General features: G+C 32.2%; 3 protein-coding genes across 4 annotated transcripts; 1 reads left to right on the top strand and 2 right to left on the bottom strand.

The window, feature by feature from the left end:
* Positions 1–4104: 4104 nt before the first annotated feature.
* LOC134686032 (complement C1q subcomponent subunit B-like) lies at positions 4105–7320 on the bottom strand. Its single transcript, XM_063545731.1, has 2 exons — positions 6945–7320; positions 4105–4695 (listed from the first exon to the last, which is right to left on the bottom strand). Exons 1-2 carry the CDS (start codon positions 7276–7278, stop codon positions 4304–4306), a joined length of 726 nt encoding a protein of 241 aa, XP_063401801.1. The 5' UTR covers positions 7279–7320; the 3' UTR covers positions 4105–4303.
* A 6431-nt stretch (positions 7321–13751) lies between these two features.
* On the bottom strand, positions 13752–26085 carry LOC134686034 (carbonic anhydrase 1-like). The gene is made up of 8 exons (XM_063545732.1): positions 25898–26085; positions 24949–24984; positions 23119–23298; positions 22744–22892; positions 21440–21511; positions 19684–19747; positions 17525–17682; positions 13752–14149 (listed from the first exon to the last, which is right to left on the bottom strand). Exons 1-8 carry the CDS (start codon positions 25959–25961, stop codon positions 13862–13864), a joined length of 1011 nt encoding a protein of 336 aa, XP_063401802.1. The 5' UTR covers positions 25962–26085; the 3' UTR covers positions 13752–13861.
* A 7767-nt stretch (positions 26086–33852) lies between these two features.
* On the top strand, positions 33853–47246 carry LOC134686852 (uncharacterized). Of its 2 annotated transcripts, XM_063546665.1 has the most exons (3): positions 33899–33944; positions 45692–45778; positions 46158–47246. In XM_063546665.1, exon 3 carries the CDS (start codon positions 46193–46195, stop codon positions 47222–47224), a length of 1032 nt encoding a protein of 343 aa, XP_063402735.1. In that variant the 5' UTR covers positions 33899–33944; positions 45692–45778; positions 46158–46192; the 3' UTR covers positions 47225–47246. The 2 variants fall into 2 exon arrangements, with proteins under 2 accessions (XP_063402733.1, XP_063402735.1); XM_063546663.1 differs by lacking the exon at positions 45692–45778 and having other exon boundaries at positions 33853–33944.
* The last annotated feature ends 13702 nt before the right edge of the window (positions 47247–60948 follow it).

Here is a 60948-nt window from a genome sequence, read left to right on the forward strand (position 1 = left end):
GTTATACACTTCACAACAGGGCTAACTCCGTGACGCAAATGTTCGTTTTGTACTCTGTCATGGCCGGCAGCTTTTCTTTATTTTAACTGACCTATCAATTTAGAAACTTCTTGTTCAGTGACCAATCCACCAGGTAAGTATCCACCTTCAACACCACAGGTTTTAATAATATCTTTGTTTACGCTCTCAATCGAACACTTAAATTCATTGTCAAAATTATCACTGTCTTTTGGTTGGTACAGCTCATGAAAATACTCAGCAAAACAGTTTGCTACAGACTCCGGAGAACTGTACACTTTATTTTCATAAACAATCTCGGGGTATATCGTGGAGGAACGACCTTTATAACGTTGTATTTGTTTCCAACACAATCGTATATCGCACTCTGTGGTTTCATTTAGATAATCATAACACTTTTGCATATACTGTTCATTGGCCGCTTGCTGTACACGTCTAATTTTTGATATTGATTGATCTGTGCGTCAGTTACCTTATGCCAAGCTGGTAATTTGTCGCTAGAGTTAATAACACGATGTGGGGTTGAGTCCGTCTCAAACTCAATCACTACTGGCAAATGATCAGATGTGCTACTTATTGCCCCTTCGTCAAGGATTTCATAGTACCTTAGTTTTCTATACATAATTTCATTACACAAGATATAATCTAACATTGTTTTTTTTAGTTACATACGTATACTTCGGCCCTTTAATTTGTATGTTACCACCAGCATGCAACAAATGATGCCTAGATACAAAATTTAATAACTCTTTAGATTTATAAATATTTGAGATAGATCTGTCTTTATGTAAGCAGCTAGCATTTAAATCACCTACACTTATACAATTACCATAAACGCTAAAGTATGCATTTTAATGTGCGTATTGTTATGCGTTTACTTTTCTACATTGGTTAGAGGTATAGGGGGGGTTGAGATCTCACAAACATGCTTAACCCCGCCGCATTTTTGCGCCTGTCCCAAGTCAGGAGCCTCTGGCCTTTGTTAGTCATGTATTATTTTAATTTTAGTTTCTTGTGTACAATTTGGAAATTAGTATGGCGTTCATTATCACTGAACTAGTATATATTTGTTTAGGGGCCAGCTGAAGGACGCCTCCGGGTGCGGGAATTTCTCTCTACATTGAAGACCTGTTGGTGACCTTCTGCTGTTGTTTTTTTATTTGGTCGGGTTGTTGTCTCATTGACACATTTGTTGTGAAGAGGTTTTTGATATTGTTGTTGGAAACTGAACATGGTGGTTACTTATTACGATGTTGGTATAAGGGTTGTCTTTGTTGTTTCTTAATTGATTACATGGTGTTGTTTTGCCTCCTCTCGTTTTCTGAGTTCTTCTACGGTTCTTGTAGGTAGATGGATGTTTTGGCATCTGGGGACTACATATCGTTGTTGTGGACAGCTTGGCAGCGAGAGTGGGACTCGCGCCTTCTTACCCCTTTTAATGAAATAAATAAGACAACTCAATTTGCTGGTTGGAACAAGGATTATAATGTAATGTGTATAATGTAATGTTTCTTTTCTTGTTGATCGTAAAATATTACAGTGCATAAATCATACAGATTAATAGTAGATAACATTATCAATTGACAATAACAAATATATTTCTATTTCAAATATTGCTCGAATTAAACTTATTATATTTATTGAATTATTTCCTATTAATTTGCAATTAATTTATTTTGTTAAATTACTTTAAGTAACATTATATAACTTACCTTTTTAATGAAATAAATAAGACAACTCAATTTGCTGGTAGGAACAAGGATTGTAATGTGTATAATGTGCGGGCAGTAGACTTATATTTGCTTTTATAGTCACTACTCATTACCCGACATTCTTGTTCCCCAGACAAGATTGAGCTTCTTGGAATGTGTTGCCAAAACATTTATTGCTTCATAATATGCAAATTATATTTATTTGTTTTTGAAAAGCATTTGGACTTTTATTTCTTAAACTAAATAAAATAATTTTTTTGGAAGAATTTCAATTTCCGATCTTTATTATAATTGATAATTAAAGATTTATTAAATTTTAATTAATATCTTGTGTACGTCAATCTTCGTATCTAAACTTTTTGATTGGTTATTAATAGTATTCTTGTGTTCCTTAATGTATTACTGAATATTCATGATGCTGTAGTATCTACACATTCTGTGAATATGGTTATAACCTTGGATGTAATATCAATTCGACATACATCTGTCCGTCGACCTAGCAACCTTCTAAACACGTGCCAAATAACTAATAAGGTTCTTGACTTGTACTATTTTTGCTTATCATGCATCTAAGATAATGCTTGTTATTCGCTATCTTTTCTCATGTGTTTTCTTCTTACTTTATTTTCCTATATCAACGAATCATTTGACCTTTATATTATCTTTTACTTGGAACTATCTTAATAACCTATAAACCTATATTTTTGTTTAAATAAGATCTATTTTATTTCAATTTCTAATTATTTCTAAAAGTGTCCTAAATCCTTTCATAACACATTCCCCATTTCCATTCTCAATTTTATATAAACTATCTAGTATACTTAATTCACTCTTGTAATTTTCAATAGAGTCATCAGATGGTAAGTACGCACCAAAGATAAAAAGTGAACCATAAGACTGGTTTTTAAGTTCAATACCACCTATTCTACTGGAGTTAATGTCTCTTATTTCATTTACAGAAAACTGAAGTGAGATTTTGTATAATAGGGCAATACAACCCTTACCATGATAAGCGTTATACCCTATGGGTAATGCATCAGCTTTACTTTACACTTGTACCCTTTTTCTATAGTAGATAAATAATGTAAAGACCTTTCTTTTCATTTATGTTCAGATATAATACAAATATCACAATCAGTGTCCTTTAACAACTTACTAAGACAAATAGTAGAGGACATGATACCCCTGACGTTCCATGCTACTAACTTAATACTAGACATAAAAAAAACAAAATGAGAAATACACACATGAATACTTTAACAGTTGAAATACTAGTTCTATTCATTATTAATTTTTTTAGTTTTCGCCTTGTTTCTGGTCGCTTGGGGCCTCTGAACCTCGTTGATACCACGCCTGGTTACTGAGCCAGCACCTACAACGCACACCAATTGGCCAAACGTTTTCACCTTCAATAAAGAAGCCGGAAGTTTTGAAGAATTGATAGAAATACTCGTTTTTGATTTTGTAACACGTGTTTATTGAAAGCGGGTTTATTTCATTCTGGAATTTTAACAATATGATGCCTTTAAAATTTGTATATAAAATTGATTTTTGGAGAATCAATCCAGTTTAAAACAAGTACAGATATTCCCTTTCCTTAATGTAAGAGAACAAAATATATCAAGAAAAATCTATTTAAGACAGACAGCTAGATACCATAAACATACTATGTATACTCAAGCCAGAGTCTGAGCTTGATTTGCTATATGATATAAAAACTAAACTGACGAAAAAAGGTCATTTATTCAAAATCATAAAATGCAAAAAATACATTTTGCAAATAAAACATTTGACATAAAAATTCATATTTAATATGAAATAATAATACATAATTACTACGAAATTACATCAACTAATATCATGTCAATTGAATAAATGACAAAGAATAGCAAAGGTGGGGAGAAAAACCTGCCCCATAAATAAACATATATACATATCTACTTCAAAAGATAAAATAAAGGGCGGTATGTGGGTGGGAATTTTGAACAAATTGTTTGATAAGAATCACAAATTAACACATCAAATACTGATGATAAAAGGAAGTGACCACAATGCACTTACACGTGAACTCGTGCTGACCCGCAATGCCATTGACCAATAAGAAAGATGATATCCGGTCATGCATTGGACATCAAAGAAATTTCTCTGCACGTGAAAACAAGTTATCTAATTTCAACAATTTATCGTTTAATTAAGTAGGACACTCTGACCCTTTGACCAGACTAGAGACATTATACATTTACAGTAATAATAGCTCACTCTTTTATTTAAGTCGGTTAGTAATAACCAATTAAACAGAATTATCTTCTCTGCTGTCTTAAATTATTTTATTCCGCCTAATTTTCAATTAGCAAATAAAACTGGTTATATCGTGTTGAAACATCTGTTTATTATTGAAATTTTGTCTTATATCTGCCATTCGGATCTCATACTGTAAGTACATTAATTACTATCTTAACATGATGTTATTCTTGTGAATTGTATTTTAATTATATATTCTATGAGTTGTTTTGATAATAAATGAAGATATAATTATAAATGTTCCGGAACATTGTTTTTTACAATTCGGGAAACTAATGGATAAGGAATCCAGAGAAAGCTGAATATCCAGATCCATGAATGTTTTGGGAGCTTTGTCCTGTCATGTGCCGTACAAAAACTGAATCTCCCTGCTTACAAGACATAACTACATCAATTGCTGCAGACACGTAGGAGGAAATTCCAAAATTTCGACCAATCACTTGATCATTTTTCATAATCTCAGCATGTAGCAAACCGCTTTTCGAGAACATAGTACACGAAATATGATAAAGTCCATCTTTTGGAACAGTAAACACTCCGGTGTTCGTATTGTAATTATTTTTAACATCAGTTATTTTTTGGTCAAACTTTATTGTTTGAATGTGACCTAAATCAGTATGAGGCGAAAGAGTTGCATAAAACCCAGGTCTGTGTGCGGAAATTTCTGAAAAGAAAAAAATATACATGATATATGAAGGTTAATTTTGATATTAGCAATGTTAATCAATTTTTAGTTAAGGTGACCAATAGGTCAAAAATACAGTGGGTCATTTCAAAGGACTATCTTAAAATATGTCACAACATCAATCTAGAAGAATTTTCCGTTGATGTTAAATATTTTCTACTCAAAAAACAGTCCTACCGTGAAACCTTGCTTAAATCTTTCCAATCACATTTTACCTAACTGATAGTAAACTTTTGTTTTTCTCGGATTTTTCTGCTTCTTAAACATGAAACTTAAATGTGTTTTAAATTGAATAAATAACAGAATTATATCTTTGACTGATATTCAATAAGGAGATATGTTTTGAGCCGTAACGTTTTAAAAAATTGATATAGGCGTCTATGGCACGCCGTTATTATATTTATTCAATTTCGAGATATCTTATTTAGTTAAATAAGATATCTTATAAACTAATTGAGATATCTTAATAACAAAATGTGATATCTTATATATTAATTGAGATATCTGATTTATTAAATAAGATATCTTATATGTTAAATAATATATCTTATTAAAATGTTTATAAAGATATCTTATTAAATATACAAGATATCTCCATAAGTTAATAAGATATCTTTATTAGTTTATAAGATATCTCTATAAATTAATAAGATATCTTATAAAGTATGTATTTAAAAGATAACTTTATAAAGAAGTAAGATATCTTATATTCTTTATAAGATATATTATTAACTTATGGAGATATCTTATAAACTAAAAGAGATATCTTATAAACTAATAGAGATATCTTATTTACTTTCAAATTAAATAAGATATCTTATAAAAATTAAAGATATCTTAATACTTAATAAGATATCTTGTTAAATAAATAAGATATCTTCAAATTTGAATAAATATAAAAACGGCGTGCCATAGGCGTGGGACATGATATATGAGCCATGCGTATGCCATGTGAAACCCGCAATACAGTAATATGATACGCGAGTGTACTGCCTTTAACAGCACTTACCATTATGGTCTTTGCGTGTGTTCACAAGGTATATCAGCTCACTTTATCTTTCACCGATTGTACTGCAGGATTAAAATGATATTTCAATTCATTAGGAAATATGTCGTCTTTCGGCTTTTAACGATGAGCAAGCCCCATACTTAAGATATCTAATGCACTGGCAAGTCAAAATATGAAACTACTGAAAAAAGAATACTTATGTCCTGATTTATGAGTACCAGGATTATAATTTAGTACGCCAGACACGCGTTTTGTCTACATAAGACTCATCAGTGACGCTCATATCAAAATATTTATAAAGCAAAACCAGTACAAAGTTGAAGAGAATTGAGGATAAAAAATTCCAAAAAGCTGTGCCAAATACGGCTAAGGTAATCTATATATAAAAGAAGATGTGGTATGATTGCAAATGAGACAAAAGAGGAACGAAAGATACCAAAGGGACAGTCAAACTCATTAATCGAAAATAAACTGACAACGCCATGGCTAAAAATGAAACAGACAAACAGACAAACAATAGTACACATGACACATCATAGAAAACTAAACAACAAACAACAAGAACCCCACAAAAAACTAGGGGTAATCTCAGGTGCTCCGGAAGGGTAAGCAGATCCTGCTCAACATGTTGCACCCGTCGTGTTGCTTATGTGATAACAAATCCGGTAAATAGCTCAATTCGGTAGGTCACATTCATGAAAGGGAAGGGGATTGTAGTTACGACGTAAGGAACATATCCGAAAACTGTCCACAAGAGACCAAAATGACACAGATATTAACAACTATAGGTCACCATACGGCCATCAACAATAAGCAAAGTCCATATCGCATAGTCAGCTATAAAAGGCCCCGATGTAAATGTAAAAGAATTCAAACCAGAAACTATGCCTGGGATAAGAAAATCTTCGTTTCTCGAAAAATTCAATGTTTTGTAAGCAGGAAATTTAAAATAATGACCACATTATTGATATTCATGTCAAAACCGAAGGGTTGACTACTGGGCTGGTGATATTCAGGAAATTTTTTACGCATTTATTTAAGGATAAAACGAAATCCCGGACTAAAAAATAATTTAAAACTGCCACATTCTAATAGGACATTTGCGCGTTTTAAGGACATTTGCGCTTCAATTTATAGAATATATGCGCCTTAAAAAGGGACATTTGCTCATACTAGTATCATGGTATAGCTGTAATGGGCTATGAACTGGTATATTTACCTGTTTTAATCTTATTTAGTTCTCCAGGTAATGCATGTAAGTCTTCTCTTATTTGACTTATTTCTTTCTTGTGGGCATTGTCTTTTTTTATCATTTCTGCACGAAGTATATTCATTTGCTCTTTCGTCGTATCTAATTCTCCTTTCACTTGTTTAACTTCCTTTTCCGTTGTATCCAATTCTACTTTCACTTCTGTAAGTTTCTTACTTATTTCATTTCCGTGATGTAGTAACTCGTCTTTTATTTGGACTATGTTTTGATTTACAGTGTGTACATAGAAAGCACCAAGCAAAACAAAAGCAGACAGTATTAAAACAACTAAATAATTCTCCATTACTGTTCGGTTTATAACATACAATGTCCTTATTAGTAACCTTCATGGGTGACTGACATGTTAAAATATTGTTTCAACAAAGAAGTTTAAAGTCCATTAGGTCTGGCTTATGGGGTATTCAGTTCATTATACTTTTAAAAATGTTAACAATTTATACTCTTTTCTTTATTTTCACCATTATTCATTTTTATGTTTGAGCAAACCATTATTTTCTATTCTTTATCTATATTATCCTATTTTTCTATATTCTTTAACTTTAAATTCATTATTTTTTATTCTGTAAGCCACATCCACAAGTTTTCTTGGTATAGTTAATAGTCATCTGGATGAGAAAAGAAAAGCCTATTCATTTCTATCTGATTGATTTTTTTCTTTAAATTTTGTATTAAGGTATTCATTGATTTTGGACAACAAAGAATTTGTAAAAACAAAAATGAGGGTAACCAACTTCGTAATATCACTATAGTAACCCGAGTCAGTTTCGTATTTTTTTCTCCACAAATAAACAATATTTGGCTTGTGGCATACTTATCTGTTCACGTTAAATAAAATATTTGTATCTTAAATTAAAGATTTAAGAATTAATTTTTTTAAATCGTGTTTTGATCCTTAAAAAATATGATTTATCTCATGCTTGAAAAACAAATAATACGCAGGAGTGAAGATTGTGTCTAGTATTATATAACATTTACCAGTGATTTCTTAAAAAAAATCATGAGAAGTTGTTTTGCTTTGTGAATTCTTTCTTTCAAATTTCACCCTATTAGTCGTTGTTAAATTTGCACTTTTCAAAAATTATGCAGAATTTATCTTTGTTTCAAATAAAGAAATACTTGGCATGAGTGAAGTTTTATCCTGTCCAGTACTAGTCTAACGAAAACATTTCACATAACATTTCATTGCATATAAGAAAATAACCATCCTTGGAAGTTAACCAATCAAATGCCTCCCCTTATTTAACCTGTTTACAAGGTCAGCTCAGGTTAACAAAATATTCTATAGAAACACCAAATAAAAAAAAACGGTTCTTCGAAATACCCAAGACATATGTGGATGACACAGAAATGTTTTACTGCAATAAAATGTAATATTAATATATTAAAGGAAATACTTGTTTACGTTCTATTTTCGTTTACAACCGGGTGTGACGTACCATGATTTAGTGGTATTACACCTTCTGTGTATTATGAATATTACAGGCATCAGTCATTCTCTGTTATTTTCAGCTAATCTGAAAAGATTACTAGTCTTTTTTTTGGTTACATAACATGTATATATATATCATCATTGCCAAATTGTAAAGTTACATATGTCGACCAAATAACCGATTAGGATGGATCATCAGAGTAAATGTTCCAAACCATATGAGTATTTGGACCGTATGCGTACTTTCTTCAAAATAAGCAAACGATCGGACTGTATGCGTAAGGTCTGCCAGATGATAAGAAGTTGATCAAGTTTATTAGATACAAATTTGCATTACAAATCAACATAACTTAAATTTCGAATTAATAATAAAAAAAAATCAATTGTAATTGGAATAAGAATTAATGTTTCAACTATTTAAAAATTTCCTGTATATCACGACAGAATACGGAAGATACTGGACAGCAATTATAATAAAAAATCTGTCTAAACTATAATGAGAAAATAAAAAAAAAAAAATAAACATTTGAAAACAGAAGGAATGTCATTCATTGCATGCTGCCGCATTGCAAAGGAACATGCATGAAAAAAACACATGTAAGAAATCTAATGTTCCTTACATGGCATTAAGTGTTACCCGGGGCGAATGTGCCAAAATATGACACAATTAAATGCAGAATTATTTGATTTCAATTGATTTAATGTTAACCTATTCACTTTATTCATCTAATTGTTATACTATTAATTTGTTAAGATAGATGTTTTTTGTGTTCTGTTAAATTGTTCTTTTTAAAATTGTAACACGAAGATGACTGCTGTATCCATATTTTGACTGTTTTATTATTTATTATGTCTGTTTAGTTCACACATCATTGTAAATATAACGGAATTTGACGAGACTGTCATCAAAGTGTGAGGTTTAGCGCTTTAAAACCAGGTTTAATCCACCATTTCCTACATTTGAAAATGCCTGTACCAAGTCAGAAATATGACAGTTCTTGTCCATTCGTTTTTGATGAGTTTTGTCATTTGATTTTGCCAAGAGATAATGGACTTTCTAATTGGATTCTCCTCTGAGTTCGGTATTTTTGTGATTTTACTTTTTTTGTAATACTAAAAGTTTTTTGATAAATTTTTGCCTAAAATAAACCCATATGATCGAAATACATGTATGGTTAAGCTCGAACTAGATATGAGTCGGACTGTACGCGTATGGTCAAAATACTCATATGGTCTCGAACATATATTTCCTCAAATGGATTTGTTATAAATACTTTACTCAAATTAAGATTTTAATATGCTTTTTTTAAATATATAAGAAAAAGTCTATGGGTCACCTGAGGGGCCACCGATTTTTTCAAGCTTAAGTCGTGCAAAATTGACCTAATTTGCATAGATTGTTCATAAAACTAACTCTTTTTTGTGAATAAAACAATTACATAGATATAGGAAGATGTGGTGTGAGTGCCAATGAGACAACTCTCCATCCAAGTAACAATTTAAAAAGTAAACCATTATAGGTTAAAGTACGGCCTTCAACACGGAGTCTTGGCTCACACCGAACAACAACCTATAAAGGGCCCCAAAATTACTAGTGTTAAACCATTCAAACGGGAAAACCAACGGTCTAATCTATATAAACAAAACGAGAAACGAGAAACACGTATATATTACATAAACAAACGACAACTACTGTACATCAGATTCCTGACTTAGGACAGGTGCAAACATTTGCAGCGGGATTAAACGTTTTAATGGATCCAAACCTTCTCCCTTTTTCTGAAACAATAGCATAACATCACAACATAGAAAAACACACGATAAAATATCAATAGACCACTTTCGAGTTCATCCGTCACCGGCAAAAACTCGTCAATTATGCACGCCTTTATGACGTCATTTACCAGATAGAGGGGGTAGCCTGTATCCCTGCACTATTTACGTTCATCAAGCGTCTTAGTGATCGTCTTTGTGCAGGATAAACTAGAAATAATGGTTGCTCTGTAGGTACTTACTGACAATTCCCTAATGACAGCAGTGTTGATTGTCAATTTTGAGAATTCAATTTGCCGAATAATTCGTACAATATAGAATTATAGTTTTCCAACCACTCGCTCAACATTGGAAGGAAGTGACGACGCCCCTAAACGCACAAATGACGGTGATAAAGGCGCGTATAATTGACGAGTTTTTTCCGGTGACGAATGAACTCGAAAGTGGTCTATTGGCAGACTTAACTCAATCAAAAAACGTATGATTACACAATGAACGAATAAATGTGATCCGCGATATCTGAATACAAATGCACAGTTAATTGAATATTAGAGACAAACATTCATGACCAACAAGCTAACAAACAATTTCAAACAAAGTCATGGCCGGACATCACTGAGAAATATTTAACCAATCAAAATTCACTTTAGAAAAAAAACGGTTTTAAAAAAATAATTATAATCTTGAAGTTTATGCAAATGGAGTAAGAATAAGTGAAAAATGGAAGATATTACAAATAATCAAAGCTGGTGTACAGACAAGATTCATATAAATAAAAAATAACAAAAAAGCATTATAAACAGTATCAACAGGTCGAATTAACAAGGAAATATGATATGAGAGTACTCGCAGTTACTGACAGCTAGTTAAAAGCCAAAACCAATTAATAATAAAAAAATGATATTAACATTAACTTGTATGTCGCTATACGTGTTTTCGTGCTATTAGAGATTTACGAAAAATCTTTGTTCCGACTGTTTACACCTTCTTTAATAAGTAAAATATAGGGGATCGTACCAAAATAAAAAATACGAAACATTTAGCATTTCAACATGTACAACCACAGGAAGTAATTTTCTCAATTTAGGATAATTATGATAATCTTTTATTCGTAAGCAATACAATTTATAGAATAAAAATATTACAAATATTCAATTACATTAATGAAATCTATATAATACATTTAAATAATCAGTCAAATAATCATATAAGTAAGTATACCCATTTATGTTCTAAATTCACTCTGTTCAAACGAACATAAAGTATTTATGTGCTAAATCTCTCTAGATTTTTGTAAACCATACATATCTGAGCACATTCAGATATGTACCTTTATACGATAAAGGCATAATAGAAAACTAAATACATATTAAGGTACTGTTAGGCGCAATGACCATCTCAATTTTAATAACTATAGATCCAGAGATCACAATATTTCTAATATCAAACACCATTACTGACAGTTCATGATTTGAATACGGCAACTATGCATCTATGAAAACAAATCCCGGTTTATAATTTAAACATCACACAATCAACAATACCGGTAAAAGACAGCTATCAAACATCTACAAAATATATACAAAACACATTAATTCTTAGCATACAACTTCAATACATTAAAAAACAGATTTCTTAATGAAAATTAAACTTCAATACAAATGAAACGTACGATAATGGTCACTGCCCAAACCTCGATAGTTAAATCTCGTGCAAACTTTCATTATATACTGACCGCCAAAACCGGTTTACAACTATTGTGAACACACAACAGAGTAAATTACATACTACAAAAATCATACGCGAACCGCACATAAATATATAAAACAGAACAGATACAGAGTATGACAAAATATAAGCAAATAGTGGAACTCTAAATTTGCAAAACGTTTTGGTGGACAGATTGAGATTGGGGATGCATTTAATATCAAAAATAAAATATAACGTAAATTTTCGTACTTGAAAATTATTTGAACTTATCTTTGAATATTGAAATTTCCTATGTCAACTAACAAAACAATAAAATAATTTCTGATAGCCTTATCTAATTTAAAAAATGACCGTCACATTTTAAATGCATGTTAAAAAAAGATGGTAGAAATTATCCAATACCAAAACTGCGACTGATTAATCCGACAAATTTTAAAACGTGTCCACCTTTGCATGTGGTTGGTTGACATAAATTTGTCAAACTCTAATTGGTCCATCGAACCAAACTTGATACTGTAAATTCAGAAATTATTGCGAGGTTTTTATTATTGCGAATATTGCGACAGAGTTGTAAACGCAATAGTTAAAACTCGCATTTTGTAATATTTTAACTGAATTAACCATGACTTTTCTCAAAATCGTAAAAATTAAAATCGCATTCAGGTTTAAAATGACAAAATCGCAATAATAAATGCACGCAATAATTTCTGAGTTTACAGTAACCCTTCCTCTATATTTAGTCTGTTAAACAGGAAAATGTTTCTATCAGAAAACTACTTTTTTCTTATTTGTACTCTTTTAAATATAAGTTGTACTACGAAAAATATATTTTGTAACAAGGTACATGTACTACCAGCGCAGTAGTCAGCTCTATATGGCAATTTTTATAAATTTCCTGTTTAAAAAAGTATGTATTTTTGAAATAATAAGTGAAAAGTCGCTAGTAATAAAACTGAAACTTTCTGTAAATCTCTACTTATAGCGTTACATCACGACTACGGAAGTTGTTTACGACCTTGACTGGATATCCAGCCCTTGCACGGTCAGCCCTGGCTTGTGCCTTTTGGGGCATTTTTTAAAATAATTAAATTTCTACTTTAAGGTAATTGACAAATTTGATATATTTTATAATGACTGCGTTACATCAAGAATTCTACTAGGGAATACAGCACCCGTCAATTGTGAAATCTGCTGTCCAGTCTAATATAATGATTATGAATTTCTGTAAGGGGATGGCCATTGGATTTTATGAAGGGACAGGTGGATGTTTTGTGGACATACTTTTCATTTTTCCTGTTAAAACACGAAGGTCGGTTACATCAATTTATTTTGCGCGACATTGTACCGCAAAAAACTATTTTCACTCTTGAACACACTCATTCCTTGCATTAAGTGTGCAAGAATATATTTTTTCCATCCTGTCTGTAGCAAGATATTTTCGTTCGGTTCTTACAAGATTATACTATTTTTTAAGAAATACTCTTTCCCCTTTCCGCTTAACAGAATATCACAAAATTGCTCTCTAAGCTATTGATCGTTTTCCATGAATAATGCTTTTAAAACAACAAAAAAATCCACGAATGTATACACGTATGCCCGACTCGCACCATTATTTTCTATGTTCAGTGGACCATGAAATTGTGGTAAAAACTCTAAATTTTGCATTAAGAGTAGAAAGATCATATCATAAGAAACATGTGTAGTAAGTTTCAAGTTCATTTGACTTCAACTTCATCAAAAACTACCTTGACCAAACACTTTAACCTGAAGTGGGACGAACGAACGAACGGACATACGGACAGACGAACGAACCGAAGGAGGAACGAACAGACCCACAGACCAGAAAACATAATCCCCTTCTTCTATCGTAGGTATGTCATAAAATGATACCGTACCAATCAATTTTTTCAAGACAACTTTCTTCTGTATTTTTTCTGATAATTAATTTGGTTAACTAGTGTTCATCAACATGATTTGGGTAGTAAAAATCAACCCATAAACACACGCTGTTATCGGATCTAGATGTTGACTGGGAATATTTCTTTTGACTCTTTCCTCTGTTATATCCATGGTTGATGCATCTGTCATTAGATTCAAAACGACGGTAATTTTCAGAGTTTTTCCTTCGAGGACAGCTACGGGTTACTTTACGTTGCCACAATGGTTGAACAGGCCTAAATGTATCCACGATATTGTATTCAAACATACGCGGAGTTCCCATCAAGGCCCGGAATGCATTTATCTACAATGAACCATATGTATTGATATGAAATATCAAGTCTGCAATTTTGCTAATATCCGATTTCATTTGTATGATTGCATGTTTATATACTTGACATGGGCCGCTTGACATCTTACTAGTTCAAGTATCAATTAAGATATATCTTCAAGTTATTTATGAGTTTTTAGATTGAGTGTGTAGGGAAAGATAAAATCCTTAGTAAGCCTGCGTGTTAGCTGAACCGTGAAGTAATCATTAGGTTAGGCAAACTACCCTCTTTTAAGAAAAGACCAGTCGTCCGACAAACATCCAATCTATCTGTATGTAAGACTAGACTACTTCGAAAGGAGGTGGTAGTTCTTACCTAATTATGAATTAACGGCTTAGTTAACACGCAACCCAACCAAGGATTCTACTTTTCTTTACACACTCAACGTAATCGGCTGTAATTAGATATCATTAATCGTATCTCTTCCTTTCTATAATAGTGTGGTTGGGATTAAAGAATAGAGAATAGTGACAACAACAAAAGAAAGAAAAAGAGAATAACAAGGTGCTGAAATATATACAGAATAGAGAATAATTTGTAAAACTTAAAAAGATTAGAAAATAATTTGTAAAATTTATAAAGAATAGAGAATAAATTGTGAAAATAAAGAATAAAGAAAAAATGGCTTCAAATTTTAAAGAAATATGTTAAATACATACTTGATTGTCCCACCAAACATGCTTTTAATTATGCATAGACACTTTTTTCAGTTTTAACTGAAAAATGTTAATGTTCAGCAAATTCCGATTATTGTTCTTTATTGATTTTTTTTCACTAGATAGCATTCTATCATATATATATATATTGAGTAAAACGTGGCAGGATTTTGACCATGGGCTAATGAGGGGTCTTATATGACAAATCACATGTTTTTTTATCATATACTTCAGCAGAAGACATACAGACAACACTGGCGGATCTAGAAATTTTCATAAGTGGGGGCCCACTGACTGCCTAAGAGGGGACCCGCTCCAGTGATTCCCTAAATAAGCAACCATTTTTTTTTCCCAAAAAGGGGGGGGGCCTAAATCCGCATCTGGACAAGAGCTGTTTTTTCAAACTTTTTAAAATGGACTTATTGTAATACTTGTTTTGCATTTGTTAATAATATACTTTTCTGTTTCCTAATATTGGATTTTTTTTATAATACTTAGTTATGTGTTTCACTATAAATGTGCCAAAGATCGAGGTGTATTTTCCGACATTTGAGGGATGACGTCGAAATGCTATGCGATAACGTAACTTATCGGTCGTCCCTCTGTCTATATTAATCTGCTCAGTTTTTAATAAATATGCATCGTGTCTTTATACCAGCTTGGATTATTTAGAATTACAACCAATTTTCATTTCTTCGTACTATGAACATCAAAATTATTTCATTTCTCCTTAAACACTGTTCTTTCACCTGTACAGCAAGTTTTATCTGGGCTAAGCATTAATTGTATTGTTTCATTGTTGATATTTACCCCATATGTACCAAGTGTTAGATTAGTTTTATTCATATTAAAGAAATTAAACTAGAGGCTCTAAAGAGCCTGTGTCGCTCACCTTGGTCTATGTGAATAAAAAAAGGACACAGATGGATGAATGACAAATTTGTGTTTTGGTGATAGTGATTTGTTTGTAGATCTTACTTTACTAAACATTATTGCTGCTTACAATTATCTGTATCAATAATGAACTACGTCCAGTTAGTTTCAGTGGAAAATGATAGTAAAAATTTACAAATTTTATGAAAATTGTTAAAAATTGACTATAAAAAAATTGACTATAAAGGACAATCACACCTTAGGAGGTCAATTGACCATTTTGGATAGTTGGTCGGGTCATCCGACAATTTTTTTAAATTAGATATCCAAATGATAATTTTGGCCAAGTTTGGTTAAATTTGGCCCAGTAGTTTCGGAGGAGAAGATTTTTCTAAAAGATTACTAAGATCTATGAAAAATGGTTAAAAATTGACTATAAAGAGCAACAACTCATAAAGGGGTCAACTGACCATTTCGGTCATGTTGACTTATTTGTAAATCTTACTTTGCTGAACATTATTTCTGTTTACAGTTTATCTCTATCTATAATAATATTCAAGATATTAACCAAAAACAGCAAAATTTCCTTAAAATTACCAATTCAGGGGCAGCAACCTAACAACGGGTTGTCTGATTTGTCTGAAAATTTCAGGGCAGATAGATCTTGACCTGAATAACAATGTTACCCTGTCAGATTTACTCTTAATGCTTTGGTTTTTGAGTTATAAGCTAAAACTGCATTTTACCCCTATGTTCTATTTTTAGCCATGGCGGCCGTCTTGGATGGTTTGGCGGGTCGTCGGACACATTTATAAACTATATACCCCAATGATGATTGTGGCCAAGTTTTGTTAAATTTGGCCTAGTAGTTTCGGGCCAGGTGAGCTAAAAAAGGCAGTTGAAGGAAGTCAAATTAGTAGTGATGTGATTGGATGTAAGGGTACAATATAAATATTTTTTTCATTTATCTAGTATGAATAACTGCAGTGTGTATATTTACAATATAAATTTTGAAACTTATTGAAATATTTTCTAGAGAATTATTCGAAAAGACTTGCAAAATTTCATAAATTTGGTGCAAAATGACGGAGGGCATGGATAACATAAACAGGCTCCGTTGAAAGTTGGTCATGATACTATTTGGCTTTAATTTTTAAAACAGAATAATAAAGTACGAACACAACATAGAATCATATTCAAAACAGTGTGGTCCTGGCCATTGATTGACGACCTAAATTATCCCATTGACTGGGACAGATTAGGTGAACGTTTGTCGGTAACAACCACTGCTCACTATGTACTTGTTGAAGACACTGAATCTGTGGGGTCACCAAAGGTTCTCAACACCTAAATAAAGCAATTCGAAAAACGAATCCGGAATAATACAATGTGTTGATTTATATCAATAATATAAATCAAAACATAAAGGTTATTCCTGAATAATTTTTCGAATTCTTTTATTATTCGAGGCGTTAAGAACCTTTGGTGACCCCACAGTTTAAATTCTATAATAAGTAAGAAGTGAGCAATGGTCGTTACAGAAAAAAGTTCACCTAATCTGTCCCAGTCAATGGGATAATTTAGATCGTCAATCAATGGCCAGGAGCACACTGTTTTGAATATGATTCTATAACCATTTTATCCAGGTTTTAATCTTTAAAAGTGGTAAATTTAGAAAATGTTTATATTGTCGCCTATGGCAGAATAAATAGTATCGTTTCCCTGTAAAGGAAGCAATACATATTCTTAAATCTTCTTTTTTATACAGTAATTGATGTAGTCAAATAATTTTTGATACAAAAATGATATTTTATATACCTGGTATTCTGACATAGAAATGCTTTGTTCAAAAATGGTCCATATAATATTCTCAGTACATGGAGGTGTTGTAAAACTTCCACAATATCGGTACCAACAGGTGGTTGATTCCGGGAAGAGATCTATGACTGGAAATTTGTCCAGAACTATTTTACTACCTGTAAAGCAGAATATTTTGCAATTAAAATTGTTAATAACTATTAATCGAATATTTTTAAGGAGTTATGATTAGTTAAAACTTGATCACATTAATTGTACATTTGTTTCTACTCACTTTGCACATCAATAGTTTTTGAATAATTATAATCAAGGAATTGTATATCTAAATATAAAATTCCTTGTTATAATGTAACAGTTATCGCCTTTTGTTGAGATCGATACGAGGTTATATCGACCGCAGACTTTATCCTCACTCAATATGCTTCTCTTAGGTCGATATATAACCTCGTAGCGACCTCATACAAAGGCTATAATTATATACTAGTATATCATAAAATACTCGATAGAACTGAAGGAACTATGTGGACGTTATTTTTGTAATGACTAACTATCGCTGATTATTTTTTCAATACATCATGTCTATAACGGGCTAATGATTCCCTATGGGCATAATGGTAAGGTTGGCTGACTGTTAGCCTTTGCTCAACAACATTGCACTATTAGACAAACTTCTCGTATACAGTTTAATATTATATACAATTTAATTCCTATGGAATGAATTCCATGTTACAGATGTGTTTACATTGAGCGCAATTACGTAGTTTATTTTAAAGAAGAACAACAAAAAAGTCTCCATCCAACCTACTACGTTCGCTTCAGACTGGGTCTGCGACCATTTCCGAGAAAATTATCAACACGCAGTCAGAAATAACATGGTTCAATGGCTTAATTAAAGATTCAAAATTAATGAATTATGCTACTTTCAAAACATGGAAGAATAAATCACCTAAAATGCCACAGTTTATTGATGTTAGAGGCATAACTGTCATAAGTCAATAAATTGAACGAGGAAAATGCGAAAAGAATTTCATAACTTTATAAATCTTAATTTTGTAACGTGTAACCAGGCGTTAATATCCCAAACATCCGTTCCAGTAAATGACTTGGATCCAAGTTGTCCACAAACAATACAATACTAAAAACTACACCTATTTATATTATGCACAATGAATTAAAATATAAACATTGACACTTTGCCGATGTAAAGTAACAACGGACAATTATGTTATATACAACTATAATACAATAAAACAGCCTGTCCTAGAGATTGGCCGATATGTCACTAAAAGACAGTATGGCTGGTTACAGGTACAGTCTGTCTGTATCAGACAGTGTAAGCTGGTACAGCCTGTCCTCCGAATAGGACAAGTCTGTCACTACCAGACAGTGCGGGCTGGTACAGCCTGTCCTCCGAGTGGGAAAGTCTGCATTGTCAATCTGATCAACTTGTACGTTCCCTTTGTACCCAGTGGTGCAAAGTGTCCTCTGAATATTAAAGCCAACCGACAGCCTCGAATGCCGTTTATCATTCTCTTAAATACCCGTGGTGGAATATATTATTTACTAGAAAGGGGTGTTCCCTAAATGTTCTCCGTGTGGAGCATAGAAAGTTCCTTACGATCACCCTAGCTATAACTTTCGACCTGGACATTTATTTCCCGCCAAACGTCTAAATCCACACAACGCTTCTTTCTGCATAACATATGCATTGCTACACTAAGATTCTACTTAACTGTAACATTAAGTTAACGAACAATAAACATTACAATTTGATTAGAATGGTTCAAATTGCAGCAATGATTATTATACAAATATATTGCATGGTACGTCAGCAAGAACCTTATCGGGAAAATCTTATTACATGTACCCTGCAAGTAATTGAATAATATGCTGCTTTGATTAAAGATGAAAACGAGAGCGAGGCTCGGGTGCAGGTAGTGGTATGGCATCCATCAAACATAGACAAAAACTCATGTAAATCTTAGATGCTTTATATATCGCATTCAAATATTAATAGTATAAATATGCCGCGTAAACGTAATTAAAAAAAATTCTGTTTAATTTATTAAACATGGTATTTAATTTTATCAACATCTTTTGCTTTTGTTTTCATTCCTAATATATGCCGAAAAGGGTCAACTTGTCTCTCGTTCACTTACCTGGTGAGGCTATGTATGGGAGCATTGACACTATTTCGTCATAATTAGAATTGTGTTTTCCAGCCTGTAACGACAACCATCTGTCATTGAATTCATAAAATCACTATAAAAAACAATTATTATTAAATGTCAGAGATGTTATTTGTATCACAGGTATGCCTTTCCTTTGTAGAAGTGCTGATGTACCGAGTAGTGAATTTGGAGTTTCGAGAAGACTTTACTTAGAAGACATTTTGGGGAAGACGTTACTTTAGAGAAAATGTAACTTTGGGGATGACGTTACTTATTTGAAAAATCTTGTGTCTAATCCATTTGTCATTTTTGTACAATGACATATATATGATTAAACTAGTGAATTTGAGGGGTTCAAAAACATGGTCAAATCCATAAGGACCAGGACATTAATCACATTCGAAAAGATTCATGTTCTGTACATTGATGAACCCTTTCACTAACATTTTGAAAAGATTTTAGGATTACCTTGTACAAATAAAAATGTCTGCTTCTACTTATAACACAGACATTTACCCAAAGCCGGGCGAAATTTCCCGCAATTAAGTCGCTCGCCTCACTAGCAAACCCTACTTTTTTTCAATTTTTCTTGTCGTGTCTTGTTTCGCATTGCATGTGTATTTTTCTCTTGAGCCAAAAAGTAATTAATAATTCATTCGATAGATAAAGGATAAGAATACCATATTACTGGTTTTATTTCACTTGAATGGGCGGAGTTTACTCGGTTCGTTCACAATAAACCAGTCCATCAATAGATAGGTGTTTTACACGGGGGAGTAACTTCCTATTATTAAGTATACGGGGATGTGCCAAAAATATGGGTCATAATTTTGCGAGATTTTATATAAAAATGACCTTCCTTTTTAATGACATCCTATATTAAAATGCATTTACGTTTGATAACTGTATAATGATTTGGAGTATGATCTACACACCAATCCAACAATCCATGCGTATATATAACAATAAAATATATGTGCACCAAACGATGACAATTCATATATAAAAACTTAAGGGTAGCTGGTATATTTATGAATTATGAGTGATGATGAGTTAGTGCTTATATAAGCATGGGTCATATTTTAAGTATTGTATATAAGTATATAGGTCATTCTTTCTTAAATATTTATATAACTATAGGTACTGAATTTCAGTGAATGTTATATTAAAATGGTACACTCCTACCAAATTAATATCGACTTTACCCCCCCCCCCCCCCCCCCCCCCCCCCCTTGGTGTTTTAGGATAAACTCATCTACATAATAGTTGTTACTGTATCTGTCATTTTGGTCTCTTGCTCTTGTGGACAGTTGTCTCATTGGCAATCATACCACATCTTCTTTTTTATATCATCAATGAAGTGTCCAGTCATTGTTTTCTAAATTCATTTGATGACACTGATAGGTGATTAGAATTATTATCAGTAATAATTATAACAGAAATCATCCTTATCACACATATCGTAAAATATATTGTGCTTGTGTAAATTAAAACGTAAGCTCCGCCCGATCAGTTGAAATAACATTGGTAATACCTTCTTTATAAATGTGGTATTTAAAGGTCATACACGTGTCACCTCTTTATGTTATCTGATTGTTGTTTGTTTTCTGTCTTGTTGGTGTATAGCCCACATGACTGTTTATTCATCTGCCTTAAATTCGTGTACACATAACTTTGTGAATTCTGATATTATTTGTTTAGGTAACCATGGCACCGTAACGAGATGATTAAAAAATGATCTTACATAAATTAGTACTGAAATCACCGCTCGTAATTCTACTGGTCCATTTCCTGTTGTGACAAAATCAAAATGGACCTGAAATAAAACATGTACAATGCATAAATGGTTTTACACTTGTGAGTTTTGGGGTCCTTTATAGCTTGCTGTTCAGTATGAGCCAAGGCTCTGTGTTGAAGACCGTACTTTGACCTATAATGGTTTACCTTTATAAATTGTGACTTGGATCGAGAGGTTTCTTATTGGCACTCATACCGTGTCTTCAAATATCTAAATAGGTTCAAGGTTTTTTTAGGTGGGTGGGCTTATTTGATACGTCGTTTTCTCAATTATTTTCCCTCGTTATATCATATTCTTTACATAATGACATCCTATGATTTTAATATATTCTTTTTGCTCTTTTATTAAATATATATTAAAAATTATATTACATTTTGTCTGAGTTTTTTTCAAAGTTCCTGGTGAGGGTTAAATAAGAAAAGCGCTAAATACGCATGAAATTATAAAGTGTAATTTTCATTTTACTCTATTTTTTCCCCCAACTATTCTCTATTATGTAAACCCATTAAGAACAACTATAAATGTGTATTGAGGTTCATAAATTGATCAGTATATTTATAATATGGTCTGTACTACTAATACAGTGTGTCGTCTAAAATGTACAAGGAGCCTTTCTCAACTTATTTTTATAGTTTTTTATGCTAGTACTGTTACACCACTGTCCCAGGTTAAATGAGGTTAAGTACTCAAAAACATGTTTAACCCTCTATATTCTTTACGTGCCAAGTCAGGAGCCTGTAGTTCACTGGTTGTTGTTGGTTCATGTCTGTCATGTTTGTTTTTCGTAAACTTTTTCGTTAGTCAGTTTTTTCAATTGAATTGTTTAGTATTTTTCATAAATGGGCCTTTTAAAACCAACCATACGGTATGGAATTTTTTTCACTGTTGAAGATCGTACGGATGCTAGATATGAACTTTGGTGGATAGTTGTCTCATTGGCAATCATACCAAATCTCCAAAAAAGGAGAACAATAACCAATAAAAATTAAAATGGAAATGAGGAATGTGTTAAAGCGACATCAACCCGACCGTAGAGCGGACAACAGCCGCAGGCTACCAACGGGTCTTCAATGTAGCGAGAAACTCGCACCCGGAGGCGTCCTTCAGCTGGCCCCTAATATGCATAGTAGTTCAGTGATAAGACGTCATAATTATACACATGAAAATAAATGATTAAAAAGCATACCAGACTAACAAAGGCCAGAGGCTCCTGGCTTGGGAGAGGCGCAAAATTAACCAAGTCTACTTACTTCCATGGCATATTGGTGTCCGTTTATTGTGTGTTCTGAACCCCATTGGCTATTACTCCCCCAATGGAAATGCAATTCGTTAAGTTGGAGGGTTTCCTGGAGACCTCCTCTTTTAACTAATGGCTGGTGATCAGGAAAGTCTATTATTACTGTACAAACGATAGAATACTAGTATACTAAAAACTAAAAAGGTTTAAAAGAAAGAAAATTACAAGACGACACATTAAACAAAGAAAACATTGCTTACAACAAAACTGTTCGTAATTATCATAAGTATAATTCAAATTGGATAATAATTTGATGCATTTAAGATGCAAACTTTTGCGAAGAATATAAGCCTATAAAATAATTTAATTTACTAAAGAATATGTTTACCTGCATGACCATTGTTTCTCATCTCCATTTTTACTCTTTCGGTATTTTCAAGATCCGAGAAGTCAAACGGGACAATTCTGTTGTCTGTTACCACATCATTCGTTTTAATATCGACAGGTGACTGACTTCTACCATGATTGCACATTGCTTTGCCGTCCAAGCAATGCCAAAATGATGGTGCTAAAATATAATAACAATAACATTTGCAAAAAGGTATTTAAGGAAGACTGAATTTTAAATTTTCGGAATTTTCCCCCTTTTTCAGCAATGAGTACTGTGATAAGAACCATTAGCGTAAAGTCAATATTCTCAGCTTTTACTTTTGGATTCGATTATTTTTTTTTATTATTTTTTTATTATTTTTTATTAATTATTGCACATGAAAAAGAAAGGTGTGATTAACAAAAGAAATGGCCACTGAAAAAATTCAAACGACACAAAAAATAAAAATAAAAACAAAACAAAAGTAAGGACCAATGAAAAGGCCATTAAACCACACAAAAACAAACAAAAACAAAAAAGAAATACAGAAGAAGTTTAGACACACTGAATTAAATGGTTAAAACATGGTCTTGTTCAATTAGATACTTGTCTATATTATATACGTCTACGGCCACTGTATGTTAACATGAAACATCGCGTCAGTGCATGCATGGTTGGTTAATCATGTCATTTTGGTATTTGTTGTTTATTTTAATGTAACTGGAATGGCACATTAATGACACTGAGATTGTCGAACATTTGAATACTACTTTATTACAACTCTGTTTTTAGATATTTTAAGGTTATTTATAAATGGGCTATATTTCATTGTTGAAGGCCGTACAGTGACCTATAGTTGTTAATTTCTGTGTCAATCGGTCTCTTGTGGAGAGTTGTCTCATTGGCAATCATACCACAAATTATTTTTTTTATGTATCACTGGTTTTGGTGAAGAAATGCATACAACGTTGGCTCTTTGAACTATAACTGAAAATAAAAATTTAAAAAATCATATGTCTCTTTTTTATCTGAAATTATCCGAATTATTATTTGAAAAGTGAACTTTTGTATAGAAAGGACATGAAGCAAGCGTATTCGTTCTTACTTAGTGTTAAAATTATGAAATGTCCGAATTCAAGTCCATAATTTTTTGTTAAAATATGCTATCTACACTTCCTTTTATTAATGTAAAATGATTATATATTATTTTTTTTAATTTCAAGACTTTAAAAAAATTTAACGCCGATATTATGTGCTTTCTATACAAATGTGCACCTTATGGGAAAGAATTCAATCAGTATCATTCCAGATAATAAAAAAGATAATGCATAAAATATGGGGTTTTTTTCTCTCTCGATTTTCAGCTTAATTTTAACAAGTCAATGTTGTTCTCAAAAATTGACTAAAATCTGTGACATAAAATTGAGAAATAGGGAATGTGTCAAAGAGACAACAACCCGACCATAGAGAAAACACAACAGCAGAAGGTCCCCTGTAGCGAGAAATTCCCGCACAATTTTTGACTTTGAACGATTTCTTTGATGTAAAAACTTTGGTATGTTTTTGATTACTAAGAATATAAGAGGATGTTGATTTGGATTTACAGAATAGAGAATAATGGACAAGGTATATAAAAGAATGGAGAAAAATAGACCAATAAAAACAAAGAAAAGAGAAAAATGTGCGGAAAGTATAAGGAATGGAGAAAAATAGACCAAAAACAAAGAATATATAGAGAATAATGTGCGGAAAGTATAAAGAATAGAAAAAAATGGTCTAAAAATTAAGAAAACAGAAATAAAGGACCCCACCCGGTGATGCAAACACTCATTCATTATATATACTTACGAACACCGCGTTGATAATATCCCCATTTAGCTGAACCTAAAGGAGAAACGTGTGTAAGTGGTTACTTTCTTTCTTTTAACTAAATATAAAGATTATATATATATCATAAAAACTAAAATCTTAATAAAAATGTCCAAATCACATCATGGTTCGGCGATAATTTGTACAAATATTGATATACCTTAAATGGCAGGCAGTCCTCTTTTTACACACTGCTATTGCAAAAAGTAATTGCTTTTAAATGAAATATAAAAAGATTTTAAAACTTTTTAATCTGCAGCGATTTTCCTGACATATGTGACTTGAACGTGCGTTTTGTTACTTCTAATTATGGTGTTGATGATGCTTGGTTGACAATCAGTCCCCAGGATTTCCCCCATATTTTCAGTAAGTCTAAAATATACAGCATGCTTTAAAGCACAAACTCCTAATCATTTCGATACTTTCTTTTTCTATTTGCAAAACCTATTCTAAGACTTAATTTTTTAGAGCTTAATATAAAATCATTATCATTGCCTGAAAATGATAAATACAAACTAAGATGCTTTTGCAGCTCTAACATCAAAGATACAAGTTTGTCTTTTATTCCAGAATTTATCTTAATAAAATTTGTTAGAATAAAACTTATGCTAGACTTTTTCCATAATGAGGATTTAAGGTGGTACCCAACACTTTCACTAAAATTAATTTGGCTCGTTTAATTTTCATAAAATTTTGTCAAAGTATTTTCTTTGACACTTTAACAAAAATATTAAAATTTCAAAATATTTGAACCAACCGTTTTGTCAGAAAAATTACACTGATTATATAGCAATTTGACAAACACCAATTTTGATCATTGAAAAGCTTAATATTCCTTTTACAACACAACATTTCAGCTGATTTTACAGAGTTATCTCCCTGTAGTGTTAGGTACCACCTTAAGGAAATAAAAGTAACCAAGACTCACCCTCTATTGCACGAAACAGCATTAGTTGTATGCAGAATAAAAGAAATGCAGCACTTGAATCCATCTCAGTTTTGAGAGTTTTTTCATGCGTTTTTAATTTTCGGAAATTTTGCTTCTAATTCAATAATGTTATCAATCCTCTATTTGTATATGCCACATGTTGGGTGGCATCCTTGCTAAGTCTCAGTATTATCAGCCAATAAGATGGTGAAGCTAGTCAATATGTACTGTACCTAACATGTGTTTGGGGTCATGTTCAGTAGAGCGAAACAGTTATTGTTTTTTTGGTGAGAAACCATCATAAAAATGTAGTTATTGTTTTATTTTTTATATAAAAAGAATAATATTTATTAATCAAATCAAGGACCCTTCGTGGGAAGCATGTCATGTACACATAAAACAATACATCATAATTTGTAGCAGAAAAACATTTCTATATATTGAAATGAAACATTAAAAATATAAGAAAAAGAAGATGTCACGGTTGTTTGATTGCCAATGAGAAAACTCTCTAACTGAGACCAAATGACACAAACATTAACAACTATATGTCACTGTACGGTCTTCAACAATGACCAAAGCCCATACCGCATAGTCATATTTATAATAAAATGAATAAAAGAATTAAGCAGTATCCTTCAAATTTGCTTAGTGAAATTTAAGTTACTGATTGCTAAGCAAATTTGAAGGTTGCTGCTTAATTCTTTTATTCATTTTATTATAAATATAACCAAATGAGCTTTGTTTGATTTACAATGTTTAAAAAGAGCATTCTGAGATAATTCACAAGGTTTCAATACATTTGTTTCATGTTTTTTTTTCTTAATATTGATATGGTTGCGTTATAACGCAAAGGTTTACGTTTTTTTCGCAAATGTTTGCGTTGTAACGCAACATACTAAGAAATAAAAAAAAAATAGCGAGGCACACATACGTTTTGAAGACTATTTTGATTTGTCATCACTGTCCTTTGTTCTAATGTGGATAGTTGTCACACCTAGTCCCTTTATTTTTATGTCGGGAATACTTTGATATTCGTGTTTAACCCCTCCATGGCATTCCCTTGCAAGCCCCCCTCCACCCAACAGTCTTTGTGAACAATATAGGTCGTTATATATGACTAGTTTTGTATTTACCATTGGAAATTAATATTGTAGAAGATGAATACCATGTTATTCTAGAATGTAATAGATATAGTGATGTAAGAAAACTATACATTAAGAAATGTTATTGGCAATATCCATCCACTTTTAAACTTATACAGTTGTTATCAGTTCACAATGTAAAAGAACTTAATAATTTAGGTAAATTTTTGTTTAATATTGAAACAATTCGTAATATGTAGTTGTATAATTTATTTATCATATGAATTTTTGTCTCATTCTCCGCCATGCATGTATTGTGTATAATTGTTGTATTTATATTTCACTGATGCATTCAAAAAATATTGTAAAATTGTATATTCTATAAGCTGTATTGCTTCTGAATAAAGTATTATTATTAAAATTAACTAAAGTTTATACTGAGAAAGGCATTAATCAAAGATTCAACTTCATATAAAAATTGTTGACAATGCGTTGACAATCATAGTATTTTAATGTACGGGATCTATTTACAACATCGATCTAAATATGGTTAGTAATTATTTACTATAGAAATTAGCCAACTTTTAAAGCAAATCTTTTCGTGCAACGGAAGAAAAAAAAGAAAAGTGTAATTAAAGTATATTGAGAAAAGAGTTTTTTCCGTGTTGTCTGTCCTGGAAACATTTACTATCAGAGTGCGTTTTAATATCATGTATTATTAGATAAATTTCCACCAGTATACATAATAGCGTAGGGTCCAGCATAAGCCCGTCTCCGGGTGCAGACTATCTCACTGCATTGAAAACTCATTGGTGTTCTTTGTTTTCTGCTTTTGAGCGCAGAACTAAAGGACCTTTCCCATTTGCGCATTTTTTGCATATAAATGAGCAAGAGGCACTTGCAGTGGCAGTCAAACGTTGGTTTAAGTACTGGCAAAATATGCGTGTATTTATTTATTGTGACAATGCATCAACTGTTGCCTGCATCAATAAAAGAGGGACGAAAGATACCAAAGGGACAGTCAAACTCATAAATCTAAGATAAACTGACAACGCCATGGCTAAAAATGAAAAAAAGACAAACAGACAATAACAGTACACATGACACAACATAGAAAACAAAAGAATAAACAACACGAACGCCACCAAAAACTAGGGGTGATCTCAGGTGCTCCGGAAGGGAAAGCAGATCCTGCTCCACATGAGACACCCGTCGTGTTGCTTATGTGATAACAAATCTGGTAAATAGTCTAATTCGGTAGGTCACATTCATGAAAGGGAAGGGGATTGTAGTTACGACGTAAGGAACATATTCGATATTACGACGATTACAAGTCACATTCGAGGAAAATTACTATTATTTCGTATGCAGTCGCTGTGGTGTAGTGGTATGTGTTGTGGCTTGATATGCTAAAGGTCTTGATTTCGAATCCCAGCATATACACTGATTTTTTTCTACGTGAATTTTGATAGATAGTCTTTCCCGTATAATTAATTATAAGTTTTATAGTGGATTTGACATTCCCGCCAAAATGTTACATAACAAAGGAAAGCATGCATAACAAAGAAACGCAAACTGGGGTGATCTGGTAGGAGTGATCCGGCTCAGATCCCCCCTGTTAGAACAAAGGAGCTGGGATGTAATAATCAAGAATATATGTAGAATGTATTCATACTGAAGCCGGTTAGTGTCAAATTGGAGTTTATTTTTTAAGTAGTTATAACGACTTAGTAGCTAAATGAGTCTAAAATTGTTTATATTAACATTAAGGTTTATGTCTCAGTTATTATATAGAAAGGTATATACTATGACAATTAGAGCGAGGGGCTTTTATTTCCATAGTATATACTGTGACCTTTCTATACAACTAGAACACACCCGTGATATCGCGGGTCCATGACTGAATTAAAGTATATAACTATGCGCAAGCCTTATTTTAGTATTAGTATTGTCATCTGATAAAGTCATGCCGATTATAAGATACACAGTTTTTCTCTGCTTTCAAATCTTTCTGTTTGAACCCGTCGAACTGGAACTTATCAATTATTGGTAATATTATTATTTGGAAAACAAAAGGTCCTGGAATGGAGTATGTTTTAATCAACAGCATTGTCCTATATTAGTTATAAATAAAGTAGAATTCTTTGATTCCCTGTTTTACGTCATGCCCGCTAACAAATTGAAAACTGTACCTATACACCTTATTTTTATTCCAGATTTTTAGTATTCGTATTGTTATCTTAGAAAGTCTTACTGATTAAATGATTAAATTTAGTAAGTAAGTAAGTAAGTAAATAGTTTATTATAGTGTCACGATCCAATATACATCATCATATACAATATAAAAAATCTTTAAAACAATATTAGATCCCTGCTAAGACATATGAGACACTTTCATCCTTTTCAAACTAAAAAATATATAATAGTATAAAGTAAAAGAAATATTTAAATAATAAAACTTTTCATGATACTAAAAATTCTTTAAAAAAGCTCTTTTAAGTTCATTTATACAATCAATAGTGATTAAAAATTTACAAATTAATCTTCCTAATTTTTAAACATAAGATGTAATGTCTTGGCTAATAAAACCTGAGCATGATCACAGTTCATAATAAAATCAAATTTTTCATCAGAGTTAAAAGCATTAAAAGTGTCATTCAAAACATTCATATTATTAAAACGTTCTTCACTTATATCTGAATAAAAATTACAGTCTATTAAAAAATGTTGTTCTTTCTCTATAAAATTGTAATTGCAAAAAAGACAAAGTCTATCACATAATGGAGTGGTCGGCTTGGTGTAACGTCCGGTCTCAACCGCAAGCGGCAGCGATCCACATCGAAAGTTTGATAAAATACGTCGATGGTTACGAAAGTTGATTGTTTTAACAAATAAACTAGTTTTGCAATTGTGTTTGAACCTTCTGAATGTTCTAAGCTTGTTTCCATTTACAGAATTTGTATCGTCAAAAACATCAAATAACCATTTATCTTGATCTATAGCTGTTAATTTGTCTTGAGCCATTCGTAGCTTTTGTTTGGTTGGTGAGCTCTGGGTTGGTATGTTGAAATTGATTAAAAAGTTCAATTCTGATTTTCTCAGTAAAACCCGGTGGACTTGTTCAACTTAGCACCATAAACAGATTTGTCCACGTCCTCATATGAAATATCAGAGTTTAATGTGTCCGAGTTATTCTCAATATTGTTCACTTGGTCATGCTCTATTTGTTGTTGAATAAATGTTAGAAATCCCTCATCGTATTCCCCGTCGCTAGAGTTAAACAAATGTTCATATTCATTTTTTCCAGGTTTCATAAACAACATTTATATCCTTGCTGATATTGCCATTAGGTAGACGAACTTCCAATGGTATTTTGTAGTGTCAACCCTGTGATTATGACCCGTGTATATAGCATATTAATCCTAAATACACCGTTTGGTGGTGCGCCTGTCAGATGCGGAGCGTACAGAAAGGGTAAAAGGTAACAGGTAAATATACTATTGGTATCGGTATCAGACTCGACCCGGAACTTCTTAATTATTGGCAATGTTAATTACGTGGAAAACAAAAGGGCCTGGAGTGGTGTAATTTTTAATCTACACCTTTGTACAATATAAGTAATATATAAAGTTGAATTCTTTTATTCGTCGTTTTTACATGATGATGGTTGACAAATTGGACCTCGTAATTTTAGTATTATAGATATCAAATTTAGCACTTGAAACATACTCACCCCTCTCGTCCAATGAAAAGTAAGTTTTTCACCCTCTTATTTTCATAGTACATGGTTTTCCATGCACTATGAAATGCTATACATGAATGACTTTTCATTGTCAGTTTATTATGAAAGTGAACTCTTAATGACTGCACTAATGAAGTGTACAATCACCTGAGGCATTTTCCCTTGAAAAAGAGCTTACTGATTAAAGATGAAAGATCAAAGATTAAAACAAATTATTTTGAATTTTGCAAATTTTCATAAATGTTCTAATGGTACACATATATTGAATAAACAAAAACACAATGGGGGTAAGGATGTAAAGTAAAATAATATTTATTTATTATAAACCGGGCATTTGAGGGATATTTTTTTTCTTTCAAGAAAACAATTTCAGGCTGCTGATATATAGAGCAGAGGATTTTTTACGGAGAAACACAAAACATAAAAAGTTATCAATAAAAAAAGCATTTAACGTTGAATAGTCTAAATTTAAATGCTTATACAGAGTTTTATCTTTCTAAAAAAAATCAAATTTCAAAAAGGTGATTTATATAACATTGTGTTGCTATTTAAAATAAAAAATCTCAAGATATATTAGTATTAAATTTAACCTGAAGCAGAAGAAAAACAATTTATCCGTTCGGTCCTCACAAACAACGTCAGTGCTATTTCATTCCATCCATTGAAATGATGATTACCTATGTTTTGGTTCATTATAAAATGTGAACTCTTTTTAATGTTTGAATATTACAATGGGAAAGGCTAATTTTGTAAGGTTACTCGAAATTGTGAATATGTTCTAAATTGGTCAGACAATACTTGGTCATGTTTTATGAAGATTTAAGCCCTCGGCTTCGCCTTGGGCTTAAATCTTCATAAAACATGACCAAGTATTGTTTAACCTATAAATATTTACAACTTGAGTAATCCTGTAATAAGTCTATTGATATGTTTTGGCTGACTGGATGCAGCTCATTTACATAGTTTTGTAAATCTACTCACTATAATATCATTGTAAAAATTGGATTTCAAAAGGCCCTTGACTTTAGAATGTAAAAAAGGTAGCTGGGTCCGTGTAACACTTATCAATTCAAAGTTTTATAAAGTTTTGAAATTTGAGATTTTTGGAATTTTGATCAAAGTTTTAAAATATCAAAATTTCAAATTGTGTAAAAGTTTTGAAATTTTGAAATTTTAACCAAATTATTAAAATATTAAAATTCTAAATATCGTTTATAAATTTGATAAATTTTTTGAAATACTAAACCTAAAGTCCATTTTTGATTATTTCTCTTTTTGAAAGTTTGATGTTTTGAATTTTTGATTAAAATATCAAAAATAGAAAAAGGGCGAAAAGAGGGGGTTTAGTAGCATCTGTAAACACTGATGTAAACTCTGATAAGAATTATTTTTAGTTATAAATAAATAGCATTAAATATATCAAATGATTTTTAATTACAAAATAAATAATGAAAAGAAGTCGTTTTTTTATGAAACTTATTAGATATCACATGGGATAACAGTATCCTGAAATTTACAGGTTGTACGTCTATAAAAAAAAAATTAAACCTATTTAAACCGGAATCGTATAAGTTTATTTAAATCACTTATCTGAGGTTAGCGTTTGAGATGAATAATTCAGAGGTATTTGGTGTTCCCAGAGCCCAACATTTAGAAGTATTAGTGAAAACTTACCAACTCGCAGCAGAGACATATAATACATATATTATATATGTCTCTGCTCGCAGTAAATCGGTAGATCCAGAAAAAGCGCTTCGGTCGCATGCAACTTAAAACATTTTTTTTTTCTTTTTTATCGATTGCATGACGATAATATATTGCCTTTTATGATTTAATTCAGTTCCAAGAAATGGTACGGAAGGAATACTTAATGTATAGCGTCGCAATGAACGTTGCAACACATGCTAGGCCAAACTCCGAAACAGTGGTGACGTTGCTTCGCTAAACAATCAACGTAGCGTAGTAAAGAGGACGTAACCGCTGTTTCGGAGTTTGATGTTAGGCGTGCTTCAGCTGGCCCCTAGACAAAAAAGTGTACTGGTTCAGTGATTATAGACGTAATACTAAACTCCGAAATATAACAAACTAAAATTAAAATCATACAAGACTTAAAAGGACAGAGGCTCCTGGATTGGGACAGTGCGGCGGGGTTTGACATGTTTCGTGAGATTACAACCCACCCCTATACCTCTTACCAATCAAAGAATGAAAAATACACAGTAATACGAACAGTTAAACGCACTTGAATAGGAAATGCAAGTCCTATGTCAGAATAGGAAACAAACAAAAACTAATCAAAATGACAATGATAATAAATTAACAAAGGACTACTATATATAAGGCTAGCAGTTACTGCCATGCGCCAGCTCACGAGCGTAAGCATGACTTCCCTCTGACATCTTTCGTCCCTCTTTTCGATATTGTTTTTTTTTTCAATATTATTTGAAGTTATTTTTATTTTCATAATATCATTAAAGGTACAAAGCTTACTGAACCAGTAAACATAAACTTATTTTGATTTTTTTTTGCTTGTTTCACAGTTATATTTTAGTCCGTTTCAATCACTATGGTAAATCCTTTCATCAATCCGATAAATGGTCTGACTCTCGGACAGTCGTAACTCATTTATAGATTTTATTTTGTTTTGTACCCAATTAAGGTGGTACCCAACACTTTCACTAAAGTTAATTTGGCCCGTTTAATTTTCATAAAATTTTGACAACGTATTTACTTTGACCCTAAAACAAGTATATAAAAATTTAAAAAATTTTGAACCAACCGTTTTGTCAGAAAAATTACACTGGTTATTTAGCAGTTTGACAAACAACAATTTTGATCATTGAGAAGCTAAATATTCCCTTTACAACACAACGTAATTAAAACGTTAAGCTGATTTAACAGAGTTATCTCCCTGTAGTGTTAGGTACCACCTTAATATGTGTAATCCCTGTTTAAGAACATTATTTACGTTCATACATATTAATGACCACAAGAGAATATATTTGAATGGCATTAAAATAATTAGAAAAGGATTGAAATGGATTAAAAGTATTCTTTACTTTTTGTCATTCTTACCTTATGTCCATTAATCTTTTTTTAAATAGCGTAAATACCCTTTTTATCGTAATCAAGGTATATTCGGTTAAGTAGTGGTTTTATAAATAATCGGTTCATGTGAAGTTTCGTTGTTTTTGAAAAACTATTCCACAATAAGGTAACGGTAAGTGTTATATTATTTAATGAATGATAAACATAAATGGATAAAACTGTTCTACTGTGTATTCTTTAACAAAATTTTACTGATTAATTCATTCAAAAATGCTTTCGCTAATGAATATTATCTAGGAGATAAATTTATCCACTTACCTAACAAGTGTAAACCGACATGTTCAAATATATAAAATTTCTCATAGCCCCAGAAGTTTTTACAAGATCCCTAAACAAAAGAATGAGTGATTTATTGTTGTTGTTTGATCTACATCGTATAAGCACACACAAGAAACTGTCATCAAACATCCAGGAAAAAAGGGGCGAAAGATATAAGGGGAACATTCATACTCATAAGTCAAATATAAACTGACAATGCCATGGCTTAAAAGAAAAAGATAAATCCAACAGACAAACAATTGTACAGAAAACATAACATAAGTTTTAACAATACTGATATCAATATTGTTAAAACTTGTGACACAAGAAGAAGGCCATTTGTTGAGCCGAAATATTTGTCATCCCGATTTAATAACAACATTTTCGTTTAATAACACCTTATATCAGTACCGTTGTGCAAATCTTTAGACTGATATATGTTTTTCCTTATCTGCATAGTATCGCCTATTCTAGACTATCCGGTACAAAGTAAATTTGCTGGTTGGTCCTTTTTATAGACTTATATATATATATATATATTGGGCATGTATCATATTTTCCCTCCGGTTTATATGATCCGTTCATCCTATATTAACTCTTCAAAATTCAAGAGTTTATTTAAAAATGATGGTACTTTTTTTCTAAAAATGAGGGTACTTTTTATATGGCCTTTACTTCCAAATACCGTTTCGATCCCTAACATCACTGAAGAGACATTTATTGTCGAAATCCGGATCTGGTGTACTAAAGAAATATTGACATCGTAAGTTTGTGGCACAACATCGTGGCCACAAGTTAACAATTTTTTTTCTGTAACGTCTTAAATTTATATTAAGATCCATTTTGTTACATCTTGTGATCAATTTTATTTGGCAATCGCCAATGGCAGTCAGCAGAGTTAAAGAACATCAGTTGTTCGACCTGTTAGTCAAATGTGTTTTGTTTAAATATATTTTTTCACTTTTTTTGGTCTTTTGGAAAATGTTGTTTGCGCTGTTTTTAGACCCTTCTACAACGAAATTTGTTTGTATCCAACGCAATCATAGGTTTGAACGTAGTTTTCAATTTAGACTCGTTTATATATATATATATATATATACGAGTCTAAATTGAAAACTACGTTCAAACCTATGATTGCGTTGGATAAAAACCGCAATTTTTATACGTGTGCATGTCAAACAAATTTCGTTGTAGAAGGGTCTAAAAACAGCACAAACAACATTTTCCAAAAGACCAAAAGAGTGAAAAAGTATATTTAAACAAAACGCATTTGACTAACAGGTCGAACAACTGATGTTCTTTAACCCTGCTGACTGCCATTGGCGATTGCCAAATAAAATTGATCACAAGATGTTACAAAATGGATCTCAATATAAATTTAATACGTCACGATAAAAAAAAAAATTGTTAACTTGTGGACAGGATGTAGAGCCACAAACTTCGGCGTCAATATTTCTTTAGTACACCATATCCGGATTTCGACAATAAATGTCTCTTCAGTGATGTTAGGGATCGAAACGGTATTTGGAAGGCCATATAAAAAGTACCCTCATTTTTAGAGAAAGTACCCTCATTTTTAGATTAACTCTTGAATTTTAAGAGTCAATATATAGGATGAACGGATCATATAATCTGGAGGGAAAATATGATACATGCCCAAACAAAAAATATAAACGAGTCTAAATTGAAAACTACGTTCAAACCTATGATTGCGTTGGATAAAAACCGCAATTTTTATACGTGTGCATGTCAAACAAATTTCGTTGTAGAAGGGTCTAAAAACAGCACAAACAACATTTTCCAAAAGACCAAAAGAGTGAAAAAGTATATTTAAACAAAACGCATTTGACTAACAGGTCGAACAACTGATGTTCTTTAACCCTGCTGACTGCCATTGGCGATTGCCAAATAAAATTGATCACAAGATGTTACAAAATGGATCTCAATATAAATTTAATACGTCACGATAAAAAAAAAAATTGTTAACTTGTGGACAGGATGTAGAGCCACAAACTTCGGCGTCAATATTTCTTTAGTACACCATATCCGGATTTCGACAATAAATGTCTCTTCAGTGATGTTAGGGATCGAAACGGTATTTGGAAGGCCATATAAAAAGTACCCTCATTTTTAGAGAAAGTACCCTCATTTTTAGATTAACTCTTGAATTTTAAGAGTCAATATATAGGATGAACGGATCATATAATCTGGAGGGAAAATATGATACATGCCCAAACAAAAAATATAAACGAGTCTAAATTGAAAACTACGTTCAAACCTATGATTGCGTTGGATAAAAACCGCAATTTTTATACGTGTGCATGTCAAACAAATTTCGTTGTAGAAGGGTCTAAAAACAGCACAAACAACATTTTCCAAAAGACCAAAAGAGTGAAAAAGTATATTTAAACAAAACGCATTTGACTAACAGGTCGAACAACTGATGTTCTTTAACCCTGCTGACTGCCATTGGCGATTGCCAAATAAAATTGATCACAAGATGTTACAAAATGGATCTCAATATAAATTTAATACGTCACGATAAAAAAAAAATTGTTAACTTGTGGACAGGATGTAGAGCCACAAACTTCGGCGTCAATATTTCTTTAGTACACCATATCCGGATTTCGACAATAAATGTCTCTTCAGTGATGTTAGGGATCGAAACGGTATTTGGAAGGCCATATAAAAAGTACCCTCATTTTTAGAGAAAGTACCCTCATTTTTAGATTAACTCTTGAATTTTAAGAGTCAATATATAGGATGAACGGATCATATAATCTGGAGGGAAAATATGATACATGCCCAAACAAAAAATATAAACGAGTCTAAATTGAAAACTACGTTCAAACCTATGATTGCGTTGGATAAAAACCGCAATTTTTATACGTGTGCATGTCAAACAAATTTCGTTGTAGAAGGGTCTAAAAACAGCACAAACAACATTTTCCAAAAGACCAAAAGAGTGAAAAAGTATATTTAAACAAAACGCATTTGACTAACAGGTCGAACAACTGATGTTCTTTAACCCTGCTGACTGCCATTGGCGATTGCCAAATAAAATTGATCACAAGATGTTACAAAATGGATCTCAATATAAATTTAATACGTCACGATAAAAAAAAAATTGTTAACTTGTGGACAGGATGTAGAGCCACAAACTTCGGCGTCAATATTTCTTTAGTACACCATATCCGGATTTCGACAATAAATGTCTCTTCAGTGATGTTAGGGATCGAAACGGTATTTGGAAGGCCATATAAAAAGTACCCTCATTTTTAGAGAAAGTACCCTCATTTTTAGATTAACTCTTGAATTTTAAGAGTCAATATATAGGATGAACGGATCATATAATCTGGAGGGAAAATATGATACATGCCCAAACAAAAAATATAAACGAGTCTAAATTGAAAACTACGTTCAAACCTATGATTGCGTTGGATAAAAACCGCAATTTTTATACGTGTGCATGTCAAACAAATTTCGTTGTAGAAGGGTCTAAAAACAGCACAAACAACATTTTCCAAAAGACCAAAAGAGTGAAAAAGTATATTTAAACAAAACGCATTTGACTAACAGGTCGAACAACTGATGTTCTTTAACCCTGCTGACTGCCATTGGCGATTGCCAAATAAAATTGATCACAAGATGTTACAAAATGGATCTCAATATAAATTTAATACGTCACGATAAAAAAAAAAATTGTTAACTTGTGGACAGGATGTAGAGCCACAAACTTCGGCGTCAATATTTCTTTAGTACACCATATCCGGATTTCGACAATAAATGTCTCTTCAGTGATGTTAGGGATCGAAACGGTATTTGGAAGGCCATATAAAAAGTACCCTCATTTTTAGAGAAAGTACCCTCATTTTTAGATTAACTCTTGAATTTTAAGAGTCAATATATAGGATGAACGGATCATATAATCTGGAGGGAAAATATGATACATGCCCAAACAAAAAATATAAACGAGTCTAAATTGAAAACTACGTTCAAACCTATGATTGCGTTGGATAAAAACCGCAATTTTTATACGTGTGCATGTCAAACAAATTTCGTTGTAGAAGGGTCTAAAAACAGCACAAACAACATTTTCCAAAAGACCAAAAGAGTGAAAAAGTATATTTAAACAAAACGCATTTGACTAACAGGTCGAACAACTGATGTTCTTTAACCCTGCTGACTGCCATTGGCGATTGCCAAATAAAATTGATCACAAGATGTTACAAAATGGATCTCAATATAAATTTAATACGTCACGATAAAAAAAAAAATTGTTAACTTGTGGACAGGATGTAGAGCCACAAACTTCGGCGTCAATATTTCTTTAGTACACCATATCCGGATTTCGACAATAAATGTCTCTTCAGTGATGTTAGGGATCGAAACGGTATTTGGAAGGCCATATAAAAAGTACCCTCATTTTTAGAGAAAGTACCCTCATTTTTAGATTAACTCTTGAATTTTAAGAGTCAATATATAGGATGAACGGATCATATAATCTGGAGGGAAAATATGATACATGCCCAAACAAAAAATATAAACGAGTCTAAATTGAAAACTACGTTCAAACCTATGATTGCGTTGGATAAAAACCGCAATTTTTATACGTGTGCATGTCAAACAAATTTCGTTGTAGAAGGGTCTAAAAACAGCACAAACAACATTTTCCAAAAGACCAAAAGAGTGAAAAAGTATATTTAAACAAAACGCATTTGACTAACAGGTCGAACAACTGATGTTCTTTAACCCTGCTGACTGCCATTGGCGATTGCCAAATAAAATTGATCACAAGATGTTACAAAATGGATCTCAATATAAATTTAATACGTCACGATAAAAAAAAAAATTGTTAACTTGTGGACAGGATGTAGAGCCACAAACTTCGGCGTCAATATTTCTTTAGTACACCATATCCGGATTTCGACAATAAATGTCTCTTCAGTGATGTTAGGGATCGAAACGGTATTTGGAAGGCCATATAAAAAGTACCCTCATTTTTAGAGAAAGTACCCTCATTTTTAGATTAACTCTTGAATTTTAAGAGTCAATATATAGGATGAACGGATCATATAATCTGGAGGGAAAATATGATACATGCCCAAACAAAAAATATAAACGAGTCTAAATTGAAAACTACGTTCAAACCTATGATTGCGTTGGATAAAAACCGCAATTTTTATACGTGTGCATGTCAAACAAATTTCGTTGTAGAAGGGTCTAAAAACAGCACAAACAACATTTTCCAAAAGACCAAAAGAGTGAAAAAGTATATTTAAACAAAACGCATTTGACTAACAGGTCGAACAACTGATGTTCTTTAACCCTGCTGACTGCCATTGGCGATTGCCAAATAAAATTGATCACAAGATGTTACAAAATGGATCTCAATATAAATTTAATACGTCACGATAAAAAAAAAAATTGTTAACTTGTGGACAGGATGTAGAGCCACAAACTTCGGCGTCAATATTTCTTTAGTACACCATATCCGGATTTCGACAATAAATGTCTCTTCAGTGATGTTAGGGATCGAAACGGTATTTGGAAGGCCATATAAAAAGTACCCTCATTTTTAGAGAAAGTACCCTCATTTTTAGATTAACTCTTGAATTTTAAGAGTCAATATATAGGATGAACGGATCATATAATCTGGAGGGAAAATATGATACATGCCCAAACAAAAAATATAAACGAGTCTAAATTGAAAACTACGTTCAAACCTATGATTGCGTTGGATAAAAACCGCAATTTTTATACGTGTGCATGTCAAACAAATTTCGTTGTAGAAGGGTCTAAAAACAGCACAAACAACATTTTCCAAAAGACCAAAAGAGTGAAAAAGTATATTTAAACAAAACGCATTTGACTAACAGGTCGAACAACTGATGTTCTTTAACCCTGCTGACTGCCATTGGCGATTGCCAAATAAAATTGATCACAAGATGTTACAAAATGGATCTCAATATAAATTTAATACGTCACGATAAAAAAAAAAATTGTTAACTTGTGGACAGGATGTAGAGCCACAAACTTCGGCGTCAATATTTCTTTAGTACACCATATCCGGATTTCGACAATAAATGTCTCTTCAGTGATGTTAGGGATCGAAACGGTATTTGGAAGGCCATATAAAAAGTACCCTCATTTTTAGAGAAAGTACCCTCATTTTTAGATTAACTCTTGAATTTTAAGAGTCAATATATAGGATGAACGGATCATATAATCTGGAGGGAAAATATGATACATGCCCAAACAAAAAATATAAACGAGTCTAAATTGAAAACTACGTTCAAACCTATGATTGCGTTGGATAAAAACCGCAATTTTTATACGTGTGCATGTCAAACAAATTTCGTTGTAGAAGGGTCTAAAAACAGCACAAACAACATTTTCCAAAAGACCAAAAGAGTGAAAAAGTATATTTAAACAAAACGCATTTGACTAACAGGTCGAACAACTGATGTTCTTTAACCCTGCTGACTGCCATTGGCGATTGCCAAATAAAATTGATCACAAGATGTTACAAAATGGATCTCAATATAAATTTAATACGTCACGATAAAAAAAAAAATTGTTAACTTGTGGACAGGATGTAGAGCCACAAACTTCGGCGTCAATATTTCTTTAGTACACCATATCCGGATTTCGACAATAAATGTCTCTTCAGTGATGTTAGGGATCGAAACGGTATTTGGAAGGCCATATAAAAAGTACCCTCATTTTTAGAGAAAGTACCCTCATTTTTAGATTAACTCTTGAATTTTAAGAGTCAATATATAGGATGAACGGATCATATAATCTGGAGGGAAAATATGATACATGCCCAAACAAAAAATATAAACGAGTCTAAATTGAAAACTACGTTCAAACCTATGATTGCGTTGGATAAAAACCGCAATTTTTATACGTGTGCATGTCAAACAAATTTCGTTGTAGAAGGGTCTAAAAACAGCACAAACAACATTTTCCAAAAGACCAAAAGAGTGAAAAAGTATATTTAAACAAAACGCATTTGACTAACAGGTCGAACAACTGATGTTCTTTAACCCTGCTGACTGCCATTGGCGATTGCCAAATAAAATTGATCACAAGATGTTACAAAATGGATCTCAATATAAATTTAATACGTCACGATAAAAAAAAAAATTGTTAACTTGTGGACAGGATGTAGAGCCACAAACTTCGGCGTCAATATTTCTTTAGTACACCATATCCGGATTTCGACAATAAATGTCTCTTCAGTGATGTTAGGGATCGAAACGGTATTTGGAAGGCCATATAAAAAGTACCCTCATTTTTAGAGAAAGTACCCTCATTTTTAGATTAACTCTTGAATTTTAAGAGTCAATATATAGGATGAACGGATCATATAATCTGGAGGGAAAATATGATACATGCCCAAACAAAAAATATAAACGAGTCTAAATTGAAAACTACGTTCAAACCTATGATTGCGTTGGATAAAAACCGCAATTTTTATACGTGTGCATGTCAAACAAATTTCGTTGTAGAAGGGTCTAAAAACAGCACAAACAACATTTTCCAAAAGACCAAAAGAGTGAAAAAGTATATTTAAACAAAACGCATTTGACTAACAGGTCGAACAACTGATGTTCTTTAACCCTGCTGACTGCCATTGGCGATTGCCAAATAAAATTGATCACAAGATGTTACAAAATGGATCTCAATATAAATTTAATACGTCACGATAAAAAAAAAATTGTTAACTTGTGGACAGGATGTAGAGCTGTTATATATATAAACATTTAACCAAACTGGATGATAAAAGAACGTAAATATTAAGCAATTTCCCTTTCATTAATGAATGAAGAAAACAAATCATTGTTTATTTTTGTTTATAACTCGTAGCCTATGTCCCTTTAAAGAATGACAGGAACTAGATGAAATAATTTTCAAATGCATTCATAACAGATATCTAATATAATACTTCTTAATTTTCCTTTCCGAAGGAACGTGCAAAAATACTAAACATCTGAATTGAATTTGATACCGTTCACTTATTTATATATCTTCATCAACAGGATACCTTAAAGGGGTACTTGTTGTGAAATTCATGATCAACAATTTGACTCAAATTCTCATATTTGATGTATATCAATGTAAAACATTTATCCACATTGCAAACAGTCTAAAATAATAAAAATACTGGACATGGGCTCAAAATAATGAAGCTTTATTTCGATTGTATTTAGTCAAGACGCCATCTTATTAACTTTCGAATCCACTACAGATACCACCAATTGCCATATAAGAGATATAAACATAATCACTGTGTCTAAACCAAACCGGCAAAATTTGTTCGGACTCGATGGTATCTAACATCCGGCACAATGACGGGACATTAATAGACAGAAGAAAGCTAGGGTTCTCCTTATTTTCTTATTTTTTTTTATGATATCGAAGAATATATATACATATACATGCAATATTTTCTACAACCGTTGTATATAAACGGAGAAATAAGTAAAAATGTACGCCAAAATGACGAATTGAGTGAACCTTGCCTCGACTCTGAATTGTTTAATTTCTCGTTTAATTGTTCACATTTTACGACAAGAAAGGTACGAGAAGATAGATACTGACACGCAATCTATACGTCTTCTAGATTCGCCACTTATATTACAAAGTGTATATCGAATTAGAATATTGTAAGAAATAAGAAAACAGGGACACCCGCGAAATCGGATTATTTGAGTCTGATTATTTTTATAAAACATTGATTTTTTTAAACAAGCGATGTTAGGTGATTCGAATTCATAGTGTTTTGAACTACGTGTATTTTGTATAAAGCTGCATAATTATGTCAAAAGTTAGAAGGTATGACTGTAACATATAAAAGTATGGAACACAGATCTAACGATCCCCCCCCCTATTTTCCATATGTCCATTGCCCTTGCCCTTGACCTCAGTTCTATATTAGTTTTCCTTCTGCCACAAACCTTCACCATAAATTGAATTGCGACCATTTAAGCATTTGTGACATGTCAGTGTGTACACTTAAATATAAATAATATGTCTTTTTTTTTTATTGAAAAAAAAACGCCAATGAAGTTGTTTGCTATATCCGATCCGGTTGGTGAAATTTGAAATTTTCAGTTGTTAGACATTTTTTTTTTTAAATTCAAGAACAGTGTAATATTGGTTGGAATTTTTGATTGTTTTTCGCTCACTTGAACCAACACGAAAAGGTTTTTTTCGTCGAATAAATCGACTTGGCCGATATCCTAATAAAACTTTTGACCTTTAACTAAGATTTTTTGTTTCATTTCATTGCGTTTTTACACCCTCGTCAAAATTTTGACAGGAAGTATTACATTTACATCCGTCCGTCCATTTGTCCTTCCATCCATCCGTCCGTTCCTCCATCTATCAGTCATTCTGTCCGTTCATCCGTCTATCCTTCCGTCCAGCGTAAACATGTCACACCATAACTTGAGAACAGCTTAATAATATCTAGTTTCATGAAACTTAGTAAAGTTATTTCTTGAAATGGTCAAACCTTTTAGTGAAAAGAAAATGAAATCTTTTTGAGTTACACAACTTTGTAAATAAAACAGGAGGTTTTTCTTTTTAACATGTCGCGCCATATCTGAAAACGATTTATCATTTTTGCATCAAACTTTACACACTTATTAGTAATATAAATCTTAATTTCTGCAACCATTTTGGTGATGTTTTTAATTTTGTTTATTAAGCGTTATTTAGTGGGGTTTTTTTTGTAAAAAAAGGGGGGGGTCACATATTGCGATGTATCTCAAAACCTATATAAAAATATCATAATGTTAATGTTAAAAAAATAATTAGATATCAGTGTTTGCTATTGAGTATTTATATTCCATTTAAAATTAGTTTATATATCAGTGAAATAACGGATACGTTTTTCATTAGGAAAATGTGTAGTGCTATCATAATTACCCATGTAAATAAATGTAAACGCGCCAAGTTTACTTTATAATAGATATATATTTAAATTATTTCGAAAGACAATGTTCGGATCCGTGTTAACGTTGCTTTTCGTAAATTGTTGGTTTTAAACAAATATAAAAAAAACGGGTGATATATATAGACGAAACCGGGTGATTGTTAGAAAACAACAATGACGAAACCGGTGTATTTTTATTTGACATGACCCATTTATTTCGTTCCATACACAGAAATGCAAGAACTGAGATGATCATAATGACTGGTTTTGCAATCTCCGTGTCAGTATCTATCTTCCCGTCCCTTTCTTTCCGTACAATGTGAACAATTTAACGAGAAATTAAACAATTTCGATGCAAGGTTCACTCAGTTCGTCATTTTGACATGCATTTTTACTTATTTTTTCTTTAATATAGAACGGTTGTAAAAAATATTGCATATCACAATAGTAAATAGTTGTATATGTATAAACAAATATTTTTTTTTATATATATATATTCTTCGATATCAAAAAAAAAGAAAATGAGGAGAAACATAGCTTTCTTCTGTCTATTAATAATTCGTCATTGTGCCGGATGTTAGATACCATCGAGTCTGAACAAATTTTGCCGGTGTGGTTTAGACACAGTGATGATTATATAGATAAATAGATACACTCGTGCATCTGAATTTTTGTAGGTCTGTTTTTCATAAAATAGTTTAAGAATATATATGTTAATCATCATTTTTTTTGTGGACGAATAAGTCAATCAAATGATTTACCTTTGTTTAACTTTTAATGTTTACATTCTTTTCCTTGAAATAAATGAACACGCACAATACATGCGATATCCATCTTTAGCTAAGGAATTAATTGTAATTTCACATGAATACGGATTCAATGAGGTCGAATTTTCTTTTGCAAGTAGGAAATTCACTATCAATGTTCGTTAGCTTATTTTGACAAAAGTGAACATTCTGGCTGCACCCAAGCGATATATCATTACACTATTTCAATCACATAAATGATTGAAAAAAAATCATATTTTATATTCTTAATATATCTCGTAGCAAGTGCCCCTTTAACGTCGTTTGTGACAGAGAGATGAAATCATTCGTCAGTTAAGGGCCTAAATATTGTCCCCAACAATTATTTATTGGAATGCGTGTCGTGACATCATCCACGACTCAATTTGTACTTATTGCTCTGAATGGATAAAAGGAGAAAAAAAACTGACAAGAAAGCCTGAGATTCTTAATTTTTATGCAGTAATAAACATGTTGATAAATAGTTATCAAAAGTACCAGGATTATAATTTTATACGCCGACGCGCGTTTCGTCTACATAAGACTCATCAGAAAATCCTTAGTTTTTCGAAAAATTCAAAGCTTGGTAAACAGAAAATTTATAAAAATGACCATATAATTGATATTCATGTCAACACCGAAGTGCTGACTACTGGGCTGGTGATACCCTCGGGGACGAAACGTCCACCAGCAGTGGCATCGACCCCCCCCCCCCCCAAACATATTCAACATGTTAAGGAACATTGTAATACTAACAACAATCATAATATATAGATATATAGATATAGGTAGATGTGGTATGAGTGCCAAAGACACAACTCTCCATCCAAGTAATAATTAATAAAAGTAAAACACTTATTTATGTAGGGACCAGCTGAGGCCCACCTCTGCGTGTATGATTTTCGCGCTGCTTTGAAAACCCATTGGTGGACTTCGGCTGTTATTAGATTTTTGGTAGGATTATCTACGATTTATTCCCGATGTGCATTCTCGATTTTGTTTTCAAACAAAACAACTAATTATTACTTTCATCATTGCATATTGGAATAAAAGTTTAAAGTTTGTGTGTTCTTAGTGTTAATTTTAAGTGATAAACACGACAATATGTGCCAACACTGTCTAATGTAGCTAAAATAAGGAGTGACATAATGTCTACTAATTGGTAAATGTGTGTAATAAATTTTTTACAAGAGGATACCTATATGCTGCATAATAGTAATTAAACAAAAACTAGTACAACTTTGTTTTTAAATAATAGAAAAGATTGATAAATGAAATGTTAAATACGATGTTATCCATTAACAATTTATATTTGTATATCTTTTGTTTGCAGGATAGAACTTTTACAGTTGTTCTGGTACTAGGAAAATGGGAAGTTTGATCCAATATTCGAAATTCGGTTTAATTATTATTTTCATTTTTGTACTCATCATTCTGCTTTACACCAGAGTCAGATCTAGTGGAGACGTTGTAGATCCTTTCTCTGTTCATTCTGATCTGACGACTATCCAACACAAGTTGTATTTTTCGACATACTTAGATGAAATAAAAAATACAAGACTAATTTGTGGCGAGTTATGTGATACAACACGTAAAGGAACTCCAGGAAGGTTTTTTGATAAAATTACAGCAACTATAAATTGTGAAGCTTTATTTAAAAACAAATATGTGGACTCATCTCATGGACTTGTGCATGCACCAAGAAAAATACCTTCTATCTTATTGAATGATTATACCATGAATGGAAAAATGAAGGTACACGCGTCTTATTTTAATCAACAATATCTCGGTAGTACCGCAAGGACACCTATCTGGACAAAATCTTTACTGGAGGAGTATGTAGCGCTAGCAAAAAAAGGAAAACTATTTGGTACTTACGGGATTCCAGAAACAAACGCACTAAGAGACGGCCTTCAGCATGCACCAGGAGTGAAAGGAGGGCGTATCCTAGTAATCGGATCTGAAAAACCATGGGTTGAAGCATGCTTGATTGAGATAGGAGCAAAAAGTATTGTTACACTTGAATATGGAAAGATTAAATCCGAACATGAGAAAATTACGACGATGGTTCCCTCGGAATATAGACAGCAATATTTAGATAATACATTAGGATTATTTGACGCAGTTGTATCGTTTAGTTCTATAGAACATTCCGGATTAGGGAGGTATGGAGATGCTTTAAATCCTTGGGGAGATTTAATAGTTGTTGCAAGGGCTTGGTGTGTAACAAAAACAAATGGATCCCTAGTACTTGGTGTTCTTTATGACATAAATAACGATTACATTACATTCAATGCACATAGATGTTACGGTAGAAAAAGATATCCATACCTGACAGCAAATTGGAATCAACATTATTTGGGGAAAGGGCACCAACGGGTTCATGTGTTCACAAAATAAAGTTTTTGTTTTATATTATTTATATGGAAGTAGTTATCTTTGATATGGTCTCTTTATTGCCTGGCTACAATGTGACTTTGTATATTTATTTAAATTTCATTTGTAGATCGGAAGTAAAAACAGAGAAATAGAGAAAGATTTCAAACTAGATTGAAGTAATCATGATCAATACATTGATATATATTTCAACTGCATTTCATGGTTCAGTGAATAATTATATTTTTCTTTTCGGAATTCGTGTTAACGTATAATTATTCTTGTCAAAAAAGACTTACAGCCCGTAACAGAGACGTGATGGAATTGATGTTTCTTTACCGTCAAAATTAGCAACGTTATCGACAAACTTAATTGAGCAGTGACCGCACTATTGGTACTTTAACGTTAAACAGATTGACAATGCTGACAAACTTTCATGTGTCGATAATCAAGTTTAATACCGATAATAATGAAAATGATTCTAATAATATGAAACAAAATATGTCCATGCACCATTTAGATTGGGCGAAAAGGAGTAATTTCTTCAAAGTCAGAAAAGAACAGATTTATGGAAGGACGTCTTGATAGTATTATTTCCTTTACAATTTTACCTAAAAACTAAACGAAATATACTGATAAACAATTAAAAAGGTGTTTGATAGGAATAAAGTCCTTTATTTTTTCGGACTACAATGTGTACCGTATGTGTTATGGATTTGAATTCAATCAATAACTTTGAAATGTTTTCTCATATGTATACACAAAAGGGAGAACTGGTATTTGTACTTCTGTTACGTTTCACATGCCAAACTTTTTTCTAGTACAGTTTAAACGGGAAAATTTTGTTGAGATTTTTTTTTAATATGACAAAATAACGAGCAAAACTATTTCTTGCAATGGCACACACAGAGAAATTTTTTTTTAAAGTGAAAATCAGTAAAAAAAAATATACCATGGCAGTGTATAAATGAAAATCGTCCGGAAAACTGCGCTTGTCATTTTGAGGGATCATGCAACATTTCACCTATTACCCATAAACAACATAGGTTCTCAATTACTAAAAAAAAGTTCTATAAGATAATTTAAAATCAGAGTAAACATATTAACTTCCTTATATACAGTCTAAGGCCGTGTTCACACCAAACGCCGTGTAGAGTAAATATGTTTACAATTAGTTTATTGTAGTGTAGACTGGTTTCACATTACATTTGTTCACATCTATACACCTTGTTTAGCTACCTGTACATAAGATTTGTTCCCACTTGTAAACTATATGTCATTTAAATGTTCATTACGTAGAACTGAATTCAAAGTTTTTGGATTTTTTTTCTAGCGGTAAGGGAACAACCATTTACTTCAAAAGGGGGGTGGGGATGGGAATGGAAATATTCCGATCCCCAATTTGATAAAAAAAAACAAAAAAATGGTCATACAGATGAAAAAAATATTCTGAATGAAGAGTTTCTCCATACATTATAGTGTTAAATATTGAAAAAAAAAGAATTTGATCACCAGCATCGCACAAAAAAAGGAATAAAAACGTACGCGCGAAAAAAAATCTGACCCAGATAAAAAAAATAACCCTCCCCTTTTTTTTAGTCAAGTGGTTTCTACTTTATGAAAGCCATTTTTATAATTTGCAGTAGTTTGAATATACAAGAGATGTCGCGATAACGCATTAGAAAACGTTAGCTGCAATAGCGTGCTTACAGCCGAAAAAAAGGGATTGAGATATTAGGGATCACTACATTTGTATCTTTTCTGTTCGTTTCAAATGGTATTTCTTCTCCAAGGAGTATTTGGTAAAGGAATATGGTAACGTTTTTTTTTTAATTCATTTTACGTGTTATTTAACGGAACTGAGATACTAGACAAACATATCATTTACCTCACACTTTTTTTAGTCATGCATTTATGCGTGAATCGTTTTTTGAGTAAAGACCAGTGGCGAATATTTCTGTTTACGTCAAGTCGATTCGGGAAGACCTTTTCAAATGAATTAGGCAGCAACTAATTACTTCATTTTTTGTGGAAGGGGAGAGTGGCGTGAGCTGTTGACTATTTCAGGACAAATTTTGGTGACAAGTCGAAATCAATGTTAGCATTATATAAAGTGGCAGTTGAGGGTGAAACAAACAAATTTTTTTTCAGGGCCAAAAACTGGAAACATTTTGTTTGTTTGTTTCCAAAACAAAATCCATAACTAACCACCCCACCACCTTGCCTTTATGTTTATACTCAACTATAATACCCCCCCCCCCCACACACACACACACACTGAAAATCAATTGGTTGCTGCCTTATGGGTTCGGCAATGATGTTGCTTTAAGTCTTGATTAGGGGTTAATAAAGTACGTGAATTTTTTTCAACAAAAACAAATCTGTAAAATTTAGACAACTAATAATTATAAAGAATATCAATTTTTCTCAAAAATAGTTTCCTCCTTAAATATATACACGATAAAACTAATGTCCTAAATGCCTAGTTTTGTGTACACTTAACCTACACAAGGCCTACATTGACTATCGACTGTGTGTAGGTAAAACATGATTTAAACTACGTGTAAACATTGAGTTTTATCAATGGGAACGCAATTGTGTTTAGTTTACGTGTGAGTAACACTAACACAACACCGAATTTATGTCAATGTGAACACGGTCTAATTTGTCTATAGGTTACACAAAGCTGGTTCTTAAAACGTTTGTATCAGGGAAAACATTTTTCTTTGACTTTTAAAACATGTAGGGGATACGGATTTCTTTACCATTCACATACAAAAAAAAAGTAAAATCACAAAAATACTGAACTCAGAGGAAAATCAATTTGGAAAGTCCATAATCACATGGCAAAATCAAAAAACAAAACGCATCAAAAACGAATGGACAAGAACTGTCATATTCCGTAATGATATTTCGTATTTCTCATTTTTTGTTCGATAACGTAAATTATACGACTTTTTTGTGACTACGTGAACCTGTGCCATTTGTTTTTGCTGGTCTTTATGAAGACAATTTACAATTTTGCAGTGAACAGAGGCACTTATACATAACTTTATAATTCGGTTTGGAGACAACAATAAATTACCAATATATAAATATACATGTATTATATGTCGTGAACATGATTGGAGGCAGCAGATTTTTTAAATCAAATCAGGGTCAGAATATTGTTAAAACTTTTCTTTTTCTGCATATCATATGTCATTGTAAATTTTTCATATCTTGATTCAACCCTAATACAAACCTACAAATATATCCCGACACTCTGCATGTAAATAATAAAAAATTTGCTTGACACAGAACTTGTCGAAATACAACCATTAAATAAAATCATTATAACCCGATCTTGAAAGTTTTTTTCCCGGTCATTTGAAGTTGCTTTCTTTTAAAATGTACTTATCTTCTCCTGAATCGTCCGTATAATACGAGGTTACATTAATTCAATGAAACGGTTTTTGTCGCTGTTTCCGATATATCTTTCAGTTACCTCTGTTTCATGCACAACATGCACCGTGGTTTTTTTTTTTCGACAACCAGCATTTTTTTCTTCAAATTTCACCACGCGATTCGTTTTTTAAAAGTATCAGGAGTATACAATGGAACGAATTTTGCACATGTAACGTCGAAAAAAAGAGTTTGTTTGGATTTTCTTGACGTTTTTCGACGTTTGGACAAAATGGCTATCGTTTTATAATGTATCGTAGCATTTCATTCCTGTAAGACCCAAACATGCAGTTAATAAAAAAGAATCTAGACTTTATGTTCTTTTCGTGTATCTAACTTTTGTTTTGGTAAATTATAAATTACTTATTGAAATATCAGTTAAAAAACCCGCATCAATTGCTTGGACAAATGAAATATCAACTTGGACAAAATGGCTACCGCTTAAAAAAAACGACTGTGTAGAGATGGTTTTATAGAATCTACAATTTAATTTTTTAACTCACGAACAATGAGGCAAATGTTTGTTCTTTCGGTAGATGTTATAGTTATCTCACATTTTTTAGACATTTTTAGCTATGTCTACTATCAAACTACCTTTCAGCCGTTAAGTCGACAAAAAACGTCATTGGACATTTTTCTTATTCCAGCTTAATATTCAGCCGCTGAGTCAAACGAAATTCGTAATAAGAACGGCTTTGATTTAACCAAGAACTGACACACTTCGTTGCTTCTGCCAAGTTTCGGGACGATCAGAGAATAAGAAATAGGATCGCTGTACATACGAGATAAAATAGTTGTTCAAAAATGTAACGTTGGACATCCGTTTTTTTCACATAGCTTTGTTGTTTTAATCCTCAAATATACTAGATATTACTAAGCACATGACCAAGAGCTATAAGAACATAAAGGAAAACATATACTGAATAAGCTTTTTTGGTGGTTAGTGTTTGTTAACATTTTATTTTGTTTTGCGGAGGAAATTTCGAAGATACTGTTTTAAATCATAGGGGTTGAATAGGAACAGTGTGCGTGTCGTTTATAGCACCAGAACGTAGCCTTGATAAAAGTTCTGTGCTAACAAAAACAGCTCAACACCAGATGCTATTCATTTTATTGATAAAACTGTTTTAGAAAAAAAACAGCTACATTTTATGAAACAAGTACTGGGGACAAAAAGAAGCTCAACAAATCTAGCTGTTAGAAATGAACTAGGACTTTTGCCATTAGAAACTTTCATAAAAACCCAAACTATGATGTACCTATCTAGATTAAATAATGAAAATCTAAACCCACTTCTTAATGAAGCCTTTAAATTAACTAAAAGTTTAGATACCAAGGGAACATACTCTTGGTTTACTTTTGCAAAAAATGTGTCACAAGATATAAATATTGACATTAAACTTATTGAGGAAACTAAAACTTTAAAACAGACTAAAATGTTAAAACCCCAATTAAAAAAAATTTATTATCAAACTCTTATTGATGATAAAATAAATAACTTAAATGAAAATAATAAAATATATCTATATAAATTTCTTAAATCTAATATAGATAACCAAATGCAATACTACCTATCACACCCAAGTAAAGAGACAAGAAAAATGTTAACCAAATTTAGAATAAGCGAACATTGTCTCTTCATAGAAACTGGACGATATACCAAAATACCACGAAATGAAAGAAAATGTAAAATATGTAATATCTTAGACGATGAATTTCATTTTTTCTTCAACTGTAAAATAAATAAAAATATAAGAGAAATCTTTCTAAAATATTATATACAAAAATATGTAAATTTTAATACACTTAATTTTACTGATAAACTCGTGATAATACTTAATCCATCAACACCAAATGATGTAAAAGCAGTTGTTTCTTTTATTAAAGAGTCTTTAGAACTGAGGAAAGGAGAACAGTAACTGTTTTTATCATATTTCTTATAATATTGTCGAGTTTTCATTATGTTTCATTATGTTTGTTTGTCAATGTATTTGCCACAACCAAAATTGGTTTCTGTATGTTTTGCAAATAAAGATATAATTATTAATAAAATCAACATGGTGTTCACAGTTTGAGGCACTTTTAAAAATACGTGTAGGTGGATAATCATTGTTGTATTTTACATTCCAGAAAATTCCTTTAAATGGTTGCATGAAATTGTGAATGTCAACAAAATTCTCTATCCAATTCTTCATCTCCTGGTTTTTGTCCAGAATTTTCCCCCACAACTCCGTATTTTTGTGAACATTCCCAGCAACAAAACGTGATGGGTCCAAAAAGTAAAAATCTTCATCAAGATTTTCATCTTAAACATCCTTACTGCAGTCAAATGTTCTCATATCCTGTGCCACTAACATATTTTTAACACCTACATACTGTACATCATTATATAACCTTAGAATCACTAGAGCAGGTAAAAAAATCAATGCTATATTCCCATGCATAAGGTCTAACGCGATGATCAGATGAAGAAAGTTCCTGTAAAATAATACGGGATTGATCAGTTATTTTGGACAGTCTATTTTAAAATGATTAATATCTCCACACTTGAAGGATCCAGTGTAATTTGATGGGGGTTTCCTCTGTCCATTTCCTGGCATCCTACGAGGATTCTGGGCAAATCGGTGGGACATAAATGGGGTACTCGGCCTAAGGTTTAATACAGACTGCATACATTGTATCATTGTTGCAAATTGTTGAAACTGATTCTCATTTCCCAAGTTATTTGTTTCAACCTCCTCTTTTTGTTGTTTTGTACTTAAAGTTCATTTCCATGTATCTTTAAAAATTTCTGTTCTTTTTCAAATAATTTAGTCTCAGCAGGTGATGACAAAAGCGAAGTGACTAAAAATCCCACTCTTTCATGATTTTTATGGCACAGAAATCTCTGTAACACCATTGAATAGAGTTCTCTATCTTGATGACCAACCCTTCTAGCTACCTCATCCAGGTGCATAAGTTTTAATTGTAAAGTATCAATATTAATTTCTCTTGACCTAGCTGCATATTATTTGACCTTCCTCAGAGCTCTACATTCATCCCTTTTTTCAGAAGTTCAATTTCTGCTTTTAACGGGGTTGTCTACAATGTGATCAAATAAACTAATTAATCAGTTACCTTTTTAAAATGTTCAAAGTTATTGTAGCGTTGGTATTTCCCAGTTAAATGAGAAATTTCAGAATCACTAAGTTTTGACAAAGACCTTGCAGACACTGATTTTTCATTGATTTCATTAGTTACTGTATAATGTTTTAGCATTTTATCCGATTTCCAGCCTACATGTGATTTTATGCACTCAGAATTTAAACCTAGCCATGTTTATGTCAAGGCACATCCACTTCTTGTACTATGTGGCGTTTCGCCTTCCCATATATTCAAATCTGTTAGATGAGATTTTAAACGAGCATTAGCAGCAGCAGAAGTGAAAGGTACATCAGAAAGTGCCATACAAGATGGTACCAATGGTCGAAATAAATAGCCACCTACAATATCCAATTTACTCACTTTACAGAACTCTATATAGTCTCGTAATACAGTCAGGACAGAATTCTGTATTAACAGAATTATAAATGATAACTACCCTGGGCTCACTTATATCTATTGTTTTACCCTTCATCATGGAAATTATAACACCTTCTTCTCCAGGTAACCAACGAACTTGATCAGTCAACACTGAACCAAGATCTCCTGCTCTATCACCAGTAAAAGACAGTATGTTAAAAAAGGTCTTATCACGAACAAGTATATACTTTTGAAATATTCCTAATTTTTTGTTTGACATCTTATATGATATATATCTTGAAACAAGTATTAACTTATTTGAAAAAAGTGGCACTGCATGTTTTGGTGATGCGGCTGCCATTGATTGTTCTAACTTTATAGCTGATAGGTACTTTTTTTATAATCGAAGATGCTGCTGGATTACCTAATCCTAACATGTCATTCCAATATGTGCCATGACCGTGATCACGAAAAATTGCCCTTAGTTGACCATTCAAACTATCAACCGATCCAGCTGAAAGTCGGAGGGGACATCCACATTGAAATTTTCCTTTGACTCCCCTATTTTTACATTGTACTTTATGAATTTGGGTTTTTCCGCTATCATCTTTGTATAGCAAGAATTTCCTGATGTCAGATGGTAGGGCGTCATTTAATGATTTTTGAGGATTTAAATCACTTAGAAATGATACAATACTTTTTTGTTATACGAGTTTCTGTTTAGAATATTTTGTACTCTGAAGTAAAGAGTCTAATTCAAGTATCCTGTCATCTAACTCTTCTTCTCTAAAAGACATCTCTCCTGACAACAATTATCACATGTATGCTGTACAATCGGAAACAATTTTTACTATTGAACTACTATTAACATGAAAGAAATATGTTTACACATTTTTTAATTAAAGACTTATACGTGTTCACATAGATGACTTTTATGTGTTGCTGTTAACTTTAATAAAGTACCAGATAAAAAATTAAAATAATATAAAATATCTAGTTGTCGTTAAAAATCTTAACTTAGACCGTCTTAATAAGTTACTTAAGCTATTTCATTGAAATACACATGCCTTCATCTGTATACCGATGTAAAATTCACAAAAACTGTTATTTCCTTTTAAAATAACTCTTGAACTTTTACCATTTTTTTTTTTTTATTTTTTTCATTTCTTTTTTTTTTTTTTAATGTACATTAAACTTTAATATGTATACAATTCTTTAACATCTCACTGACATGAGATCAAAACTACCACAGTTCTTATTCTTTATATGTCCACTGTGAACTTTCTATGTTTTCCTTCACACATCATTTCTTTTTTAATTCTCTATACTATACAAGTATACCTGCTCCCAGATATTTTTTTTTTTTTTAATTTTGACCATTTCATTGAAATGAGATCTAAACCACCACAGTTCCCGTTCTAATATGCATGTCCACTGTGGATTTGATCTAAAACCTGCATTACAACACATTTATTCTGCATTTTCGAATCAACAGATTCACAGACACACCTGCGCAGGAGTACCCATGATGCCAAATTAAAGCCATATTCAACACTTCTATTCATTCACCAGAGCTCAAACTCTCTATTACAGTAACTTCTACTTTTACATATACAATGTAACTCCATATGGCAACTTGTAATGCATTTACCCAAGGAACATGAAAATAAAATTACTTCACCAATAATTGCATAATTTTAACTTACTGTAGGTTCTCCAGATATCTTTTAAAAAGTAAAAACACAAAAATACTGAAGTCCGAGGAAAATTCAAAAAGGAAAATCAAAAATCAAAAGGCAAAATCAAGAGTCCAAACACATCAAACGAATGGATAACAACTGTCATATTCCTGACTTGGTACAGGCATTTTCTAATGTAGAAAATGGTGGATTGAACCTGATTTTATAGCTAGCTAAACCTCTCACTTGTATGACAGTCGCATCAAATTCCATTACATTGTCAACTATGCATGAACAAAACAAACATACTCAAAGAGTAAAAATGTCAAAAATAGGGGTACAACAGTCAATATTGTGTTATGATCTTAATATCACTACATAAACAACAAATGTAACAAAGAAGCACAAAAAGGCATACATCAAATTTAACATTCTCATTTTGCTTTTCTTATACGGCTGAATTTAACTATGTAAAGTCTACCCATAAATGAAAGAAGGTTTTCATTACTGGTGTAAAATTGCGCGTTTGAAATTTGCACAGGTAGACATAAAAATAATTCTGTCGTATGACGGCATACATAAATGCAGACTCACGTAAAGTAGATATTACAAAAACAGACTTAACAGTATATTTATGTATTGCAAGTAGTGAGACTTTAATAAAATATTGAATCTGAATCTGAATCAGTTAAAATAATAAATAAAATAATGGTGTAGTTAATAGTTAATAGTTAACTCGGTGAGCTATCATCACTACCTGATTTTCTCTTTTTCTCTTGTCTCTTACTATCACTTGAGTTGGCATTTGCCAATTCTATGCCAATATGGCAAAGTCTAATTAAGTCACTAGATTCTAGTTCCTTCTTCAACATCTTTTCCACTTTGGCAGACAAACTTTTTTCTAACCGTTTTTTTAATTTCCTCCTCCCCTTTAAAACTATGTAATTCATCATAATGAATATCATTATTATACGTATTTCTTTGTCCAGCAACATGATTAGAAATATATATAGAAAGCAAGAAATTAATCTAAAGATAAACGATGCTGACTGACCAAATCCTGTGATCAAACTAACACCAGCCCTGGAAGTTCTTATCTATATAGGAACATGTGTTAATCATTTAGAATAGTTTCTTCAGTTACATGCTATTATCAACTATACCGGGCCTCCCTTCAGCAATATTTAATGTTAAAAATAAGGCAGTTGCTATTTGTCCGGCTAGTCGGACGAATAGTACCAGGACTATTTGTCCGGCCAATACAATGCGCATGTCACTATAATAGTTGTGTGTGCGTGTAATTTTATCTTAAGCAGCACCAGGGGGTATCACATGTTTGTAATCTTTAGTGTTAGGGCGTAATCTTGTTACTGGTAATTGAAATTAATTTGTTGTTTTCTTCATACATGTCATACTGATGTATATAGTCCAATGTGGATAACGAAAAATTAAAAAAAATCATATATATATATATCCCATATTTGTTATGTACATGTTATATAAGAAGAGAGAAGAAATTACTTGTAAAACAAACTTGACTCGTGCATTTGAAGTTAACGCAAAGGATTTTTTTCTGGCTGAGAAAAGGTACAAAATTATTATGTCTGTAGCTGTCAAAGAGAATTATCGACCCCTTGACATATAGTTATACATATTTTGTGTGAAATGTGAGAGATTTTTATATAATGCCCACCCTTTACCCCCCAAAAAAGTAAAAAACACTGTTTTTAAATTGTACGTGAGGGGTTCGGGGTGACTCGATGTGCTCCTTTCCCCAAATTTCTCTTCTCTTTGTTTCTCCTGATCCCATCTTTGTTGTTCCGTGTAATTCATTACCCCACTCATTATAATCTTATTTCCAACATCCCCACTTCAAGTTTGTAGCCTCATCCCCCTTCTATATACCACTTCGAGGGCTACTTGCAAGATTCATTTTTGGAATATAACTAAGCTAGATTTCATTCAGTTATACGGTCCCAGTTATACATGCAATTGTAAATGCCTCTCTCGGCTATACTCTTGCTTTGAACATCTTTTTCACCATTTACACAGCTGTAGCGAGTCAAATAATTTTGTTAAACTATAGTTCTCCGATCAATGATCTTTTATTTCCCATTTTCCTTGTAATTTCATTTTTTTAGAGACCATTTATAAAATTATATCATTCTTGGAAGTTCAAAGTATCGTGTTCCATTGTCAAATTCCGAAAACTTCAAAATTTATCACAAATATTGATATCACCGTTTTCAGCCAGGATCTTAAAATTGAAAATCAGTGATCAGATTACACGCGCTCCCTTGGTGCTACTGAAGATAATATTACACGCACTTCCAAACGCACAGTATATGACATGGCTAGCCGGACAAATAGCCACTCCGTTTAGTGTAACAGAAAAATGACGTTAACCTGAAAACGCGCTTTATCTATTTCTTCCTGTTTTTCTTTTTGGGTAAATGCAAAGTATAACACAAGTATAAATACCGTGAGAATCCATTAATCCAATATGATTTTATAAATAACATAGGATAATCAATTTTATTTCTAGTAGTTACGTGTTTTTGGAGGAATATTGCTGCATTATATCTTCAACTCGAGTATGATTTTATTCAAGCAGTGGCATACAATATAATACTTATGATACTGAAGTTTTCTTACTTTTTGATCGTCTTATAGATTTGTATTTTTGAAATGTGTGCATCATTTCGTTTTGTTAAAAGCAGGACATTTAAATTTGATGTAGGAAGGAACATGCGAATGCAGTTCATGACGTCCCTAGCATATCACGCTTGTGGCGACATCAAATTATGATAGCGGACAAACTTGCAAGACATTTTCATTAATCCGTATTTTCTATAGATAACCCTGTTATCTTAATGCTATTTAGTGTACCAACTTCAACTTTAAAAGTACTTTTTATTGGTATAGTTATCAAAGCCGAAAAATAATCTTCACAAAATCAAATCTCTGTTTTTTTGGCCGAAAAAGTTTTTTGAAGGCATGACAGTTTAACTCGGACATTTCCGCAAGACATTGCAAATCTATTGTTTTGAATTGAATATGTAGCTCAATTTGTTTTTCAATTCGAATGTTGGGAGCTAACACTTAGTACAAAATGATCGTGCTTACAATTTAATGAATTATTTGTCAAAATTTAATTTTTCAACTGAAATGTTTCAAGTTTCCAAATTAAATTTCCGATGGGTTATTTCCGTACATCATATTTTTTTTCAAAATATGTATGTAAACTTGAAATGGAGACAGCCATGTGAACTACACTGAAATATATCACATCATAGAATGTTCATGCAAAATTTCGAAGAGTTGCGTGAACATTTCACGAATTGTTCGAGTTCTATGTTTCGAGTTTGTTACACGTTTGTTACACGTGACAACGCTAAAGTAAACGTTTTCGGATAATCTGTGACTTCCTAAGCCTATGTATGTACTCGAGATTCCGCCAATGTAGACGCACCCCTTGATTGACTGCAAGGGTACAGCAGATCCATGTACACTCCCTAAGGATTAATGGAGATGTGTCCCTTACAATATTATCCCACCACCAGAATAATCCCCACCCAACACCGCCCAAGGGAGCATGTAGGACACCGGGAAGTCTGTTTTTATGGTGGAGGAAGCCGAAGTACTCGGAGAAAACCACCGGGCCACTCGGTGGAAACAGACAAACCAGAGAGATATCAGAAGATTGATCTCCAGATCAAAGTAGGGGACAACTTCGACCAACCGAGGCCCCCAAAGTACCCATTTTAGTTTAAACTCCGGTCTGGGTACCAGAAATGTGGGTGAGAGGGTGAAAATTACCCTTCTCATGTACTGATATTTTTAGCACCCGATTGAGAATCGAACTCGGGACCTTCAGCGCAGTAGCCATCGGTCTTAACCACTTGACCACGAACTCACACTAAGAATATACTATTTTTAATCTTTCTGTATCATAATGTGAAAATTTAAGAATCAATCTTTATTTTCGTGTATACTTTTAAATATTTATTTCAGCATTTCTATAAAAAAAATCCCGTCAAATATTTACTTAACGCTATTTTTCGGGTTAGTAGCGTCTTACAGTTGATATGCTTCTCTCGGTTTTATTTTTCTCTCAATAGATTTTAGACTTTTAAACGGTAAATTACTGTTGCTTTTGTTTAGAACAAAAGATTAAATAGAGAAAATTATAATATTACAAAATGAGTCAGAAAAAAGAAGATAAAAATTAGGCTTTTAAACAAAAATAGAAGTGAAATCAAGTTTCTACAGACATGACACAATAGCTTGGAACTCAATAGTTTGCATATGCCATTGAGTTACAAATAAAAATCACATGTCGGAAAATGTGTGTTTAAACGAAATAATGCACATTTTTAATTGTATTGACACTTTCACTTCAGTAATATATTTTGCGATTGTATACAGAATCATAAAGTAATTCACTGTTTATACGTCGGTGTAAATACGCGTACAACGTGTACCAACTGATAACATGTATAGATTTATCTTGGTCTACACGTCTATTGTCAAAAAGCGACGTCGTATACTGTAGCTCCACCAAAATCTCTCACTAATAGCTGGTTATTGTGTTTATTAAAGTGTACTGAAAAAGGTTTAACTTTGCACTTGAATAGTTCTCTTCCATTTTGTCCATCTTTTGAAATGATGAGTACATTTTTGGATTGCATTCCAACTACGTATACATTTCCATACCCATCTGTTGTTATCCCTTTTGGACTTTGCAAGGAACCACTCTTGTATTTCCACAATTGGTTCCCACATAGATCTAAACTGTTCACAGTATGTTCCTCATAGTTGGAAAAGTAAATTTGTCCGTTTAATATTGCAATATAATTCAAATTTGGTCCTCCATAAATCTCGTCATCTATTATTTTCATAGTTGTTTTCCCATTATATCATACATGTGAATTTCGTCATTTGTACACTTTACTACCAGTTGTCCATTATCACAGGATGTTCCCCAGCATGTACTATCTGTTCTAACTGGTTTTATAGTTTTATAATTATAATCCTTTATTTCAGCTATCTGAAATCTATTCCCGTTTCCGTATGTTACAGCTATTCGACCCTCTGATATCTCTGTTAGGTCAATTGGTGTGT

This window comes from Mytilus trossulus, chromosome 10 (assembly GCF_036588685.1).
Source record: "Mytilus trossulus isolate FHL-02 chromosome 10, PNRI_Mtr1.1.1.hap1, whole genome shotgun sequence".
Lineage (NCBI taxonomy): Eukaryota > Metazoa > Mollusca > Bivalvia > Mytilida > Mytilidae > Mytilus > Mytilus trossulus.

Excerpts from the sequence above, each read along its gene's own strand:
- LOC134686032 (XM_063545731.1), bottom strand. The coding sequence starts at position 7,278 with ATGGAGAATTATTTAGTTGTTTTAATACTGTCTGCTTTTGTTTTGCTT. Across the intron at positions 4,696-6,944 it reads ACTAAATAAGATTAAAACAG|AAATTTCCGCACACAGACCT; the intron begins GTAAATATACCA and ends TTTTCTTTTCAG.
- LOC134686034 (XM_063545732.1), bottom strand. The coding sequence starts at position 25,961 with ATGGATTCAAGTGCTGCATTTCTTTTATTCTGCATACAACTAATGCTG. Across the intron at positions 21,512-22,743 it reads GACACCAATATGCCATGGAA|GTCCATTTTGATTTTGTCAC; the intron begins GTAAGTAGACTT and ends GTTTTATTTCAG. Across the intron at positions 19,748-21,439 it reads TGATTTCAGTACTAATTTAT|GCTGGAAAACACAATTCTAA; the intron begins GTAAGATCATTT and ends TTGTCGTTACAG.
- LOC134686852 (XM_063546663.1), top strand. The coding sequence starts at position 46,193 with ATGGGAAGTTTGATCCAATATTCGAAATTCGGTTTAATTATTATTTTC.